Source organism: Pseudophryne corroboree, chromosome 5 (assembly GCF_028390025.1).
Source record: "Pseudophryne corroboree isolate aPseCor3 chromosome 5, aPseCor3.hap2, whole genome shotgun sequence".
NCBI classification, from domain to species: domain Eukaryota; kingdom Metazoa; phylum Chordata; class Amphibia; order Anura; family Myobatrachidae; genus Pseudophryne; species Pseudophryne corroboree.
The window spans coordinates 445,397,153-445,469,241 of record NC_086448.1 but is presented as its reverse complement, the minus strand read 5'-3'; the positions used below and the strand labels follow the sequence as shown (position 1 = coordinate 445,469,241).

Sequence of the window (72,089 nt, the reverse complement as noted above, 5' to 3'; positions counted from 1 at the left end):
TCGGAATGCCCTTCCGAGCTAATATCTGGCGTTTAACCTCCATGCCGTCAAACATAGCCGCGGTATGTCTTGATAAGCGAAAGGCCCCTGCTGCAGCAGGTCCTCCGGAAGAGGACTCGGCTCTTCTAGCAGTAGATCCAGAAGATCCGCGTACCTTGCCCCCCTTGGCCAGTCCGGAGCAATGAGGATCGCCTGAACTCTTGTTCTCCTTATGAGTTTTAGAACTCTTGGAATGAGTGGAAGTGGAGGAAACGCGTACACCGACCGGAACACCCACGGAGTCACTAGGGCGTCCACCGCCACGGCTTGCGGGTCCCTCGACCTGGAACAATACCGCCGAAGCTTCTTGTTGAGACGAGAAGCCATCATGTCTATTTGAGGTACACCCCAAAGATCTGTTACCTCCTTGAACACCTCTGGATGGAGTCCCCACACTCCTGGATGGAGATCGTGTCTGCTGAGGAAGTCCGCTTCCCAGTTGTCTACTCCCGGAATGAAGATTGCTAACAGCGCCAACACGTGTTTTTCTGCCCAGAGGATGATTCTTGTTACCTCTGACATTGCAGCTCTGCTCTTCGTTCTGCCCTGTCGGTTTATGTAAGCTACTGTCGTTACATTGTCCGACTGCACTTGAATGGCCCGATCTCAAAGATTGGCCGCTTGGAGAAGACCGTTGTAGACGGCTCTTAGTTCCAGAATGTTTATTGGTAGGCCGGCTTCCAGACTTGACCACCTTCCTTGGAAGGTCTCCCCTTGAGTGACTGCGACCCAGCCTCGGAGACTTGCATCCGTGGTTAGAAGGATCCAGTCTTGAATCCTGAACCTGCAGCCCTCCAGAAGGTGAGGTCATTGTAGCCACCAGAGGAGTGAAATCCTGGCCTTTGGTAACAGACATATTCTCTGGTGCACGTGTAGATGAGATCCTGACCACTTGTCCAAGAGATCCAGTTGGAAGGGCCAAGCATGAAACCTCCCGTACTGCAGAGCCTCGTAAGAGGCCACCATCTTCCCAAGAAGGCGAATGCACTAATGAATTGACACCCGGGCTGGCTTCAGGACATTCCGGATCATTGTTTGTATCACCAACGCTTTCTCCTCCGGAAGAAACACCCTCTGCACTTCCGTGTCGAGGATCATTCCCAGAAAGGACAACCTCCTGGTCGGCTCCAAATGTGATTTTGAACGATTCAGGATCAAACCGTGTTCCCTGAGTAGATGGGTCATGAGAACAATGGACTGTAACAGCTTCTCCTTGGACGATGCCTTTATCAGCAGATCGTCTAGATATGGAATTATGTTCACCCCCTGTCTGCGGAGGAGAACCATCATCTCCGCCATCACCTTGGTGAAGACCCTCGGTGCTGTGGAGAGGCCAAATGGCAGGGCCTGGAACTGAAAATGACTGTCCAACAGTGCGAATCGGAGAAAAGCTTGATGCGGCGGCCAAATCGGAATGTGAAGGTACGCATCCTTGATATCCAGGGATACCAGGAATTCCCCCTCCTCCAGACCTGATATCACCACCCTCGGAGACTCCATTTTGAACTTGAACTCCCTCAGAAAGGGGTTTAGTGATTTTAAGTTCAGAATGGGCCTGACCGAACCATCCGATTTTGGAACCACGAAAAGGTTAGAATAGTAACCTTTGTTTTTCAAATGGGGAGAAACTGGTGCAATGACCTGTGACCAACTTCTGGATGGCTTCCTGTAGGATAGCCCTGTCCCCCAGCAAAGCTGGTAAGCCTGATTTGAAGAATCGGTGAGGAGGGAGATCTTGAAACTCCAGCCTGTACCCCTGGGACACAATATCCTGCATCCGGGGATCCAGGCCGGACAACACCCAGACATGACTGAAATGCCTGAGTCTCGCCCCCACCATCCCCACCTCCAGGCCGCGCTGTCCACCGTCATGCGGAGGACTTTGGCATACCTGAAGCAGGCTTCTGTTCCTGGGAACCCGCAGCAGCAGTTTCTTGGATTTTGGTCGACCTCCTCTAAAGAAGGTGTTGGACGGCTAGGTTTTTCTTGTTTTAGCAGCCCGAAAGGACTGTGATGCAGCTGAAGAGAAAGGTTTCTTCGTAGCAGGTGCAGCTGAGGGAAGAAAAGGTGACATACCCGCTGTAGCCGTGGAAATCCACGCATCCAACGCTTCCCCAAAGAGAGCCTGACCTGTATAGGGTAGGGTCTCCACACCTCTCCGGGATTCTGCGTCAGCAGACCGCTGGCGCAGCCAAAGTTCTCTACGAGCTGAGACAGATATGGAAGAAATCAATGCAGCCATGGAACCCAGGTCTTTCATGGATTCCACCATAAATCCTGCAGAATCCTGAATGTTACGTAAAAACAATTCAATGTCACTTTTATCCATTGTATCCAAATCTTCAAGTAACGTGCCTGACCACTTTACTATAGCTTTGGAAATCCATGCACAGGCAATAGTACGACGTATCACCCCTTAAGCCGTGTATATGGATTTGAGCGTAGTGTCAATTTTGCGATCAGCCAGTTCTTTTAACGCGGTAGATCCTGGAACAGGTAAAACCACCTTTTTTTGAGAGTCTGGATTCAGACGCGTGAACTATGGCTGGGTTTTCCCACTTTTTCCTATCCTCCTCAGGGAAAGGGAAGACAACCAGAACATTTCTAGGGATCTGAAGTTTTTTCTCCGGGTTTTCCCAGGCTTTCTCAAATATAGCATTTAATTCCTTAGATGCAGGGAAGGTTAGCGAGGCTTTCTTATTGTCAGTGAAGTAAGCCTCCTCAACCTTCTCAGGTGTTGTATCATCAATATTCAACACATCTCTAATGGCCTCTATCATCAACTGCACCCTTTTTGCAAGAGATGCCGCCCCCCGCAACACATCCCCATCACCGTCTGCCGTGTCAGAATCGGTATCCGTGTCATCTTGCATAATCTGGGCAAGAACACGTTGGTGGGAACATACAGTAGGGTGCCCTGAAGTAACAGAACCGGACCAAACTGCCATAGAGTTCTGCAAAACCTGAGTTGCCGACTCATTCTGTGCAACCCTAGTAGAAATCTGAGAAATCAGTTTTAATACAGGGACCTGCGCTAACACAGTGCAATCCTGATTACATGGAATGGGATCATCCCGAGAGGTCATATCCTCTGCAGCATATGACACAGAGTACCTGGACATAGCTTAATGGAGACCGCAGACACTACACACACACACACACACACACACACACACACACACACACACACACACACACGTAAGGGCAGACAGTTTCCCCCCTAAGAATGGCAAGAGAGACACAGAGATTGGAGCCAACCCACACACAGTGCTAATAGATAGGGAGACCCCTAACCAGCGCTTACTGTGTACCTTAATAGGTAGCACAGTACAGATACACAGCCCCCCCCCCCCTTCTACAACCCCCTAGTACCGTGAGAGATAGCTGGAGTTGATATGGAGCGACAGCGCTCCCTGACAGTGCTTCTGCAGGTAGGAAAATGGCGCTGAACGCTGCTGGGTCTGCTCTGAGAAGCTCCGCCCTCTCATGGTGCTGCCTCCCGCTCTTCTGAAGATTATACTGGCCTGGGACCCTGACAGGCTTAGAGGTCAGTGTAGGGTGTAGGCGCTGGCTCAGGGCACCCCTCACAGCGCCGCACTATGTACTGCTGAGCCCCGGTGCGCAGTTAGTACTGCGCTCCATACCCTGTTGCCGCCATCTTCACACTGGCTCCCCGCTTGCCAGGGGGGCTGGTGACTAACTCGCCACTGATCTTCTGGCTCTGTAAGGGGGTGGCGGCATGCTGCTGGGGTGAGCGATCCCCTGTGGCGGGGATCGTTCGATCCCCTCAGGAGCTCAGTTTCCTGTCAGCGGAGATAGTGGCTCAGACCCCGCAGGGCGGACACTACTCCCCCCTTAGTGCCTGGAAGCAGGGAGGTTGTTGCCAGCAGCCTCCCTGTGCCTAAACTCTATTTAAAATAATAAAACTAAAATAACTTCTATGGAGCTCCCCTAGCTGTGACCGGCTCCTCCGGGCACATTTTCTAAACTGAGTCTGGTAGGAGGGGCATAGAGGGAGGAGCCAGCCCACACTCTCAAAGTGCCAATGGCTCCTAGTGGACCCATCTATACCCCATGGTACTAATGTGGACCCCCAGCATCCTCTAGGACAGGGGTGGGGAACCTCAGGCCCGAGGGCCGTATAAGGCCCTCAAAGCCTCTTGATCCGGCCAGGCCAGGCTCACCTAAACGAGAGGAGATGCAGAGCGCCCGCTGAGATTTTACCACCAGCGGGCGCCTGGCTCAACAGCAGCCGGAGGCAGGAGCTCACTCCTGAGCTCCAGCTTCTGGCTCAGGCAGTGTACATGTGTGCTGTGCGGCGCTTTGGGAGAGACGTCATGACATCTCTCCCATAGTTCCGAGGAGAGGGAGGGCAGCGGTCTGGAAGCAGGAGCAGTGCTGGTGAGCATTGTGGTTTTTTTTTCCTTTTAATGTGTGTGTGTGTGTAAGCGGCGCTACTAGGGGGCATATCTAATGGGGCATAACTACAGGGGGCATATCTAATGGAGCATAACTACAGGGGGCATATCTAATGGGGCATAACAGCTGACGGGGCATATATAATAGGCCAAAACAACTAACTGGGGGCATATCTAATTGGGCATAACAAGAGACTAGGGGCAGGCTAATTTTTAAGTTGATCATTTTTGTATGGCCCCCAAAGGACTTTATAAATATCCAAATGGCCCTAGGTAGAAAAAAGGTTCCCCACCCCTGCTCTAGGACATAGGTTCTCAAACTCGGTCCTCAGGACCCCACACAGTGCATGTTTTGCAGGTAACCCAGCAGGTGCACAGGTGTATTAATTACTCACTGACACATTTTAAAAGGTGGCTCTAATTATTTCACTTGTGATTCTGTGAGGAGACCTGCAAAACATGCACTGTGTGGGGTCCTGAGTACCGAGTTTGAGAACCTGTGCTCTAGGACGTAAGAGAAAGTGAAATCTTTTTCAGATGGGTTGAGAACGCTCCAAGAGTCGGCCAGCTGGTGTTCATGGAAATCTTCCTGACTCTAGAATATTTTACTGATGAGAATTTAGGCGAGTTAGTGGAGGTGTCTATGGTAGGGTTGAGGGTCCAATTGAGATCACCGCCAAGGATGGCGATATCATTTATTAAGGGGACAATAAATTCCATCTCTTTTTTGAGAAACGTCAATTGGGAATGGTTCGGAGCATAAACGTTAACGATTGTAAATGGTTGATGGAACATTAAGCAAGTGATTAAGAGAAGTCTCCTGGGAATCAATCTGTGCACTTTAATATCTAATAAGGGGAGTCTTCGTGAGAATAAAATTGCAACTCCTTTAGAATTCCCGTAAGGGTAATTACTGTAAAATCCTGTGGGAAAACAATGGTCCCGAAGAAAAGGGTATTGTTTACACAATTAAAAGTGTTTCTTGAATCAAAGCTATGTCAGTTCTATTCGCCCAGAGATATCGTAGTAGTTTGGACCATTTTTTTCGGGCATATTTAGCCCTCTAGCGTTTAATGGAGAAATCACAAGTTTAGTTGGGATGGTCATTCAGAAAAAAGAAAATGAGTGTTTGCTGAAGGAAAGATCACAGGGAGAGAGAGAGAGAGAGAGAGAGAGGGGGGGGGGGGAGTGAGGGAGGGAGAGAGAGAGAGAGGGAGAGGGAGAGGAAGGAATTAATTCAAATGTAACAAAAGAGGAACCCACAACTGAGAACATGGAACAGGAAACATGTCCCAGTATCTCAGCAAAAGGTATATCATGTGGGTCGGAAAGTGTAGTTTATAAGTGCACCTCCTACACATCAAGACATTTTTGACATATCGATAGGAGTGTTAATCAGAACTTACTTGTGCAATAAATTATCCCTATAACAATTGTTACTGGTTACACTATAACAGGGAAATCTAAAACATGGGGTCCTCTGACAAATTTTTTACCCAGCCTGATATGTCAGAGGCAGAAATTAAGGCTGCAGAAATAAAAAAATAAAAAAAATGCACAAAATCCCTAGGGCACAAGTTCTCAAACACGGTCCTCAGGATCCAACACAGTGCATGTTTTGCAGGTCTCCTCACAGAATCTCAAGTGAAATAACTAGCTCCACCTGAGGATCTTTTAAAATGTGTTGGTGAGTAATGAGTACACCTGTGCACCTGGAAAACACTGACTGGGCAATGGTTCCCAAACACGGCCCTAAAGGCACCCCAATAGTCCAGGTTTAAGTGATGTCCATGCTTGTGCACAGACGGTATAACCAAACGGACTGATGTACGATTAAATCACCTGTCCCTAAGCATAGATATCATTAAAACCTGGACTGTTGGAGTGCCTCAAGGGCCGCATTTGAGAACAACTGCCCTAGGGACAACCAGCACTGGAACTCACCCTGACACCACTGGGGTGATAAAATACTAATGTGAAACAAAGAGTCCCAGCAAGGTGTTATAGCGATACTGATCACACTGGGGCTTGGAGAACTATAAACCACCTGATATAGCCTTTGCAGGAGAACCCCTTACTTGTAACCCTGGCTTTAGTAGTATACAGCTCTGCTGATAGCTCCTGTTCAGGATACCTTTTTTTTAGAGATGAGCGGGTTCGGTTTCTTTGAATCCGAACCCGCACGAACTTCACTTTTTTTTCCACGGGTCCGAGCGACTCGGATCTTCCCGCCTTGCTCGGTTAACCCGAGCGCGCCCGAACGTCATCATGACGCTGTCGGATTCTCGCGAGGCTCGGATTCTATCGCGAGACTCGGATTCTATATAAGGAGCCGCGCGTCGCCGCCATTTTCACTCGTGCATTGAGATTGATAGGGAGAGGACGTGTCTGGCGTCCTCTCCATTAGAATAGAGATAGATAGATTAGATAGAGAGAGATTGTGCAGAGTCGCAGACAGAGTTAGTTTACCACAGTCAGTGACCAGTGCAGCAGCTAGTTAACTTTTATTTAATATAATATATCCGTTCACTTCTCTCTGCTATATCCGTTCTCTGCCTGAAAAAAAAAACGATACACAGCACAGTCAGTCACACAGTGTGACTCAGTCTGTGTGCACTCAGCTCAGCCCAGTGTGCTGCACAGTCATCAATGTATAAATTAAAAGCTTATAATTAATTGTGGGGGAGACTGGGGAGCACTGCAGGTTGTTAGCAGGAGCCAGGAGTACAATTATATTAATTAACAGTGCACACTTTTGCTGCAGGAGTGGTGACCAGTGCCTGACCACCAGTATAGTATTGTTGTATACTACTAATATCTCTTTAAATATCAACCAGTCTATATTAGCAGCAGACACAGTACAGTGCGGTAGTTCACGGCTGTGGCTACCTCTGTGTCGGCACACGGCAGGCAGTCCGTCCGACCAGAATTGTATTATTTATTATTATATACCTACCACCTAACCGTGTTTTTTTTTTCATTCTTTATACCGTCATAGTGTCATCCTAATTGTTACGAGTATACTACTATCTCTTTATCAACCAGTGTACAGTGCGGTAGTTCACGGCTGTGGCTACCTCTGTGTCGGCACACGGCAGGCAGTCCGTCCGACCAGAATTGTATTATTTATTATTATATACCTACCACCTAACCGTGGTTTTTTTTTCATTCTTTATACCGTCATAGTGTCATCCTAATTGTTACGAGTATACTACTATCTCTTTATCAACCAGTGTACAGTGCGGTAGTTCACGGCTGTGGCTACCTCTGTGTCGGCACACGGCAGGCAGTCCGTCCGACCAGAATTGTATTATTTATTATTATATACCTACCACCTAACCGTGGTTTTTTTTTCATTCTTTATACCGTCATAGTGTCATCCTAATTGTTACGAGTATACTACTATCTCTTTATCAACCAGTGTACAGTGCGGTAGTTCACGGCTGTGGCTACCTCTGTGTCGGCACACGGCAGGCAGTCCGTCCGACCAGAATTGTATTATTTATTATTATATACCTACCACCTAACCGTGGTTTTTTTTTCATTCTTTATACCGTCATAGTGTCATCCTAATTGTTACGAGTATACTACTATCTCTTTATCAACCAGTGTACAGTGCGGTAGTTCACGGCTGTGGCTACCTCTGTGTCGGCACACGGCAGGCAGTCCGTCCGACCAGAATTGTATTATTTATTATTATATACCTACCACCTAACCGTGGTTTTTTTTTCATTCTTTATACCGTCATAGTGTCATCCTAATTGTTACGAGTATACTACTATCTCTTTATCAACCAGTGTACAGTGCGGTAGTTCACGGCTGTGGCTACCTCTGTGTCGGCAGTCGGCAGGCAGTCCGTCCATCCATAATTGTATTATTATTATAATATATACCACCTAACCGTGGTTTTTTTTTCATTCTTTATACCGTCGTCATAGTGTCATACTAGTTGTTACGAGTATACTACTATCTCTTTATCAACCAGTGTACAGTGCGGTAGTTCACGGCTGTGGCTACCTCTGTGTCGGCAGTCGGCAGGCAGTCCGTCCATCCATAATTGTATTATTATTATAATATATACCACCTAACCGTGGTTTTTTTTTCATTCTTTATACCGTCGTCATAGTGTCATACTAGTTGTTACGAGTATACTACTATCTCTTTATCAACCAGTGTACAGTGCGGTAGTTCACGGCTGTGGCTACCTCTGTGTCGGCAGTCGGCAGGCAGTCCGTCCATCCATAATTGTATTATTATTATAATATATACCACCTAACCGTGGTTTTTTTTTCATTCTTTATACCGTCGTCATAGTGTCATACTAGTTGTTACGAGTATACTACTATCTCTTTATCAACCAGTGTACAGTGCGGTAGTTCACGGCTGTGGCTACCTCTGTGTCGGCAGTCGGCAGGCAGTCCGTCCATCCATAATTGTATTATTATTATAATATATACCACCTAACCGTGGTTTTTTTTTCATTCTTTATACCGTCGTCATAGTGTCATACTAGTTGTTACGAGTATACTACTATCTCTTTATCAACCAGTGTACAGTGCGGTAGTTCACGGCTGTGGCTACCTCTGTGTCGGCAGTCGGCAGGCAGTCCGTCCATCCATAATTGTATTATTATTATAATATATACCACCTAACCGTGGTTTTTTTTTCATTCTTTATACCGTCGTCATAGTGTCATACTAGTTGTTACGAGTATACTACTATCTCTTTATCAACCAGTGTACAGTGCGGTAGTTCACGGCTGTGGCTACCTCTGTGTCGGCAGTCGGCAGGCAGTCCGTCCTTCCACTATTTGCATGCCCCCTGCAAGTGCTGGAAGGAGCACCCGCAGTCCAGTTCCTGATAGTCAGATTGAAGATGTCAGTGTTGAAGTACACCAGGATGAGGAGGATATGGGTGTTGCTGGCGCTGGGGAGGAAATTGACCAGGAGGATTCTGATGGTGAGGTGGTTTGTTTAAGTCAGGCACCCGGGGAGACACCTGTTGTCCGTGGGAGGAATATGGCCGTTGACATGCCAGGTGAAAATACCAAAAAAATCAGCTCTTCGGTGTGGAGGTATTTCACCAGAAATGCGGACAACAGGTGTCAAGCCGTGTGTTCCCTTTGTCAAGCTGTAATAAGTAGGGGTAAGGACGTTAACCACCTCGGAACATCCTCCCTTATACGTCACCTGCAGCGCATTCATAATAAGTCAGTGACAAGTTCAAAAACTTTGGGTGACAGCGGAAGCAGTCCACTGACCAGTAAATCCCTTCCTCTTGTAACCAAGCTCACGCAAACCACCCCACCAACTCCCTCAGTGTCAATTTCCTCCTTCCCCAGGAATGCCAATAGTCCTGCAGGCCATGTCACTGGCAAGTCTGACGAGTCCTCTCCTGCCTGGGATTCCTCCGATGCATCCTTGCGTGTAACGCCTACTGCTGCTGGCGCTGCTGTTGTTGCCGCTGGGAGTCGATGGTCATCCCAGAGGGGAAGTCGTAAGCCCACTTGTACTACTTCCAGTAAGCAATTGACTGTTCAACAGTCCTTTGCGAGGAAGATGAAATATCACAGCAGTCATCCTACTGCAAAGCGGATAACTGAGGCCTTGGCATCCTGGGTGGTGAGAAACGTGGTTCCGGTATCCATCATTACTGCAGAGCCAACTAGAGACTTGTTGGAGGTACTGTGTCCCCGGTACCAAATACCATCTAGGTTCCATTTCTCTAGGCAGGCGATACCGAAAATGTACACAGACCTCGGAAAAAGAGTCACCAGTGTCCTAAAAAATGCAGCTGTACCCAATGTCCACTTAACCACGGACATGTGGACAAGTGGAGCAGGGCAGGGTCAGGACTATATGACTGTGACAGCCCACTGGGTAGATGTATGGACTCCCGCCGCAAGAACAGCAGCGGCGGCACCAGTAGCAGCATCTCGCAAACGCCAACTCTTTCCTAGGCAGGCTACGCTTTGTATCACCGCTTTCCAGAATACGCACACAGCTGAAAACCTCTTACGGCAACTGAGGAAGATCATCGCGGAATGGCTTACCCCAATTGGACTCTCCTGTGGATTTGTGGCATCGGACAACGCCAGCAATATTGTGTGTGCATTAAATCTGGGCCAATTCCAGCACGTCCCATGTTTTGCACATACCTTGAATTTGGTGGTGCAGAATTTTTTAAAAAACGACAGGGGCGTGCAAGAGATGCTGTCGGTGGCCAGAAGAATTGCGGGACACTTTCGGCGTACAGGCACCACGTACAGAAAACTGGAGCACCACCAAAAACTACTGAACCTGCCCTGCCATCATCTGAAGCAAGAAGTGGTAACGAGGTGGAATTCAACCCTCTATATGCTTCAGAGGTTGGAGGAGCAGCAAAAGGCCATTCAAGCCTATACAATTGAGCACGATATAGTAGGTGGAATGCACCTGTCTCAAGTGCAGTGGAGAATGATTTCAACGTTGTGCAAGGTTCTGATGCCCTTTGAACTTGCCACACGTGAAGTCAGTTCAGACACTGCCAGCCTGAGTCAGGTCATTCCCCTCATCAGGCTTTTGCAGAAGAAGCTGGAGGCATTGAAGAAGGAGCTAACACGGAGCGATTCCGCTAGGCATGTGGGACTTGTGGATGCAGCCCTTAATTCGCTTAACAAGGATTCACGGGTGGTCAATCTGTTGAAATCAGAGCACTACATTTTGGCCACCGTGCTCGATCCTAGATTTAAAGCCTACCTTGGATCTCTCTTTCCGGCAGACACAGGTCTGCTGGGGTTGAAAGACCTGCTGGTGACAAAATTGTCAAGTCAAGCGGAACGCGACCTGTCAACATCTCCTCCTTCACATTCTCCCGCAACTGGGGGTGCGAGGAAAAGGCTCAGAATTCCGAGCCCACCCGCTGGCGGTGATGCAGGGCAGTCTGGAGCGACTGCTGATGCTGACATCTGGTCCGGACTGAAGGACCTGACAACGATTACGGACATGTCGTCTACTGTCACTGCATATGATTCTCTCAACATTGATAGAATGGTGGAGGATTATATGAGTGACCGCATCCAAGTAGGCACGTCACACAGTCCGTACTTATACTGGCAGGAAAAAGAGGCAATTTGGAGGCCCTTGCACAAACTGGCTTTATTCTACCTAAGTTGCCCTCCCACAAGTGTGTACTCCGAAAGAGTGTTTAGTGCCGCCGCTCACCTTGTCAGCAATCGGCGTACGAGGTTACATCCAGAAAATGTGGAGAAGATGATGTTCATTAAAATGAATTATAATCAATTCCTCCGCGGAGACATTGACCAGCAGCAATTGCCTCCACAAAGTACACAGGGAGCTGAGATGGTGGATTCCAGTGGGGACGAATTGATAATCTGTGAGGAGGGGGATGTACACGGTGATATATCGGAGGGTGAAGATGAGGTGGACATCTTGCCTCTGTAGAGCCAGTTTGTGCAAGGAGAGATTAATTGCTTCTTTTTTGGGGGGGGTCCAAACCAACCCGTCATATCAGTCACAGTCGTGTGGCAGACCCTGTCACTGAAATGATGGGTTGGTTAAAGTGTGCATGTCCTGTTTTGTTTATACAACATAAGGGTGGGTGGGAGGGCCCAAGGATAATTCCATCTTGCACCTCTTTTTTCTTTTCTTTTTCTTTGCATCATGTGCTGATTGGGGAGGGTTTTTTGGAAGGGACATCCTGCGTGACACTGCAGTGCCACTCCTAGATGGGCCCGGTGTTTGTGTCGGCCACTAGGGTCGCTAATCTTACTCACACAGCTACCTCATTGCGCCTCTTTTTTTCTTTGCGTCATGTGCTGTTTGGGGAGGGTTTTTTGGAAGGGACATCCTGCGTGACACTGCAGTGCCACTCCTAGATGTGCCCGGTGTTTGTGTCGGCCACTAGGGTCGCTAATCTTACTCACACAGTCAGCTACCTCATTGCGCCTCTTTTTTTCTTTGCGTCATGTGCTGTTTGGGGAGGGTTTTTTGGAAGGGCCATCCTGCGTGACACTGCAGTGCCACTCCTAGATGGGCCCGGTGTTTGTGTCGGCCACTAGGGTCGCTTATCTTACTCACACAGCGACCTCGGTGCAAATTTTAGGACTAAAAATAATATTGTGAGGTGTGATGTGTTCAGAATAGGCTGAAAATGAGTGTAAATTATGTTTTTTGAGGTTAATAATACTTTGGGATCAAAATTACCCCCAAATTCTATGATTTAAGCTGTTTTTTAGGGTTTTTTTAAAAAAACACCCGAATCCAAAACACACCCGAATCCGACAAAAAAAATTTGGTGAGGTTTTGCCAAAACGCGGTCGAACCCAAAACACGGCCGCGGAACCGAACCCAAAACCAAAACACAAAACCCGAAAAATTTCCGGCGCTCATCTCTACTTTTTTTAACAAAATATCCATTTAATACATTTCTTGAGATGTGTTCATGTCTAACTCTGTCACATCTCCATTCCAATCTGTAGCATGAGGGGTTATTTTAGGAACTTATGATGTGCATTACTTATTTTGCTTATAGGCGAGAAACACAAGTCAATCAGTAGCTAGCCATTTAATATATAATAGGCGCAGGCATTTTGATACTAATAATTGGTATATGTGGCACCCCACAGAATGTGGCTTATGGATTTGTGATACACCCCGCAGAATTATTTTTCTAACTGCAACATTATTGTTAATTCATCATGCTATAAATTTGCCATAAACAGATAATCACAATCATGGACAAGAAAATATTAGTGCCCTGCTGTGTGATTTTACCCCTAAATATTGCAGCAAGCTCACATTAGAGATTGGGCTTTCCTCCCTGGTACAGCTATATGGCATACTGTTGCAAACAGGGTACGGTTATAGTAGCTTTGGACAAATAATACACACTCAGGAGCAGATTACACTGTTTCTGCTAATTATTACTTTGGTATGGTCTTTGTTTTGTGATACCATTCTGTTAAAATGGTGCATTAGAGCAGAAGACTGGTCCAGCAGCACCTGTTATTCAATGGAGAACCAATGCACTGCAAATGCACAGGACATATTGAAACACGTAAATAATTAAAATCTGAGCCAATAGTGTCCACGCAGAAGTCTTTCAGCACAGAGGGGTGGCTGTTCTAGTAGGCCATGAGAAACCTCTCATAGGGGGTACATTTACTAAGATGGGAGTACTATTTAAGTTGGAGTGTTGCCCATAGCAACCAATCAGATTACATGTATTATCTTCTAGAAGGTGCTAGATAAATGAGAAGTAAACCAATCTTTTACTTTGCAATAGTCGTGTATGTCTTAATATGAACCCTCAAAGGAGGGGGAGCATACCCCACTCACAATATGTACTGGTGAGTATATACACATAAAGGAATCTTTTTAAGGGATGGACCAATCCACTATGTTTTATGCATATAGCAAATGGGGATGAAATTCTGCATACCCCAACTCACACAATAGAGGAGGATATAATTCTTGATAAAGGTCCTTGTGACCGAAACGCGTCGACATCTGTACCATGAGTAGCCACAAAAGGAATTTTATATTTATCGACAAGAGTTTTCTACATTTTTATCATTGTTGTATTTTTTATGACTTTGTCCTTTGGTGGATTTGTAATTTTTTACTCCATATATTGTATTAAAGAAATAACTTTTTTGTGGATATATGGGAAAGTTGCTTCCTTTTACTACTTAAAATAAGATTTTACTTACCGGTAAATCTATTTCTCGTAGTCCGTAGTGGATGCTGGGGACTCCGTAAGGACCATGGGGAATAGACGGGCTCCGCAGGAGACAGGGCACTTTAAGAAAGAATTTGGATACTGGTGTGCTCTGGCTCCTCCCTCTATGTCCCTCCTCCAGACCTCAGTTAGAGAAACTGTGCCCGGAAGAGCTGACAGTACAAGGAAAGGATTTTGGAATCCAGGGTAAGACTCATACCAGTCACACCAATCACACCGTATAACTCGTGATAAACTTACCCAGTTAACAGTATGAACAACAACAGAGCATCAGACAAACCTGATGCAACCATAACATAACCCTTATTTAAGCAATAACTATATACAAGTATTGCAGAAGAAGTCCGCACTTGGGACGGGCGCCCAGCATCCACTACGGACTACGAGAAATAGATTTACCGGTAAGTAAAATCTTATTTTCTCTAACGTCCTAGTGGATGCTGGGGACTCCGTAAGGACCATGGGGATTATACCAAAGCTCCCAAACGGGCGGGAGAGTGCGGATGACTCTGCAGCACCGAATGAGCAAATACAAGGTCCTCCTCAGCCAGGGTATCAAACTTGTAGAACTTTGCAAAGGTGTTTGAACCTGACCAAGTAGCCGCTCGGCAAAGCTGTAATGCCGAGACCCCTCGGGCAGCCGCCCAAGAAGAGCCCACCTTCCTTGTGGAGTGGGCTTTTACTGATTTTGGAAGCGGCAATACAGCCGCAGAATGAGCCTGCTGGATCGTGTTACAGATCCAGCGAGCAATAGTTTGCTTTGAAGCAGGAGCACCCAGCTTGTTGGACGCCTACAGGATAAACAGCGACTCAGTTTTCCTGACTCTAGCCGTTCTGGCTACATAAACCTTCAAAGCCCTGACTACATCCAGTAACTCGGAATCCTCCAAGTCACGAGTAGCCACAGGCACCACAATAGGTTGGTTCATATGAAAAGATGACCCCACATTTGGCAGAAATTGCGGACGAGTCCGCAATTCTTCCCTGTCCATATGGAAAACCAAATAGGGGCTTTTATGTGACAAAGCCGCCAATTCTGACACACGCCTAGCCGAAGCCAAGGCTAATAGCATTACCCCCTTCCACGTGAGATATTTTAACTCCACGGTTTTAAGTGGCTCAAACCAGTGTGATTTCAGGAAACTCAACACCACGTAAAGATCCCAAGGTGCCACTGGGGGCACAAACGGGGGCTGAATATGCAGCACTCCCTTTACAGACGTCTGAACTTCAGGTAGAGAAGCTAGTTCTTTTTGAAAGAAAATGGATAGGGCCGAAATATGGACCTTAATGGACCCCAATTTTAGGCCCAAAGTCACTCCCGACTGTAGGAAGTGAAGGAAACGGCCCAGCTGGAATTCCTCTGTAGGGGCATTCCTGGCCTCACACCAAGCAACATATTTTCACCGTATACGGTGATAATGTTTAGCCATCACGTCCTTCCTAGCCTTTATTAGCGTAGGAATAACCTCATCCGGAATCCCTTTTTCTACTAGGATCCGGCGTTCAACCGCCCTGCCGTCAAATGCAGCCGCGGTAAGTTTTGGAACAGACAAGGTCCCTGCTGCAACAGATCCTGGTTTAGAGGCAGAGGCCATGGGTCCTCTGTGAGCATTTCTTGCAGCTTTGGATACCAAGTCCTTCTTGGCCAATCCAGAACAATGAGTATTGTTCTCACTCCTCTTTTTCTTATGATTCTCAGCACCTTGGGTATGAGAGGAAGAGGAGGAAACACATAAACCGACTGGAACATCCACGGTGTCACCAGTGCATCTACAGCTATCGCCTGAGGGTCTCTTGACCTGGCGCAATACCTCTGTAACCTTTTGTTGAGGCGGGGTGCCATCATGTCCACCTGTGGCAGTTCCCACCGACCTACAATCTGCGCAAAGACTTCTTGATGAAGTCCCCACTCTCCCGGGTGGAGGTCGTGCCTGCTGAGGAAGTCTGCTTCCCAGTTGTCCACTCCCGGAATGAACACTGCTGACAGTGCTCGTACGTGATTCTCCGCCCATCGAATAATTCTGGTGGCTTCCGCCATCTCCACCCTGCTCCTTGTGCCGCCTTGGCGGTTTACATGAGCCACTGCGGTGATGTTGTCTGATTGAATCAGCACCGATTGGTTGCGAAGCAGGGTCTCCGCTTGACTTAGGGCGTTGTATATGGCCCTTAGCTCCAGGATATTGATGTGAAGGCAAGTCTCCTGACTTGACCACAGCCCTTGGAAACTTCTTCCCTGAGTGACTGCCCCCCACCCTCGGAAGCTTGCATCCGTGGTCACCAGGACCCAGTCCTGAATGCCGAACCTGCGGCCCTCGAGAAGGTGAGTACTCTGCAGCCACCACAGAAGAGATACCCTGGCCCTGGGGGATAGGGTGATCAGCCGATGCATCTGTAGATGCGATCCGGACCACTTGTCCAACAGATCCCATTGAAAAGGTCCTCGCATGGAACCTGCCGAAGGGAATGGCCTCGTATGACGCCACCATCTTTCCCAGGACTCTTGTGCAGTGATGCACAGACACCTGTTTTGGTTTTAAGAGGTCTCTGACCAGTGTCATGAGTTCCTGAGCCTTCCCCGTCGGGAGAAAACCTTCTTCTGGTCTGTGTCCAGAATCATGCCCAGGAAGGGCAGACACGTCGTAGGAATCAGCTGCGACTTTGGAATATTCAGAAACCAGCCGTGCTGTTGTAACACTTCCCGAGAGCGTGCTACACTAATCAGCAACTGCTCTCTGGACCTCGCCTGTATGAGGAGATCGTCCAAGTATGGGATAATTGTGACTCCTTGCTTTCGCAGGAGCACCATCATTACTGCCATTACCTTGGTAAATATTCTCGGTGCCGTGGACAGACCGAACGGCAACGTCTGGAATTGGTAATGACAATCCTGTACCACAAATCTGAGGTACTCCTGATTAGGTGGATAAACGGGGACATGAAGGTAAGCATCCTTTATGTCCAGAGACACCATAAAATCCCCCTCCCTTGCGATGACCGCTCTGAGCGATTCCATCTTGAACTTTCCAAGTATATGTTCAGGGATTTTAAATTCAATATGGGTCTGACCGAACCATCTGGTTTCGGGACTACAACATGGTCGAATAATAACCCCCTCCTTGTTGAAGGAGGGGAACCTTGACCACCACCTGTTGAAGATACAATTTGTGAATTGCAGTTAACCCTGTTTCCCTCTCGGGGGGAGGGGGAGCCGGCAGGGCCGTCAGTGAGGAGGCATCTTCTCAATGTCCAGCTTGTATCCCTGAGACACAATATCTATTGCCCAGGGACCTAACAGGGAGTGAACCCACTTGCGGCTGAACTTACGAAAGCGTGCCCCTACCGGGCCTAGCTTCGCCTGTGGAGCCCCAGCGACATGCGGTGGATTTTCGTAGAGGCCGGGGAGGACTTCTGTTCCTGGGAACTAGCTGTGTTGTGCAGCTGGTTTCCTCTGCCAAGAAAGGACGCACCTCGGACTTTCTTGTTTCTTTGTTCGAACGGCTGCATTTGATAATGACGTGCTTTCCTAGGCTGTGCAGGAATATAAGGCAAAATATCAGAATTACCAGCTATAGCTGTGGAGACCAGGTCCGAGAACCCTTCTCCACACAATCCTCAGCCTTCCATATGCCACTTAAGTTGGCATCATCTGTCCATTGCATATTCTACAGGCAGTGGCGGATCTTGCCACGGGCAAGCAGGACTTTTGCCCGGGGCGCCGCCTTCCGGAGGGCGCTGGCGCCATCCGGAGGGCGTCGCACCGTGGCAAGATCCGCCACTGCTGCCCGCTGTGTCCCTGTCCGCCTCCGCTGCCGTCCCCGTCCGCCTCCTGAAGGGAACTAGACGCTATGCGTCTAGTTTCCCTTCCTGGAGAGTAACTTTGCTGAGCGGTGCGCGATGACGTCATCGCGCACCGCACAGCAAAGGTCCTCTCTACGAAGGGAACTAGACTCATAGCGTCTAGTTTCCCTTCGTGGAGAGGACCTTTTGCTGTGCGGTGCGCGATGACGTCATCGCGCACCGCTCAGCATTCAAGCGGCGCTTTTAATGTACAGGGGGCGTAATTGAGTGCCCTTGAACCGGCCCTGTCTACAGGATACGTCAAGCAGAAATCGACATAGCTTTGCCTCTAGGACCCAGTATACTCATGTCTCTTTGGGCATGTTTTATGATATATATCTCTTAAAACAGCATCTTTAATATTTTATATATATATATATATATATATATATATAAGAATTTACTTACCGATAATTCTATTTCTCGTAGTCCGTAGTGGATGCTGGGAACTCCGTAAGGACCATGGGGAATAGCGGCTCCGCAGGAGACTGGGCACAAAAGTAAAGCTTTAGGACTACCTGGTGTGCACTGGCTCCTCCCCCTATGACCCTCCTCCAAGCCTCAGTTAGGATACTGTGCCCGGACGAGCGTACACAATAAGGAAGGATTTATGAATCCCGGGTAAGACTCATACCAGCCACACCAATCACACCGTACAACCTGTGATCTGAACCCAGTTAACAGCATGATAACAGAGGAGCCTCTGGAAAGATGGCTCACAACAACAATAACCCGATTTTTGTAACAATAACTATGTACAAGTATTGCAGACAATCCGCACTTGGGATGGGCGCCCAGCATCCACTACGGACTACGAGAAATAGAATTATCGGTAAGTAAATTCTTATTTTCTCTGACGTCCTAGTGGATGCTGGGAACTCCGTAAGGACCATGGGGATTATACCAAAGCTCCCAAACGGGCGGGAGAGTGCGGATGACTCTGCAGCACCGAATGAGAGAACTCCAGGTCCTCCTCAGCCAGGGTATCAAATTTGTAGAATTTAGCAAACGTGTTTGCCCCTGACCAAGTAGCTGCTCGGCAAAGTTGTAACGCCGAGACCCCTCGGGCAGCCGCCCAAGATGAGCCCACCTTCCTTGTGGAATGGGCTTTTACAGATTTTGGCTGTGGCAGGCCTGCCACAGAATGTGCAAGCTGAATTGTACTACAAATCCAACGAGCAATAGTCTGCTTAGGAACAGGAGCACCCAGCTTGTTGGGTGCATACAGGATAAACAGTGAGTCAGATTTTCTGACTCCAGCCGTCCTGGAAACATATATTTTCAGGGCCCTGACTACGTCCAGTAACTTAGAGTCCTCCAAGTCCCTAGTAGCCGCAGGCACCACAATAGGCTGGTTCAGGTGAAACGCTGAAACCACCTTAGGGAGAAATTGAGGACGAGTCCTCAATTCTGCCCTGTCCGTAAGAAAAATTAGGTAAGGGCTTTTATAGGATAAAGCCGCCAATTCTGACACACGCCTGGCTGAAGCCAGGGCCAACAGCATTACCACTTTCCATGTGAGATATTTTAAGTCCACAGTGGTGAGTGGTTCAAACCAATGTGATTTTAGGAACTCCAAAACTACATTGAGATCCCAAGGTGCCACTGGAGGCACAAAAGGAGGCTGTATATGCAGTACCCCCTTGACAAACGTCTGAACTTCAGGAACTGAAGCCAGTTCTTTCTGGAAGAAAATCGACAGGGCCGAAATTTGAACCTTAATGGACCCTAATTTTAGGCCCATAGACAGTCCTGTTTGCAGGAAATGCAGGAAACGACCCAGTTGAAATTCCTCTGTAGGGGCCTTCCTGGCCTCGCACCACACAACATATTTACGCCAAATACGGTGATAATGCTGTGCGGTTACATCCTTCCTGGCTTTGATCAGGGTAGGGATGACTTCATCCGGAATGCCTTTTTCCTTCAGGATCCGGCGTTCAACCGCCATGCCGTCAAACGCAGCCGCGGTAAGTCTTGGAACAGACAGGGTCCTTGCTGGAGCAGGTCCCTTCTTAGAGGTAGAGGCCACGGGTCCTCTGTGAGCATCTCTTGAAGTTCCGGGTACCAAGTCCTTCTTGGCCAATCCGGAGCCACGAGTATAGTTCTTACTCCTCTCCGTCTTATAATTCTCAGTACCTTGGGTATGAGAGGCAGAGGAGGGAACACATACACTGACTGGTACACCCACGGTGTTACCAGAGCGTCCACAGCTATTGCCTGAGGGTCCCTTGACCTGGCGCAATACCTGTCTAGTTTTTTGTTGAGGCGTGACGCCATCATGTCCACCTTTGGTTTTTCCCAACGGTTCACAATCATGTGGAAGACTTCTGGATGAAGTCCCCACTCTCCCGGGTGGAGGTCGTGCCTGCTGAGGAAGTCTGCTTCCCAGTTGTCCACTCCCGGAATGAACACTGCTGACAGTGCTATCACATGATTTTCCGCCCAGCGAAGAATCCTTGCAGCTTCTGCCATTGCCCTCCTGCTTCTTGTGCCGCCCTGTCTGTTTACGTGGGCGACTGCCGTGATGTTGTCTGACTGGATCAGCACCGGCTGACCTTGAAGCAGAGGTCTTGCTAGGCTTAGAGCATTGTAGATGGCCCTTAGCTCCAGGATATTTATGTGAAGTGATGTCTCCAGGCTTGACCACAAGCCCTGGAAATTTCTTCCCTGTGTGACTGCTCCCCAGCCTCTCAGGCTGGCATCCGTGGTCACCAGGACCCAGTTCTGAATGCCGAATCTGCGGCCCTCTAGAAGATGAGCACTCTGCAACCACCACAGGAGAGACACCCTTGTCTTTGGTGACAAGATTATCCGCTGATGCATCTGAAGATGCGACCCGGACCATTTGTCTAGCAGAGCCCACTGAAAGGTTCTTGCGTGGAATCTGCCGAATGGGATTGCTTCGTAGGAAGCTACCATTTTTCCCAGGACCCTTGTGCATTGATGCACTGAGACTTGGCCTGGTTTTAGGAGATTTCTGACTAGCTCGGATAACTCCCTGGCTTTCTCCTCCGGGAGAAACACCTTTTTCTGGACTGTGTCCAGGATCATCCCTAGGAATAGAAGGCGTGTCGTCTGGATCAGCTGCGATTTTGGAATATTGAGAATCCAACCGTGCTGCCGCAACACTATCTGAGATAGTGCTACCCCGACTTCCAACTGATCCCTGGATCTTGCCCTTATCAGGAGATCGTCCAAGTAAGGGATAACTAAAACTCCCTTCCTTCGAAGGAGTATCATCATTTCGGCCATTACCTTGGTAAAGACCCGGGGTGCCGTGGACAATCCAAACGGCAGCGTCTGAAACTGATAGTGACAGTTCTGTACCACAAACCTGAGGTACCCTTGGTGAGAAGGGTAAATTGGGACATGTAGGTAAGCATCTTTGATGTCCAGAGACACCATATAATCCCCTTCTTCCAGGTTTGCAATCACTGCTCTGAGTGACTCCATCTTGAATTTGAACCTCTGTATGTAAGTGTTCAAGGATTTTAGATTTAAAATTGGTCTCACCGAGCCGTCCGGCTTCGGTACCACAAACAGTGTGGAATAATACCCCTTTCCCTGTTGTAGGAGGGGTACCTTGATTATCACCTGCTGGGAATACAGCTTGTGAATGGCTTCCAATACTGCCTCCCTGTCTGAGGGAGACGTCGGTAAAGCAGACTTTAGGAAACGGCGAGGGGGAGACGTCTCGAATTCCAATTTGTACCCCTGAGATACCACCTGAAGGATCCAGGGGTCCACTTGCGAGTGGGCCCACTGCGCGCTGAACTTCTTGAGACGGGCCCCCACCGTGCCTGAGTCCGCTTGTAAAGCCCCAGCGTCATGCTGAGGACTTTGCGGAGGCGGGAGAGGGCTTCTGTTCCTGGGAACTGGCTGTTTGCTGCAGCCTTTTTCCTCTCCCTCTGCCACGGGGCAGAAATGAGGAGCCTTTTGCCCGCTTGCCCTTATGGGGCCGAAAGGACTGCGCCTGATAATACGGCGTCTTCTTATGTTGAGAGGCTACCTGGGGTAAAAATGTGGATTTTCCAGCAGTTGCCGTGGCTACCAGGTCTGATAGACCTACCCCAAATAACTCCTCCCCCTTATAAGGCAATACTTCCATGTGCCTTTTGGAATCCGCATCACCTGACCACTGCCGCGTCCATAACCCTCTTCTTGCAGAAATGGACAGCGCGCTAACTCTTGATGCCAGTCGGCAAATATCCCTCTGTGCATCACGCATATATAAAAATGCATCTTTTCAATGCTCTATAGTCAGTAATATACTGTCCCTATCTAGGGTATCCATATTTTCAGTCAGGGAATCCGACCAAGCCACCCCAGCACTGCACATCCAGGCTGAGGCGATTGCTGGTCGCAGTATAACACCCGTGTGAGTGTATATACATTTTAGGATATTCTCCAGCTTTCTATCGGCAGGTTCCTTTAGGGCGGCCGTATCAGGAGAGGGTAGTGCTACCTGTTTAGACAAGCGTGTGAGCGCTTTATCCACCCTAGGGGGTGTTTCCCAACGTGCCCTATCCTCTGGCGGGAAAGGGTATGATGCCAATAACCTTTTAGGAATTATCAGTTTTTTATCGGGGGAAACCCACGCCTCATCACACACTTCATTTAATTCCTCAGATACAGGAAAAACTACAGGCAGTTTTTTCTCACCAAACATAATACCCTTCTTAGTGGTACTTGTATTATCAGAAATATGTAAAACATTTTTCATAGCATCAATCATGTAACGTGTGGCCCTACTGGAAGTCACATTTGTCTCATCATCATCGACACTGGAGTCAGTATCCGTGTCTGCCATCTGAGGTAACGGGCGTTTTAGAGCCCCTGATGGCGTTTGAGACCCCTGGACAGGCACAAGCTGAGTAGCCGGCTGTCTCATGTCGTCAACTGTCTTTCGTAAAGAGCTGACACTGTCACGCAATTCCTTCCATAAGCCCATCCACTCAGGTGTCGACTCCCTAGGGGGTGACAACTCTATTATAGGCAATTGCTCCGCCTCCATCTCATTTTCCTCCTCAAACATGTCGACACAATCGTACCGACACACCGCACACATACAGGGAATGCTCTGATAGAGGACAGGACCCCACTAGCCCTTTGGGGAGACAGAGGGAGAGTATGCCAGCACACACCAGAGCGCTATATATATACAGGAATACCACTATAAAACGTGCTTTTCCCTTTATAGCTGCTGTTATTATCAAAACTGCGCCAAATTAGTGCCCCCCCTCTCTTTTTTACCCTTTTCTGTAGTGCAGGACTGCAGGGGAGAGTCAGGGAGACGTCCTTCCAGCGGAGCTGTGATGGAAAATGGCGCCCGTGTGCTGAGGAGATAGGCTCCGCCCCCTTCTCGGCGGCCTTTTCTCCCGCTTTTTGGTGAATTCTGGCAGGGGTTAAAATACATCCATATAGCCCTGGGGGTTATATGTGATGTATTTTCGCCAGCCAAGGTGTTTATATTGCTGCTCAGGGCGCCCCCCCCTAGCGCCCTGCACCCTCAGTGACCGGAGTGTGAAGTGTGCCTGAGTAGCAATGGCACACAGCTGCAGTGCTGTGCGCTACCTTGTTGAAGACTGATGTCTTCTGCCGCCGATTTTTCCGGACCTCTTCTTGCTTCTGGCTCTGTAAGGGGGCCGGCGGCGCGGCTCTGGGACCGGACTCCGAGGCTGGGCCTGTGTTCGGTCCCTCTGGAGCTAATGGTGTCCAGTAGCCTAAGAAGCCCAAGCTGGCTGCAAGCAGGCAGGTTCGCTTCTTCTCCCCTTAGTCCCTCGATGCAGTGAGCCTGTTGCCAGCAGGTCTCACTGAAAATAAAAAACCTAAAACTAAACTTTTACTAAGAAGCTCAGGAGAGCCCCTAGTGTGCACCCTTCTCGGCTGGGCACAAAAATCTAACTGAGGCTTGGAGGAGGGTCATAGGGGGAGGAGCCAGTGCACACCAGGTAGTCCTAAAGCTTTACTTTTGTGCCCAGTCTCCTGCGGAGCCGCTATTCCCCATGGTCCTTACGGAGTTCCCAGCATCCACTAGGACGTCAGAGAAATATATATACACACATACTAGGGTCTCAATTTCTGCTGATAAGGTACCTGTCCACGCCGCCACAGCGCTATAAACCCATGCCGACACAATCGCCGGTCTAAGTAGTGTACCCAAATGTGCACGCTATCTGCAGGATCCCTGAGAATAGCTAGGGCTACCTTTTGGGCAAACGTGACACCCTAGGGGAAGATTCCCATCACATCCTGGCCCTAGTGGGGAAAGGATACTGCCTGAGAATTCTTTGTGGGAAGCTGCAGTCTCTTGTCTGGAGATTCCCGCTCTTTTTCCTCATGAGAGGAGGGAAATTTACCTCAGCTTTCTTCCCCTTAAAATATGTACCATTGTGTCAGGGACAGATGAGTCATCAGTGATATGCAAATCATCTTTTATTACAATAATCATATATTGAATACTTTTCTGCCATTTTGGCTGTAACTTTGCATTATCGTAGTCGACACTGGAGTCAAACTCTGTGTCGATATCAGTGTCTATTATTTTGGATAGTGAGCATTGTGAGACTCTGAAGGTCTCTGCGCCATAGGGACAGACATGGGTAGATTTCCTGTCTGTTCTCTAATCTTTTGTGCAATAAATTCACCTTAGCACTTACACATATCCAAACAGGTGTCGGCGTTGATGACGGAGACACCCTCTCACACACATATTAGCTCCATCTCCTCCTTAGGGGAGCCTTTTACCTCAGACATGTCGACACACACGTACCGACACACCACACACACAGGGGATGCTCTATTTGAAGACAGTTCCCCCACAAGGCCCTTTGGAGAGACAGAGAGAGTATGCCAGCACACACCCCAGCGCTATATGACCCAGGAATCACACAGTAACGTAGTGTTAACCCAGTAGCTGCTGTATATATTGTTTTTACGCCAAATTTATGTGCCCCCCCCTCTCTTTTTCACCCTCTTCTATCGTGCTTCTGCAGGGGAGAGCCTGGGGAGCTTCCTCTCAGCGGAGCTGTGGAGAGAAAATGGCGCTGGTGAGTGCTGAGGAAGAAGCTCCGCCCCCTCAGCGGCGGGCTTCTGTCCCACGATTTTGTGTAAAATAATGGCGGGGGCTCATGCATATATACAGTGCCCAACTGTATATATGCCCACTTTGCCAAGAGGTCTCTAATTGCTGCCCAGGGCGCCCCCCCCTGCGCCCTACAGTGACCGCAGTGTGGGTGTAATGTGGGAGCAATGGCGCACAGCTGCAGTGCTGTGCGCTACCTCATATGAAGACTGGAGTCTTCTGCCGCCGCTTTTGAAGTCTTCTTGCTTCTCACGCCGGCTTCTGGCTCTGCGAGGGGGACAGCGGCGCGGCTCTGGGATCGGACGACCAAGGGTGCGTTCTTGTGTTCGATCCCTCTGGAGCTAATGGTGTCCAGTAGCCTAAGAAGCATGACCTATCCGCAGTTAGTAGGTCTGCTTCTCTCCCCTCAGTCCCACGTAGCAGAGAGTCTGTTGCCAGCAGATCTCTCTGAAAATAAAAAATCCTAACAAAATACTTTCTACCTAGCAAGCTCAGGAGAGCTCACTAAAGTGCACCCAGCTCGTCCGGGCACAGATTCTAACTGAGGTCTGGAGGAGGGACATAGAGGGAGGAGCCAGTGCACACCAGTATTCCTAATTCTTTCTTAAAGTGCCCTGTCTCCTGCGGAGCCCGTCTATTCCCCATGGTCCTTACGGAGTCCCCAGCATCCACTAGGACGTTAGAGAAATCTTGCTGGATGAAGTACAAAGATACCATGATGGGAGTAAAAACACATTATCTGGAGTGAGTTGGAGTACGCATTTGGGCTACCGTATGTTTTATAAAGATACCTTTATAGGAGTTTGTCTTCTTGCTTTCGTGTGAGTTTGGGTACACAAAGATCAACCCCTTCTCGAGTGTATTTTTGGGACACTGCTTAACTGCAAAGATACCTTTATGGGAATTATATCCTCTATTGTGTGAGGTGGGGTACGCAGAATTTCATCCCCATTTGCTATATACATAAAACATAGTGGATTGGTCCATCTCTTAAAAAGATACCTTTATGTGTATATACTCACCAATACATATTGAGTGTATATACTCACCAGTACATATTGTACGCTCCCCCCCGCCTTTGAGGGTTCATATTAAAAGACATACACGACTACTACAAAGTAAAAGATTGGTCTACACAGTTCTGTATTTTATTCTTTTCTATGAACTTCAGAAAAACTCCATACAAGAGTCGCTTGGATTCGGAGTAGACCCTTTGAAGGATTACCTAGAGATATTACTCCACTGAGAAGGATCCCTCATCTGATCATTATTGAAGGAATGTATTGTTTTTTTTATCTTATATCATCACAGTAATTTTTAAGCGCCCCGGACATGAAGGAGTGTCTCTTTTTTCTTGTTTGTTAATATTTAGGTAAATGTGGTGACATTTATTTTGACACTTTAGTGTATGGGCAGCTTTGCGCCAGAAAAATAATCCATCAAAAACCTCTCTACTATAAGTGAGAAGTAGAACCTGATTGGTTGCTATGGGCAACATCCCATCTTAAATAGAACTCCCATCTTCGTATATTTACCCCCTAGAGGCAACTGAAACTGAAGACTGCAGACAAACTGGTTAGTAGTCTCTACACAGTGTTTAATGTCTGCTGAGGAATTAGGTTACACAACATTGGTCCTCAAGGCACACTAACAGTCCAAGTATTTATAATATCCATATTTGAGCACAGATGGTTAACGTAAAAGTAACTGCAGTACTAATTAAGTTAATTGTGCTCAAACATGGCTATCATTTAAACCTGGACTGTTAGTGTGCCTTGAGGACAGTGGTTGGATGCTCCTGAACCAGGATATATGAGCTCATTATTACTTCTCAAAGATCCCTTTATAATCAAGCTAAGCATTTTCCTATCTGTGGTGCAGGGTCTCTCTCTCTTTAGATTTATACAACCTGCACGAGCCAGTAAAGTATGCATTGGAAGCACACAAGACATCAAGGGACTGTAAAGAACCTTGGGGGTAATTCAGACCTGATCACAGCAGCACATTTGTTAGCAGTTGGGCAAAACTATGTGCACTGCAGGAGGGGGGGCAGATATAACATGTGCAGAGAGAGTTAGATTTGGGTGGGGTGTGTACAAACTGAAATCTAACTTGCAGTGTAAAAATAAAGCAGCCAGTATTTACCCTGCACAGAAACAAAATAACCCACCCAAATCTAACTCTCTGCAAATATTATATCTGCTCCCCCTGCAGTGCACATGGTTTTGCCCAACTGCTAACAAATTTGCTGCTGCGATCAACTCTGAATTACCCCCCTTGTACGCTGTCAAGGTGGGGAGCAATTTAATATATTGTATGCAAAATTGGAATCATATTTGGGTGAATGTAGTACAGAGAGAACTTGTAGGCAACATGCAGTAAAATATCCATGAAACACTGGTGCCCGCCTGCAGGGCCAACCACTTTGTGCTCCCTGTTATCTAGCTAGTTTTCCTATACATGGGAAGATACAGGAAATAAGATCTGGAGAAGACATTTGCTCATCATTAATTTCAGCTACAACAATCAAAAAAGGTACCCACTAAACAATTATTGTACCAATTTCCAAATAATCAGGTCCTCAGATACTATTAATATTATAGTGTGTATGAACCAGACACGTGTGGTGAGGGGAGGCAGAGCCATTCCTGTCATACTAACATATATGCCATAGTCTTCTATAGAAATTAGCATTTAAGAAATATGTAATACTGATTAAAAAAAAAAAAGTTATACAGCAATCATTCTCTTTATTAAATTTCTTATTTTAAGACAAAAGCAATATCTAGACCTTTTTATATTCCCCCATTACCAAGACTATTTCTTGGAAAAAGGAAACAAAACAAAATAAAGAAACACTAAATGATCAAAATTAGTAGTCAAAATGCAAAACAGTATACACAAGGACAGTTTTTAAATTATGGTTATGAAGCTGTAAATAAGTATATAATACCCTTCTAGATGCAACAAGTATCATGGTTAGTTTGATAGACTGTAGGGCCTAACATCTCTTGTTACAATGGCCTTAAAGAACTACAGATGAATATTGAAACTAAAAAGGATGAATAAAAGGATATGCTTGTCAGAAAATAGAAAGGCGATTGCATATCTGTCTGTCAATATCCATGCACACGTGTGCTACAGGACTTATGGATCTGGCCAGTAGAGATCTGCTCCCAATCAGTCACAAAAGTGAATGAAATATTTCTTTCAGATGAAGGAAAACGGGATGTAGTGACTTTAGCAACAGTTAAAATATGAAATCCAAGTTCTTGAGTTTTTGTTCTGCTCCACAAAAGTAACTTTGTTAAATAAATGCAAAGCAAGAAGGACAAGAAATCCCACTGGAAAAAAGGAGATGAATTTGTGGAACTGAGGCATACACTATGAAGCAGGGATTTGTGGCAGTCCGAATTCATCCACTAACACACCGTCCTGTGAGTAAGAACAACAAGAGTTAGCACAGCCTGGAACCACAATTACCACTCCACAAATTAATATAAAACTGGTAACACTAGAACTTCAGGAAGTATAAAGTAATTTACATTTACTGGGAAAGGTAGCCCTGCTTATATAACCTTTACTTCCAATGGGAATAAATACATTACAATAAACATATTTATAGAGAGTCTAAGCATGGGAAGCACGAGTCGTGGCGTACTCCTGTGCAGGTGGGCGCTGTAATCCATGGGCCAGGCTCCCTTATTTCCGCCTCCTGTGTGTGTTCTTTGTAAAGGAAACCAAAGTACCTTATTTTTGGAGTCACTGGGAATTCCTTCAGGAATTGCTGGAGAAGAGGCAGCTTCATCCAAGTAGGAGCTGTCATCATCAGCCAAGAGTTCATCTCCCAGTGCATCAAGCTCTGTAATTCGGGACACAGGCAGGAAAGTGAGAATTGGATCCTCCACTTAGCTATTCACAGCCAACCAATATGCAACAATAAGTGGTCACTCTGAAGATGGGTTGCCAAATTCATCATTGTAAGGAGGCCTGTAATACCCCTTTCAGACTGCCAGCAATAACCCGGGTCACTGCACGTGTACGCACAGCAACCCGGGTTGCAGCACAGTCTGAAAGGGGCACGCTGAAATAACCCAGATCCGGATAGCGAGCAATGTTGAACTCGGGTTCAACCCGGACTTGTGGTGCAGTGTGAACTGGTAAGCCGGGTCGATGTGTCCTGGCACCCGTTCACTGCATAAGAGGCGGCGCTTGGACATCAACTCATCTCCAAGCGCCACCTCTGCACGTATTAGCAGTTACAAAATCCCAGGTGTGACCTGGCAATGCGGTCTGAAAAGGGTATAAGTAGCTTGTCTGCAGGATTAAAGATTTAGCTTATTAATTTATCGGCTTGTCCCATCTTACCAGCTTCAAGGTCATCCTCATCAATCTCAGGTGTACCATAGCTGCGGCTCAGTGATTCTTGAATTTCATTTGCATTCTCCATCATATCTTCCAACTGATCTTGTAGATCCTGTAAACATATTGTCATTTACTTGTATTTGAAACCTAAAAATAACCTTACAAAATTTGCTTCTAGAAGTTTAAAAGGACATAAATACAAAATCAGTCCTCCCAGGCAATACACCGCTAATAGAACCATGTAAATTGTTGTCCGAATAATAACTTACTGTACTAGTTACTATTAGATCCATCTAACACTGGATCTGTCAGTGCCAAAACTAAAGACACCCTGTGACTACTTTACCATTGTCTCTCGTGTTTTGTTTCACCCTTGTGCTCAGCCTACAGTTATCAGTTTTGAGGTTGATCACATTCAAAATCTGTCATTTATATTTTATGCAGTACTGCCACAAAATCATACCTTGTTAGGACTACATTTTCAGAACATACCATATACTGCTTACTACATCTGTCACGCAAAATAAAATATAGCTAAAATTACCAAATAATCTATGTAGTGGCCATAGTACACCAGAGACAGTTTGCACAGACAATATTTGCTTATTTGGTCCTCAATCTCTGCACAGACCGTTCACCTGGTACACACAAGTTAATTTCTATTTTGGCTCTTTATATTAGTGGTATCAGTTTAAATACTGTTTTTTGATGTGCTTGAATCCTCTGATTTGATGCTACCTAATATACAGCGGGGTCCTTTGTGAATTAAATAAACTACATACGGGTTTTCTACTACACTAACAGGCAATCTATATTATGAGTTTAATTTTTCAGGCCGTAGGCGACAGGATTGGAGAGAAAGTAGGTGGACTTTCATTCCATGGACTACACCAGTGGTGGCCAACCAGTGGCTCTTGAGCCGCATGCGGCTCTTTCTTTATTCAAATGTGGCTCCCAACAATCAAAATCATGTGACCACAACAGATACAGAAACCGCTGCACTCCAGCCAGACAGGCAGCAGCACTACAGGGACTGAAAACTGAAGGAGCCAGATGCTCGATGTCGGCTCTTTGACGTACCTAACAAGGTTTATTGGATCTTTGTCACTGACTGGTTGGCCACCCCTGGACTACACCATCACATTCACGTTGATATTTTATTTCTGCAGTGACATCATCATGGACTGGTAAGAGGACATTATCGTGTGGGCTTCTATCCAGCTCACCATCAGAGCATTTACTGATGGGATCTTGGTAAACGAGTTTGATACTTAATATTTATGATGTACATGCTGAGGATGAGTCTGGCTCATCCTTAGCAATGAGGTAGTTAAGGTCTGAATTGGCATTTAAAAAAAGAAAAAAAGAAAAGAAAAGAAATATCACATCAAAACGTAAAATACAAATAAATATAGAAAGTTTATACACATCTCATATTCCCGTATTTGGGAGTAGGAAGTGATAAAAATGTGATCTTATTTTTGGAGGCTCTACTAATTCAATAAACATTACTGTGGGAAATATTCAGGGTTTTTGTATGGGTGTGTGAGACCATGTTACTAAGTGAAAGTCGCATCTCTTAAAAACAAATAATGAAATTTAGGTATGTTTACAACTAAAACATTTCCAGAACAAAGGAAATGTTCAGCAAAACAACAAAAACAGTTTTGTTACGAATATGCAAACTTACTGTAGGTCAAACATTATTTTTACAGTATTCCTTCAATGTAAACAAATATGAAGAAGCTTAAAATCTAAAGTTATTATTACATTTTAAATAGTATTGCCTATATTTTCAGAAGTGTTACCTCAATCTGATCAATCTTTACTTGCTTGTATGCTTTTTTCATTTCCTTCGCACCTATTTTCATTGCGTCCACCTGAATTGGTTACATTTAAAAAGTAAATAAATAAAAAGTTAGATCTTCCTCATCATTTCCTTTAAATTTACAGATAAGTGCACAAGTCAGAAGCCCTGAGAATAAAATCAGTGGCATAAAGGGGGGTACAAACGGAGAGATCCATTCTTTAATTGCTATCGGTGGTACTCAATTGGCCTGCATGCAGGCACAATCTAGAAGGTCGCTCATCTCACCGCTGGGTGAAATGAGCACCCCCCCCCCCCCCCCCCACTCGCTCAACACACATCGTTCTGAGTGCCGAGCGGTCTGTGCTAGATCAATCAGCACACATCTCTCCATGTGTGTACGGGGCTTAAAGACCCAGTGGTGAAATGAGCGATGTGCTACTGTAGATCGTGCCTGGGGCTGTCCATCGCTATCGCTGTAGGGGATACACACGGAAAATACGTGCTTAACTTCTAAACAATCTCGTCCGTTAGAACAGATTAGTAAATCATGCTGGTCATCCAATACACAAATAAAGAAATCTAACAGGTAACCATAACAAAGCAAGCAATCATAGGTCTTCTGCTGTTCATTTTATTAGTAAAAAGAGTTATTTTAAAGTAGCAGCTTTAACTATAGGTGTGTGTGTGTGTGTGTGTGTGTGTGTGTGTGTGTGTGTGTGTGTGTGTGTGTGTGTGTGTGTGTGTGTGTGTGTGTGTGTGTGTGTGTGTGTGTCGGACAGGCCTAGTCACCTTTTTCCTGCAATCATCTACAGGCATTTTTTTAATTCGGAAACATTTTGCCACAAAGGCATACAAATAAGTGTTACCGAGTAAGAGCTGCCATGCTTTATAATCTAGCTAAATATGAGATAGGCAACATTCTCGTGTAGACAATATTGGAGAGTAAAACACAAATAACAAAGAGGAAACATTACCACAATTTTCCTAAAAACACCCCATAAAGTATATGAATTAAATGTGGGATGAAGTGATCAAACAAATGAGTCTACTGAAACCCCAAGAAATAGCATGTACAACAGCGATGGACGGCTGCAGTAACAGAAGTCTGCAACGTGCTACATACGGCTGAAGGGGAGATGGTGAAGTCACAAGGAGATGGGTAAGAGTGCTGGACTCATGAAAGCAGACACTGTTGAAGATGCCATTTAATGAATACATGCACAGATAAATGCGTGCTTCGTACTGGAATAGCACCTGTGGGTTACACGTGTCCATTAGATGACATCTCCTTAAACATCCAGAGCAATAGATTCCAGTACCACTATACCGGTGTCCAACTTCATGTAACTTCAGAGTCTCCCTCTTGGCTGTACATAGAAGAGTGCAGACTAGTCTGATCCCAAAGTGCCAGACAGAGTTATGTACCACAGACAATATCTTAAATGGAATAAATGAAGTAAGTTTCACATCAGATTGTAAATTACATTAATGACCACAAAACTGCTCATTTATGAAGATCATATTCTCTAACTAATACAAAAATCAAAATTGGTGTGGAAAGAGTGTATGCGAGTCCCATACACTGCAGTGGAGCCAATGAACTCAACATCCACAGTTTAAACTGGTTTAGTTTTCTTATAGACTTTGAAAGTAGAATACCAATTTATTTCCTTTTCAGTGGAAAAGAGATATTGTGAATAGGCTGTAGTGCACTTTGTGTATAACAACCGTGCCAATGTGTGATACATTTACCAAGTACAGGAAAACATACCGTTGTTTTTGTATCTTTTAATGTTTGGATGGTATAATTGGCCTGTTCCATGTTGAAGGATTGCTGGTTTAGATTATCTCTCTGCTGTTCATACCTGAAATAACAATATTACAGCTAATTACATAAGCCTACAGCAAAGGAAAGGATGGATATTGTAACACTGTACATATTTATACATTTCAACTAATTCTCAAAATGCATTTTATATCCTTTATACAAGTGTAACACAAGCAGGTTTCCTTGTATGTATGTATCCATCTACTGCTATATACAAACACACACACAAATGCAGTTCCTATATATGTCAGTTTGTATGTTTAATGTCCAAAGGAGAGTACAGGAACACAACCCACAGTGATAAACGTGTACACACCGTTCCCCTTATTGTACCTGCTTTCAATACTCACTTGTTGGGAGTCATTCAAAAGTGGACTCTTTCTTTAAGTAGTCAATGTGGTTGATTCAATTAAAAACTAATTACATGCAGAAGCGAGAAAGTGCGGCTAAATGTCGTATTTACGGTACCACCGGACTCGCAGATTTCTACTTGCCCCATGGGTCTGAGTATAAAACCTCTACAAGTCCATGGTGAGTCCGGACCATGAGGGGGGCTTTCAGCTGCATTTCCACGCTGTTGCAATGGCATCTAATCCCCTTGTGTCTAAATGAATGGACCACCATTTTTCTTAAGTTAAATAGACACCAATGTGGTAACAATTGCAATTTTGTCTCTTTTAAATGTCAGAGTATAAATATTATGAATGCACTGTCTAGTACCACACATAATTGTGAATGTTTAACCCCAATCTGTTTAAAGCACCGTACACACTGGGCAACACATACTGTATGTGTATGGATGAACGATGCGCACACCCACAGGTCGTTCTCCTTCATCCATGATCTACTGAACATGCAGCTCAACTTTAACTCTATCGTGGAGCTGCATGTTCGGGGAGTGCGGGGGATGACATCACTGAATGACATAGTTCATAGATATCGTTCAGTGTGTATGCACTGGCGATCTTCCCTAATTAGCAATCAGCGATATAGCGCTGATTGCTAACTAGGGGAGGTTGCCCAGTATGTACTCAGCTTACGGTATGAGCTTTTGAGAAGGAAGGACTGACAAGGGGGATAATTTATCAAATATGGATTACTGGCAGAGTTTTGCCTTTGATAAAACTGTCCTTTATAAATCACTGGTAAAACTGTTATGACATAATGTGAAACAACAACTTTGGACGTGTAAAGGTGGGTACACACTAGTAGATATATCAGCAGATCAATTGATCTGCAGATATATCTATGCACGGATCGGCAGTGTGTTGAGCATACACACTGCCGATCCGTCTGGGACTGACGTCATGAACTGGGCGGGCGTGTACACACGCCCGCCCGGTTTAGCTGTCAATCACCGCCGGCCGCCGCAGCATGTGCAAAGGCGGTCGGCCGACCGCCGTACACACACAGCGACGCGCCAATATATCGGTAGATATATTGGCCGTCGCGATACGTCTGTGAACGACAGAGTTCACAGACGTATCGGCCGTACACACTGGCCGACGGACCCGCGATATATCGGCCGTTCAAGAGAACGGACGATATATCAGCCAGTGTGTACGGGCCTTAAGAGTTTTCTGCCAGGAAATGGATTATACGAACTGTTAAGACTGTTTTTGATAAGGTCTGAGGCAGGTCTAGCCAAATCAGCCACCTTTAAGTTCAGAGAAAGAAAATCCCGCACCAGAACGAATGATAAATGGATTTTAATATAAGGGGTTAAGCGTTAGATTTCAACTAGATACATTCAAATAATTTTAACACTGGTGCTACTCACTGATCTACAAAATGTATACAAAGAAGAAAAATTGTGACAGAGATAAGTTTGTCTGGGTGCACTCTGCCCCCTTCATGAATCTAATCTATAGTATTTTTACTTTTATAATTTATCAATCTTTATAAACATAAGGTACCAATACCCACATGGAATATCATCCTATATGCATGATCTCCCATACGGTATTATAATGGCCTGAATATTAGGCCATACAAAGCGAAATATTTAAAAAAAAAAATTGTTTAGAAATAGAAAAACTTGAAAAGAAGAAATGTTTATTAGACAGATTTCTGTCTTGTGTGAAAGTAAGAATAAAGTTCAGTAAGGTACATATTCAGACATTGATGTCACTTACATTCTCTTCTGCTTCAGAACTCGCATGGCTTTTTGTTTGACCATATTCTGAAAAAGAACAGTTAGTTTTAATTAAAACTAAATAACACATCTGTTATTACCCAACTAAGCACACAAATAATTTTAATAGAACACAATGCTTTACTACAGACCTTTCACTTTGTAACAGATATCTCTGGCTATGACATAAATTAAACCAAACCTAAAACAGTGCTACTACAGTCTCACAGACACATCAAACAGTCCTAGGGGTCTACTTATTTGGGGATGATACATGAGATTTAGTGCACTCCATGGTCCACTTACAGTAGACCCTTAATTGTGTAAGAGTGGGAACTAAAATATGCGATTAATACCCCTTTCACACTGACATAGCTGGGTCGCACCTGGGAATATGTACACGGGTGTTTCCCAGGTGCGACCCGGCTTAACACCCCTTTCAGACTTGCGTCCGACCCGGCATATTGCCGGGTTGGTGACGTCACCGCTGACGCTATTGGAGGTGGCGCTTGGAGATCATAATCTCCAAGCGCCGCCTTCTCCTATGCAGAGAACGGGTGCCGGGTCGCCTTACATAAAGACATAGAATTTGACGGCAGATAAGAACCACTTTGCCCATCTAGTCTGCCCCTTTTACTTTTTATCCTTTAGGTAATCTCAACCCTTTTTGAACCTTAATTCTTTGTAAGGATATTCATATGCCTATCCCAAGCATGTTTAAATTGCTCTACAGTCTTAGCCTCTACCACCTCTGATGGGAGGCTATTCCACTTATCCACTACCCTTTCTGTGAAGTAATTTTTCCTTAAACTTCCCCTGAACCTGCCTCCCTCCAGTTTCAGTGTATGTCCTCGAGTTCTAATACTTCTCTTCCTTTGAAGAATGTTTCTCTCCTGAACTTTGTGAAAACCTTTGGTATATTTGAAAGTTTCTAACATGTCTCCCCTTTCCCTTCTCTCCTCCATACTATACATGTTAAGCTCTTTTAGCCTTTCCGGGTAAGTTTTGTGATGTAGGCCATGCACCATTTTAGTTGCCCTTCTTTGTACACTCTCTAATGTATTTATATCCTTCTGGAGATATGGTCTCCAGAACTGGACACAGTATTCCAGATGAGGCCGCACCAATGACCTATACAGTGGCATTATTACTTCTCTTTTCCTGCTACTGATTCCTCTTCCTATGCAACCAAGCATCTGACTTGCCTTTCTCATTGCTTTGTTGCATTGCTTTCCTGCCTTTAAGTCACTTGAAATAGTGACCCCTAAATCCCTTTCCTCCTCAGTAGTTTCCATTATAGTACCCTTGATACTATATTTAGCCTTTGGGTTTTTGAGACCCAAGTGCATGATTTTGCATTTTTTAGCATTAAACTGTAGTTGCCATGTTCTTGACCATTTTTCAAGTCTAGCTAGGTCATCAAACATTTGTTTTACCCCTCCTGGTGTGTCTACCCTGTTGCATATCTTTGCATCATCTGCAAAAAGGCATACTTTCCCTTCAATACCATTTGCAAGGTCACCAACAAAGATATTAAAGGGAACTGGTCCGAGTACAGAACCCTGGGGTACTCCACTGGTAACATTTCCCTCCATAGATTGCACTCCATTTACTACAACTGTCTGTTTTCTATCCTGCAACCAGTTTCTTATCCATTTAACTATTTTATAATTCACCCCCACACTTTCAAGTTTATTTAGCAGTCTGCGATGTGGGACAGTGTCAAATGCCTTACTAAAGTCTAGCTATGCTACATCTACAGCTCCTCCTTGATCTATTATTTTCATCACAGAGTCAAAAAAGTCAATAAGATTTGTTTGGCATGATCTCCCACCAGTAAGTTGTTTGATTTAAGATATTCCACAACTCTTTCTTTTAGTAGTTTTTCCAGTACTTTCCCTACTACTGATGTAAGGCTTACTGGTCTGTAGTTACTTGCTTCCACTTTTGTACAGTGGAACTACATTTGCTATTTTCCAGTACTCTGGAATGCCACCTGTATTTAGTGACTGGTTAAATAATTCTGTTAATGGTGCCACCAGCACATCTTTTAGCATCCTTGGGTGTATCCCATCTGGCCCCATTGATTTATCCACTTTTAGTTTTGAAAGTTCAGTTAGGACCTTCTGTAAATGTAATTTCAGCTACCTTATTTTTATGAATGTCCTTGCAACTTAACTCTGGCCCCTTCCCTTCTCCTTCTGTAGTAAATACTGAGCAAAAATAATTATTTAGGTGATCTGCTATTGCCTTGTCTCCCTCCACCAAATTATCACTCTCTGTCTTAAGTCTTATTATTCCTCCATTTGATTTTCTCCTTTCATTTATATACTTAAAAAAAGTTTTGCCCCCTTTATCTACTGACTGGGCCATTTTCTCCTCAGCTTCTGCCTTTGCACGTCTGATCACTTTCTTAGCATCCTTCCATCTGTCAAGATACACCTCTTTGTCATTATTATTTTGAGTCTGTTTGTATTTCCTAAAAGCCATCTTTTTTGCTTTCACACTAGTTGATACTTCTTTTGTGAACCACACTGGCTTCCTTTTCCTGGTGCTTTTCCTAACCCTTTTGATACAAAGGTCTGTTGCCCTTAGTATTGCACTTTTCAGTTTTTCCCACCTCTCCTGCACCCCTTCCAAGTTCCTCCAGTCCGCCAATGAATCACTTAAACATCTCCCCATTTTTGCAAAGTCAGCATTTCTAAAATCCAACACCTTTGTTTTTGTGAGACAGGAGTTGGATCCTGTCTTTATACTAAACCATACTGCCTGATGATCACTGGATCCCAGGTGCTCACCCACATATATGTCTGATATACTTGTCACCATTTGTAAGAATTAAATCTAATATTGAGTCTTTGCGAGTGGGCTCCCTCACCAATTGCTGGAGAGATGCTCCCTGTAAGGAATTTAGAAATGTGCCACTTGTAGATGAACTTGCAAAGGGCCCCTCCCAATTTACATCAGGTAAATTAAAGTCTCCCATGATTATGACTTCTCCCTTTAAAGCCATTTTAGAGATGTCCAACAATAGGTTCCTGTCCAAATCCTGCCCCTGGCCTGGTGGTCTATAGATCACCCCAATGCGAATAATGTCCTTCTCCCCGGTTTCTGTGGTGACCCAAAGGGCCTCAGTTTTGTCCTCAACATTTTGTATTAAAGTAGCATTTATGCTTTTTTTCCATACATTCCTAAATAAATTGTATCCTGGTATAGCTATGTCCCAGTCATGATTCTCATTGCACCATGACTCAGTAATTGCGACAATATCCAGGTTATCCCTTGTCATTATTGCAATTAGCTCTGGAATTTTGTCTCCTAAGCTCCTAGCATTTGCACACATAGCTTTAAGAATTGTGTCTGTGCATCTGTTATTAGTAGCCATGTCCAGACAGTACAAAATAAATGTCAAGTTTAAAGTTGAAATTACCTGTTTGGTGATGTTGTTCAGTTTTTGGAATTTTTTTTCCCCCACTAATCAGGAATCACACCACGACTACACCTCACTAAAGGTAAAGATATAGTACACCTGTCCACAATGACCCGGCTTACCTGTTCACACTGCACCGCATCCCGGGATGATTCCGGATTCAACCCAGGTCAAGACCTGGGATGAAATGCCGGGACGCTCGACCCGGGATAATCTTTCAGTACCCTTTCACACTGAGCAAATTCCCGGGTTGATGTGCATTCATGTGCAATAACCCAGGAAATATTTGTCAGGTGTGAAAGGGATATTAGAGTGTTTGCCTGCAATTCACCCCATCAAGTAATGATTCATTTACACATGCACATAAAACAAATATTGTGCTAGAAGTGTTAGATATGCCAAATGACATTATTACTCAATGAAGGCGTTCACACTTGTCAGTGACACATGACTTCAGCAGACCAATGTTTACTGAATACCAAAACCAGTTACACCATGACACTCCCGACTGACTCAGCAATATGGTATGTTTGCAAAATCACCTGACCAGGTGTAAGAAACAATACGTGCAAAGGAATTGTGTTACAGTGTGATGATGTTAAGCCATTTCCACACCAGACTAAAAAAAAAACTGTAACGAGAGTTGACACAATAGTAGTGTGTAAAATGTACACTGTAACATGGAGTGTGGATTATTAGATCTACACTAAAAAGGTCTACAGTCAATGGGTCTACCACTAATGGTAGGCATGTATTAGGTCGACAGGGTCATAAGGTCAACATAGAATAGTTAGACAGTAGAAAAGGTCGACATGGTAATGGTTGGCACAGAAAAGGTAGACAGGTTTTTTTTGGGGGGTGTTTTGTCACTTTTCTGCCACAAACAAGTCCCATTAACGTACTGCTTCGCTCTCCATTCTTCGGGCAAGGGCCTCGCTCCGCTACCGTTGCGCTTGGCAAAGGTTACTATTCCAATCATAGTCCACGTGAACGGTAAAGTATAATAAGGTTGAAAAAAAAAATTTAATAAAAAAAAACGTGTGTCGACCATTGTCATGTCGACCTTTTGACCCTGTTGACCTAATGCATGTCTACCATTAGTGGTCGAGCTATTGACTGTAGGCCTTTTTAGTGTCTATCTGTAGATCGGATATTGTAACATGACTGTAACATGACTACAAAACATAAACGTAAGTTTATTTAAAAGTTCATTGCTGCAAACAGTACTGGCAGTCTGAGATTGATATCGGTTACTGCATTTGTGTTTCGGCAACCACAAGGTCACAAGAAGGAAAGAAAATCTGTAATTGACCACAAGCTCAATCAGGTAAATATGAAAGGCAGCTTGATCCTGAAGGAGGAATTCTTTTAAACTCTTTTAAACATTTTTTTCCCTGTGCTTTACAACAAATCGACATTTCTGTCAAATGGTTAGGTATGGGAACACTTAGTGCTGCAAATCAAATCATTCTACAATTTCCCGATCACCAATGTGGCATCCCATTACATAATCCATACGTAGAGCTACCCAACTTAAATATCTACCATTAAGCTTTGGCCAGCATAATGTATTTGAACAAAACCCAGAAGCTATTCTAAAAGGTACCACTGGGTAAAGGCAGCATGAAGGCAAACAGCAGAGTGTCCTTCATTTGTTCAGTCAGAGTATCTAGTATTGCTAAGTTACAGGACTGGGATCATGGGTTCCATTCCAACCAAGGTACTATTTGTGCAGAGTTTATATGTTCTCTCCATATTTCATGGTTTTACGCCAAGTGCTCTATTTACCTGCATGCTTTGACGAAAGGTAAACATAGTGTGTGTCCATTTTCTAGGGAATATAGATTTTATATTCCACTGGGGCATATACTAAAGTTTATGCCCCAGTTGAATGTGTGAATATTTAATTAATCTATGTGCATCACTGCATAACACATAGGAGTCATTGGCGTATCTATAATGGGTGCAGAATTCTGTGGTTCACACAGGCTCCTAGGTCCAGGATGACCCACACTGTACATCCCGCACCCATTCACAATATTTACCTCTCCACCAACGTATGTTAGCGCAGGCTCCACGTTTCCACAGATCTGTGTTGTATGCACAGTACAGGAGTAGTGCCTTGCTCCCCAGATGTGAACCTCTAGAATGATAGTGACTTACCCGATGGTGGGCAAGCCATATCTTCAGCCAAATTTATGCTAACCTTATATACACAATATTTAATTGTTTTATTTACATTATTGAGTAGTAATGATTGCATAGTGCACCTGCATCCCCTTTTTTTCTATGTGTAGTACTGTAGCACCTCTCATTACAAGTAGCTAGGGTGTGCAGTCTAGAGCCCCTCCACCATTAACACTACATAGATCACCAGGAAAAGATGCAGGGGCCATTTTCCCAGAGATTTGCGTATGTAGAGTAGACTATGGCACAGTACCAAAGACTACTGAGGACACGTGCCTCCTTCTGCACCACCCCTGATAGGTGTTCTATAAATTACTTAATAAAGTAAGAAGATTAAAGGTGACACAATTGATGTATTTATTTTAATAATGTAACATAGGCCCCACAGAAAGAGATATGCTAATAAAATGCCTGGGGTAGGTAATATAATATGGAATTCAAGTGTTTAACAGCCAAAGGGGTCAAGGAAGATTTGCTAAAATGACAGACCAGGAGCAATTTGTTAGTTGGATCCTGGTATTTGTCCAGCTTCATCAACAGCTACTCCTCGTCACCTCGTAATGCTAACAAGGGAAAACGTCTGGGCCCACCAGCGCTTCCATTCTGGGCAAGCATCAAAAGCTTTCATCTATTTTTAGTGCACCTACACTCACATCTATTCAAAGACTGAAATGCGTTAAATTCTTGTACACTTACCCCTAGGGTAAGGACGCTGAAATGTAGCAAAAAGACTGTTAAAACTACAACCAAATAACATAATTGGCTGACTGGACAATATCAGGTATATTTGAAAGAAAAGTAATAAGCAAGTGGTTAAAGCGGTCTTTTCCAGGGTACTACTGCATATCAGTGTAAGTGCACATTGTTATTCAGTATGCATATGTTTGCCATGGGGCCAACTTATGGTGGTAGTTAGAAATTGCTGCTCTTTAGTCAGCTCTGTGCCCACTACTTCCTACATAAGCATTGTCTCACAAACATAATACAGTTAAACTGGATCTGCACAACCATTAGGCCAGCTTAAGCGTTGGAACTAATGATTGGAGGAAGCTAGATAATGTCACTTACACAGAGCACTCACACCACCACCACATGGAATGCTGGGAAGGAGAAGCAGTAGTCTACTTTTCCTCCAGATCAGTGGTGTTGGCTAACCTGTCATAGTAAAGCACCGCAATTACAGACTGAAGAGGAGAGGAAGCCGCCCCAGCGCCTCCTTAGTAAGGTGAGCTGAAGTGGACTGGAGAAGTTGCTGCTTCCCAGGCAGTGAGAAATTAAAAGGTGATGAGAAAGTGGTTTAACCCACAAAAAACAAGTTTGATTGGAAAATCTACTGGAATACCATCTCAGTACAACTGCTGGACACAGGGTTCAGCTGTCATTGCTGTTGCCATTGGTGTCCTTTGTTTATTTACCTGGCTTAACTTGGTGACAGCAGTTGCCATCACATCAGTTACTACACACTTTGTGCTGGGCTACTCTAAGCAGGCAGACAGTACCAATGCCCATGCAGTACAAATGTAAAATTGCTTTCCACCTGACTGTCCTGGCATTACTGTTTTGTGATTCATTTCTCCACCTTCCACTGTATCTCCTCAATCCAACATACCACATTACTAGGAACTGCACACAAATTCTAATACTGGTGGTGGGTGACACTTCTGCCTCACAGAGCAGCCACATACACTTTCCGCTACCTTACGTACCAAATGATCACCTCAAATTACATTATAAGGATATTTACCTTCTATGTTATCTGTATCACGGCCCTATCAATGTACAGCTCTGTGTACTTTATACATAAAAGGATATCCTCTACGTAACATGTTGGAAAATGAAAGTATGTATATGTAACAGAAAATAAATGGGCTATGGAGATCAATGGTCTTTTATTAGGTAAGCTGTCCCTTACCTAATCCTGTAGCTTCCACCTTGACAATCTCCAGGATCCAACCCCATCAGACAACGCTCATTCACGCTTTCATGATATATCTGGCCTTTGATACTGCAAGCTGCTCTTCTCAGACTCCCGCACTCCACGCTTCAGTCTGTTCTCAATGCCACTACCTGACTCACTTTCCTCTTTTACGATTATGCTTCTGCGTCCCTCTCTGCCACAAGCTACAGTGACTCCCTCTCCTCTACAAAATCCATTTCAAGTCCCCAGTCACAATTCTACCGTCTACGTCTCCAAACTCCTCTTAAGCCATACTCCCTCCGGCTTCTCGATTATGCCAATACTGCTGCTTCATCTCCCCATAGCTTTCTTCATTTCAGCTTCTAAGACTTCTTGCATTATGCTCCAACCTTTGGAAATAATTCTCATGTCTAAACAGACTATTCACTAATCTACAGAGTTCTCTAAAAGCTATTTTTTTTCCTTATGACTTATTAATATTACCAGCCTAAACACCCACCCCATTGGTTCTCCTTTTTTTCTTTTCACACTGTTTCTTTCCTTTTTTCTGTAGTTTGTCACACCGTTCTATGTGACAGTTTACTTTCCTCACACTCTGTGATATATCTTAAAAATGGATCACAATTTTTGTTTCTATTTGGATGGATCTAATATTTACTTCTGGATATGTACTGACTGTTCCAACAATATCCCTACTGATTAATGGCAAGCACCAAGGCCCTCATTCCGAGTTGTTCGCTCGCTAGCTACTTTTAGCAGAAATGCAAACACAAAGCCACCGCCCTCTGGGAGTGTATCTTAGCATAGCAGAATTGCTAACGAAAGATTAGCAATTCTGCTATTAAGTATTTCCTTGCAGTTTCTGAGTAGCTCCAGACCTACTCCTAGATTGCGATCACCTCAGTCCGTTTAGTTCCTGGTTTGACGTTACAAACACGCCCAGCGTCTGGCCAGCCACTCCCCCGTTTCTCCAGCCACTCCTGCGTTTTCTGCTAGCATGCCTGCGTTTTTTAGCACATTCCCAGAAAACGCTCAGTTACCACCCAGAAACACCCACTTCCTGTCAATCATTCTCCGATCAACAGAGCGACTGAAAAGCTTTGTTCGCCCGTGAGTACAATAGCATAGTTTTGTGTGAAATTGCTTAGCGCGTGCGCCCTGCGGTGCATACGCAAGCGCAGAACTGCCGGATTTTAGCCTATTCGCAATTCTGCTAAAAATAACAACGAGCGAACAACTCGGAATGACCACCCATATACATTGTGTCTGCAGACAAAACAGTTAACCAGATCTTTTGATACGTTAAGTTGTGGTCATGTCTCAAACCCTGGGGCATATGCCTGATATATTTCATTATATATATATGTATTTGTTCCTTTTATATATTTGTATTTAATAATGTTTGTGATAAATGAATAATTCTATTAAATACACTTACAATTTTGATAAAGCCCTAGCAATCACATTTATTCAAATATTGTCTCAAAGTACCGAGAGTAGCCGTGCGTACTCTTTTCTATGGGGTCTATTCATGAAGCAGTGAAAATTGTGGAGAAGTGAGTCCTTGAAGAAGTTACCCATGGCAACCAATCAGCATTGAAGTAACTTATAATTTGCATACTATACAATGCAGCAGCTGATAATTCAATTGTGTTCCCAAGGTGACTGGTCCTGAGCAAACGGTTACAAGCCCATACATAGACTTGGTAATGGCTGTGAGTTAGGTCATACACAGGGCCCTGTGAATAACCAGCTGTACATATAGCACCTACACATTCAGCAGCACTTTACAGAGAATACTTGGTTATTCACATTGGTCACTGAATTGTAAAAAGGAAATAAAATAAAAAGTACATTCATTGCCCCTTCCCCCCCACAGAAGACTAAAGGGGCCTACAGACTCAGCGACCCGCCGCCGAGCTGCCCGACCGCCAATACGGCAGACGGGCGACCCGGTGGTGGGAGGGGGGGAGAAGTAGTAAAGAGTGAAGCTTCTTCACTGCCCCATAACACAGCTCCATAGCAGTGCATGCTAATATGGACGAGATTGTCCATATTGGCCTGCATGTTTAAACGAGCCGGCACCAGCGAAGAACGAGCGCGGGGCCGCGCATCGTTCATCGCTGGTGCCTACACACTGAAAGATATGAACGGTATCTCGTTCATTCATATCTTTCACTGGTATCGACCAGTGTGTAGGGCTCTTAACTTGAAGTGTGGGATGTAGCGGTGTCAGAGTACGCCGAAGGTGCAGGAAACCATGTCTTGTATGCGAATGCCCCTTTAAAAAAAACGTCTAAGATCAGCAGGCATCCCGCAACTCCCGCGATCTCGGACACTATTACATCCCACCAGAATTGTCAGACTCTCAGCAAAACTAATTCCAGCCACTTCAACTTGCAGATGCAGAGGAAGAAGAGAGTGCACAGTCCCTCCTTCACAGTGCACTATGCGGGCTGAGGACATGCGGCTAGAATGTCATGCCGCCACATACACTATGTAGACAAAAGTGATTGGATACTGACAGCAAATAGATGAACAAGATTTTATTGACGTCACTACCTTGAAAGTCCACCACATGCAGTGATTACTGCTGACACCCTTCTTGCTAATGTACAAAATGCAGATATGCGCACCCTGGGGTATTATGGGATAATTATATATTTTGTGGAGAACGTTCAATGTTCAGATGTTCAAATCCTTCCCTTTTAGAGTAAGAACAGAATTCCTCCTTTTTCCCAGAGCCGTGGTATTCCTGGGTATTCCCCCTCTCACTGGATCAATCGCGTTTCTGCTCTCTGGGAGCCTTTCTCAAGGTGTCACCTTGAGAAAGGCTCCCAGAGAGCAGAAACGCGTTGGTGCTGTGGGACAGACTGCGATTGATCCAGTGAGAGGGGGAATACCCAGGAATACCACGGCTAGAGGAGGAACAGTACTGAGATCCCGGGAGGTATCTGTTGAACACCTCACAAGCGTTATAGGGTAACCTTTGGTGGGAACCCCACGTATTCTGGGAAAAAGGAGGAATTCTGTTCTTACTCTAAAAGGGAAGGATTTGAACATCTGAACATTGAACGTTCTCCACAAAATATATAATTATCCCATAATACCCCAGGGTGCGCATATCTGCATTTTGTACATTGTCTAAAAGTTCCCTTGGAAGTGGGGGTGACCACTTCAGCGGAGATTGCAGCACTGCTGTGTTGGAGCGCTGGTTTGAAAACGTTTCTAACAAAATACCCTTCTTGCTAACCCTGGTCTGCAGCTTCTGTCTGACACATTTATTTCATCTTACTAATTTCAAAATCATCTATTTTGCCGAATATGCATCTCATTCGCAATGCAACTAGGACACACGAGGAGACTGTGCCGAGTAATTTGATATGACAGTTGTATATTGTGTGAGACGAGACTGAGTCTCTGAATCTGCACATAGAGTGCTACAATGTACCATCTTTTTTCCAATACAAGTTCCATTGTGCTCTGTATACAGACTGCAGTCAGTCACACACAAATATACAAGTGTCATATTTCCAATTAATCAGCAGTGTCTCCTTGTGTGCCCTAGTCTCATTGAGCTGCATCTAAGATTCATTTTTTCGTCAAAAAAATAAATAAAAAATGCTCAATGCTAGCAGAGTTGAACGGTACATGGCGCCCCATTCGCGCCAGACATCTCCCGCAGCATGGTTATTGAGGCTAGATGTATGAGGATGCATCTGTATATGTTATATGGAATCGTCGTGTGTCGGCAGTTTCTGGGTGTGGACATATAAAGGAATAAATGACAAATGTTGTAAAATCCTGATCTTAAATACCTTTACAACTATTCTTATTTCTTTTTTTTGTACTTAATTTATTATTTTCTTGTTTCTTTATATAACACCACTAATTTATTCAGAGCTGAACAGAAAACATTTAATTTATTATGGTCCCTACCCAACTGGAGCTTAGTCTAAAATCACTTTTATACAAGCGCATACACACACACACACACACACACACACACACACGTGTTGATTTGTCAGAATTCAAATAATCCACCAGTATGTTTTTGGAGTGTGGGAGAAGCACCAAGATTAAAACCATGTTAATAGGGTGATAACATACAAACTCTTCACAGACCAGCCATGATCAGGAACTTATGACCGCAGTCCTGTGAGGCAGTAATACTAATGACTACACTAGAAAATGTCTCTAGAATGGACTGGCAAAGACACTTTGTAACTATTAACTGACATTTTATTCTTGCGCCCCTGCCTGATTTTTAGACAGCAAAATGCACCCTGTCCTTTTAGCGGCGCACTGCTAAAACAGCGTGAATAGTTGCTGTGCGCTTGCCCCAACTAGTAATGCCTCCTCAGTCGGCCAAACACCCTTTTCGAGTGCAGGTGCACAAACAATAATTTCCCTGCACCCCACCTACTTGCCCACATTCTAGCGAGAACACTAGGAGGATTAGAGAAGTTTGTTTATTGTGATAGATGGCAATGTGCACAGCTGGACATTGCGACGAGTCTGGCAGCACATTGCACATAATTGAATTACCTCATTAATGTTAAGCGGTATTAAAAATTAATCTCTTTATGAAAAAACACAAGGAGTGGTTATAGTTGCACTAAACAGTAGATTTCAATGCAGACCTTCAGGGCCGAGTTCACATCATCATTACATAAAACTTTACATTTGAGAAAGCATTGCTAGGAAAAATAAGAATTTACTTACCGATAATTCTATTTCTCGGAGTCCGTAGTGGATGCTGGGGTTCCTGAAAGGACCATGGGGAATAGCGGCTCCGCAGGAGACAGGGCACAAAAGTAAAGCTTTTACAGGTCAGGTGGTGTGTACTGGCTCCTCCCCCTATGACCCTCCTCCAGACTCCAGTTAGGTACTGTGCCCGGACGAGCGTACACAATAAGGGAGGATTTTGAATCCCGGGTAAGACTCATACCAGCCACACCAATCACACCGTACAACTTGTGATCTAAACCCAGTTAACAGTATGATAACAGAGGAGCCTCTGAAAGATGGCTTCCTAAACAATAACCCGAATTAGTTAACAATAACTATGTACAAGTATTGCAGATAATCCGCACTTGGGATGGGCGCCCAGCATCCACTACGGACTCCGAGAAATAGAATTATCGGTAAGTAAATTCTTATTTTCTCTATCGTCCTAAGTGGATGCTGGGGTTCCTGAAAGGACCATGGGGATTATACCAAAGCTCCCAAACGGGCGGGAGAGTGCGGATGACTCTGCAGCACCGAATGAGAGAACTCCAGGTCCTCCTTTGCCAGGGTATCAAATTTGTAAAAATTTACAAACGTGTTCTCCCCTGACCACGTAGCTGCTCGGCAGAGTTGTAATGCCGAGACCCCTCGGGCAGCCGCCCAAGATGAGCCCACCTTCCTTGCGGAATGGGCCTTAACAGATTTAGGCTGTGGCAGGCCTGCCACAGAATGTACAAGTTGAATTTTGTTACAAATCCAACGAGCAATCGACTGCTTAGAAGCAGGTGCACCCAACTTGTTGGGTGCATACAGTATAAACAGCGAGTCAGATTTTCTGACTCCAGCCGTCCTTTAAATGTATATTTTTAAGGCTCCGACAACGTCCAACAACTTGGAGTCCTTCAAGTCGTCTGTAGCCGCAGGCACTACAATAGGCTGGTTCAGGTGAAACGCTGATACCACCTTAGGGAGAAAATGCGGACGCGTCCGCAGCTCTGCCCTATGTCGAATGGAAAATTAAATAAGGGCTTTTATAAAACAAAGCCGCCAGTTCAGATACTCTCCCGGCCGAAGCCAGGGCCAGTAACATAGTCACTTTCCATGTGAGATATTTCAAATCCACATTCTTTAGTGGTTCAAACCAATTGGATTTGAGGAAATCTAAAACTACATTTAGATCCCACGGTGCCACCTTAGGCACCACAGGAGGCTGTATATGCAGTACTCCTTTGATAAAAATCTGGACCTCAGGGACTGAGGCCAATTCTTTTTGGAAGAATATTGATAGGGCCGAAATTTGAACCTTAATAGATCCCAATTTGAGACCCATAGACAATCCTGATTGCAGGAAATGTAGGAAAACGACCCAGTTGAAATTCCTCCATCGGAGCACTCCGCTGCTCGCACCACGCAACATATTTTTGCCAAATACGGCGATAATGCTTCGCGGTGACTTCCTTCCTTGCCTTTATCAAGGTAGGAATGACTTCTTCTGGAATGCCTTTTCCTTTTAGGATCTGGCATTCAAACGCCATGCCGTCAAACGCAGCCGCGGTAAGTCTTGAAAAAGACAAGTACCCTGCTGAAGCAGGTCCCTTCTCAGAAGTAGAGGCCACGGATCGTCCGTGACCATCTCTTGAAGTTCCGGGTACCAAGTCCTTCTTGGCCAATCCGGAGCCACTAGTCTTACTCCTCTTTGCCGTATAATCCTCAATACCTTTGGTATGAGAGGCAGAGGAGGAAACACATATACCGACTGGTACACCCAAGGTGTTACCAGCGCGTCCACAGCTATTGCCTGCGGATCTCTTGACCTGGCGCAATACCTGTCCAGTGTTTTGTTGAGGCGAGACGCCATCATGTCCACCATTGGTTTTACCCAACGGTTTAATAGCATGTGGAAAACTTCTGGATGAAGTCCCCACTCTCCCGGGTGAAGGTCGTGTCTGCTGAGGAAGTCTGCTTCCCAGTTGTCCACGCCCGGGATGAATACTGCTGACAGTGCTATCACGTGATTCTCCGCCCAGCGAAGGATCCTGGCAGCTTCTGCCATTGCCCTCCTGCTTCTTGTGCCGCCCTGTCTGTTTACATGGGCGACTGCCGTGATGTTGTCCGACTGGATCAACACCGGTCTTCCTTGAAGCAGAGGTTCCGCCTGGCTTAGAGCATTGTAGATTGCTCTTAGTTCCAGAATGCTTATGTGAAGAGACTTTTTCAGGCTCGACCACACTCCCTGGAAATTTCTTCCCTGTGTGACTGCTCCCCAGCCTCTCAGGCTGGCCTCCGTGGTCACCAGGATCCAATCCTGCATGCCGAATCTGCGGCCCTCCAATAGATGAGCCTCCTGCAACCACCACAGAAGGGATACCCTTGTCCTCGGCGACAGGGTTATCCGCAGGTGCATCTGAAGATGCGACCCTGACCATTTGTCCAACAGATCCCTTTGCATGGAATCTGCCGAAAGGGATTGCTTCGTAAGAAGCTACCATTTTTTCCCAGGACTCTTGTGCATTGATGTACAGACACCTTTCCTGGTTTTAGGAGGTTCCTGACCAGGTCAGATAACTCCTTGGCTTTTTCTTCGGGAAGAAAAACCTTTTTCTGAACTGTGTCCAGAATCATCCCCAGGAACAGCAGACGAGTTGTCGGCATTAATTGGGATTTTGGAATATTCAGAATCCATCCGTGCTGCTTTAGCACCTCTTGAGATAGTGCTAAACCCATCTCTAGCTGTTCTCTGGACCTTGCCCTTATTAGGAGATCGTCCAAGTATGGGATAATTAATACGCCTTTTCTTCGAAGAAGAAATATTATCTCGGCCATTACCTTTGTAAAGACCCGAGGTGCCGTGGACAAACCAAACGGCAGCGTCTGAAACTGATAGTGACAGTTTTGTACAACGAACCTGAGGTACCCCTGGTGTGAGGGGTAATTGGAACGTGGAGATACGCATCCTTGATGTCCAAGGATACCATAAAGTCCCCTTCTTCCAGGTTCGCTATCACTGCTCTGAGTGACTCCATCTTGAACTTGAACTTCTTTATGTACAGGTTCAAGGACTTCAGATTTAGAATAGGCCTTACCGAGCCATCCGGCTTCGGTACCACAAAAAGAGTGGAATAATACCCCTTCCCTTGTTGTAGAAGAGGTACCTTGACTATCACCTGCTGAGAATACAGCTTGTGAATGGCTTCCAAAACCGTCTCCCTTTCTGAGGGGGACGTTGGTAAAGCAGACTTCAGGAAACGGCGAGGTGGCTCTGTCTCTAATTTCAACCTGTACCCCTGAGATATTATCTGCAGGATCCAGGGATTTACCTGCGAGTGAGCCCACTGCGCGCTGTAATTCTTGAGACGACCGCCTACCGCCCCCGAGTCCGCTTGCGAAGCCCCAGCGTCATGCTGAGGCTTTTGTAGAAGCCGGGGAGGGCTTCTGTTCCTGGGAAGGAGCTGCCTGTTGCTGTCTCTTCCCTCGTCCTCTGCCTCGTGGCAGATATGAATAGCCCTTTGCTCTCTTATTTTTAAAGGAACGAAAGGGCTGCGTTGAAAGGTCGGTGCCTTTTTCAGTTGGGGAGTGACTTGAGGTAGAAAGGTGGATTTCCCGGCCGTAGCCGTGGCCACCAAATCCGATAGACCGACCCCAAATAACTCCTCTACGCATCGCCTGTCCACTGTCGTGTCCATAAAGCTCTTCTGGCCGAAATGGACATAGCACTTACCCGTGATGCCAGTGTGCAGATATCTCTCTGTGCATCACGCATATAAAGAAATGCATCCTTTATTTGTTCTAACGACAGTAAAATATTGTCCCTGTCCAGGGTATCAATATTTTCGATCAGGGACTCTGACCAAACTACCCCAGCACTGCACATCCAGGCAGTCGCAATAGCTGGTCGTAGTATAACACCTGCATGTGTGTATATACCTTTTTGGATATTTTCCATCCTCCTATCTGATGGATCTTTAAGTGCGGCCGTCTCAGGAGAGGGTAACGCCACTTGTTTTGATGAGCGTGTTAGCGCTTTGTCCACCCTAGGAGGTGTTTCCCAGCGCTCCCTAACCTCTGGCGGGAAAGGGTATAAAGCCAATAACTTCTTTGAAATTAGCAGTTTTTTATCGGGGCACCCCACGCTTCATCACACACGTCATTTAATTCTTCTGATTCGGTAAAAACTACTGGTAGTTTTTTCACACCCCACATAATACCCTGTTTAGTGGTACCTGTAGTATCAGCTAAATGTAACATCTCCTTTATTGCCAAAATCATATAACGTGTGGCCCTACTGGAAAATACGGTTGATTCGTCACCTTCACCACCGGAATCAGTGCCTGTGTCTGGGTCTGTGTCGACCGACTGAGGCAAGGGGCGTTTTACAGCCCCTGACGGTGTTTGAGGCGCCTGGACAGGCACTAATTGAGTGTCCGGCCGCCTCATGTCGGCAAACGACTGCTTAAGCGAGTTGACGCTATCCCGTAATTCCACAAATAAAGGCATCCATTCTGGTGTCGACCCCCTAGAAGGTGACATCCTCATATTTGGCAATTGCTCCGCCTCCACACCAATAACGTCCTCATACATGTCGACACACACGTACCGACACACAGCAGACACACAGGGAATGCTCTATACGAAGACAGGACCCACTAGCCCTTTGGGGAGACAGAGGGAGAGTCTGCCAGCACACACCAAAAAGCGCTATATATGACAGGGATAGCCTTATGATTAAGTGCTCCCTTATAGCTGCTTTTATATTAATATATTGCCATTTATTTTGCCCCCCCTCTCTGTTATACCCTGTTTCTGTAGTGCAGTGCAGGGGAGAGACCTGGGAGCCTTCCTGACCAGCGGAGCTGTGACAGAAAATGGCGCCGTGTGCTGAGGAGATAGGCCCCGCCCCTTTTCCGGCGGGCTCGTCTCCCGCTATTTAGTACATTTAGGCAGGGGTAAATATCTCCATATAGCCTCTGGGGCTATATGTGAGGTATTTTTAGCCTTTTTAAAGGTTTTCATTTGCCTCCCAGGGCGCCCCCCCCCCAGCGCCCTGCACCCTCAGTGACTGCCGTGTGAAGTGTGCTGAGAGGAAAATGGCGCACAGCTGCAGTGCTGTGCGCTACCTTAAGAAGACTGCAGGAGTCTTCAGCCGCCGATTCTGGACCTCTTCTTGCTTCAGCATCTGTGAGGGGGCCGGCGGCGTGGCTCCGGTGACCATCCAGGCTGTACCTGTGATCGTCCCTCTGGAGCTTCATGTCCAGTAGCCAAGAAGCCAATCCATCCTGCACGCAGGTGAGTTCACTTCTTCTCCCCTCTGTCCCTCGTTGCAGTGATCCTGTTGCCAGCAGGAATCACTGTAAAATAAAAAACCTAAGCTAAACTCTCTAAGCAGCTCTTTATGAGAGCCACCTAGAATTGCACCCTTCTCGGCCGGGCACAAAAATCTAACAGGAGTCTGGAGGAGGGTCATAGGGGGAGGAGCCAGTACACACCACCTGACCTGTAAAAGCTTTACTTTTGTGCCCTGTCTCCTGCGGAGCCGCTATTCCCCATGGTCCTTTCAGGAACCCCAGCATCCACTTAGGACGATAGAGAAATGTCCTTATGATGATAATATAAAATAAGTGACTACCTTGGAGGGACCTTCCCTCATTTTTTTCATCTGGTCCTTGTATTTTACCAGTTCTGCATCAAGACGCGAGATTTTCTTGTCAATTGACTCTGCCCTGTTGTCAACCTAGGAGAAGAGAAACAGAAATAATGTAAATTTTTTGCGGTAAATCTCAGTTTTTATGTCATTATTTATTGTGCATACATACGATGATTAAAAGGGTTGTCAATTTTGGAAAAACCTCTTTAAATAAAACTCTCTCCTAGGATTACAAAATAGTCTTATGGTGGCTCTCACTGATGACCTGCACCATGCAACACATGCAGTTTTCGACTTTTTAAGGTCGAACAGTGAAACGACCTATTCAGTCCCCGCTATTTTTATTCGGCAAGTTGGGGAATTCGACTTGTCGAATAGTACGCGAATCGGCGGTATAGCTGTCTATTGACGTACTTTTGAGGGAAATGGGGCCAAATTCGACAGGATTTGGCCCCGTTTCCAACCATCTCAGTCCGACATAAAAAAATGTCGAACTGAGATGAGGGACCTTAGAGGAGGAGAGGAGGGAGAGCTGCGGGCAGATGGGAGAGCAGCGCTCGAGTACAGCGCTGCAGGAGGATGTGTCACAGCCGTGCCACTCACGGCAGCGTCTACCTGGCTCCTGCAAGTGAGGTTACGCCTGCTGGAGCCGGGTGGACACTGCCGTGAAGTCTGGTGGCTGTGAGACATCCTTCTGCAACGCTGCTGTAGCAGTGCTCTCCTCCGCTCACAGGTCTCATCTCAATTCGACTTTTTTTAAAGTCGAATTGAGATGGGATTGAATAGGGGTTGTCGGATCCATTCCGACAAATGCATGTCAGAATGGATCCGACCCTAATTGAACATACCCCATAGTCTTCCTCACACGTTAAATGCAGAGGGTATATTTTAACGCAGATTATTCCTCTAAACTATTTATTGTTAATCTAATAGACAAACCTAATTCTTGTGGCTGCCAATCAGAAAATATGTGGATAAAAAGAAGCAACTCTTACTCCTCACCACATAATTATTTATTATCAGTTACTTATATAGCGCACACATATTCCAGAGCGCTTTTCAGAGAATATTTGCCCATTCATATCAGTCCCTGCCCCAGTGGAGCTTACAATCTATATTCCCTACCACATGTACACACACACACATTCACGCTAGGGTTAATTTTGTTGGGAGCCAATTAACCTATCAGTATATTTTTGGATTGTGGGAGGAAACCGAAGTACCCGGAGGAAACCTATGCAAGTAGGGGGAGAATATACAAACTTCACATAGTTAGGGCCATGGTGGGAATCGAACCCATAACCTCAGTGCTGTGAGGCAGTAATGCCATTACATTACACCATCCGTACTAATTGAACCTATGGTTGACATATAAACATAATTTACTTAATTTAATATATTTTTTTCTACATTTCTCAATAAGAAACTTTTTGCCTAGGTGATGCTGTGAAAAAAAGTTCTGATACTCTACGGCGCCACGATTCGAAAAAAGTTTGGGAACCCTGCTCTGTACCATCAGCACAGCTGCCAGTGGCCCTGGTGAGCCATCAATTCAGTGTTTAAAAGGAAAATGTATGTTACAAAAAAAACAATTTACCCTGTAGTGTCATCTTATGTAAATTAGGGGTCACCTCATACACACGGCAAAAACTAGAAATTAGATCTTGACACAGTAGTCATGGCGGTGTGGTACACATTATTTATGTTGTTTACGTGTGTTGCGTTTTACACCATGCTTTAGAATGCAGTGGCACAGCTCTGACAGGACACGCAGGTGAGAGATCAGGGACAGCGAATAATCCGCTGATCACCCGGCATTACCTGGGAGCGGCAGCAGCAGGAGTCACTGTCACAAGACCACAAGTCACAATCACCAGCAGCAGGCGCACCGTGACCCTGGCAGGGCAGCAGCCGCCCGGAGAACTAGACAATCAGGAAGGGTGACTATCCCGTGACAGCTGCCGCCCCCTGCTGCCTGTGCCCCGCTGCTACTACTGGGATTGTGCTGGTGGCAGCGGGGGTCCCTGCCAGTGACACGGGCAGCCCGGCTGCTGCTGTCTTCGCTATAGTACGGTCGGGGACAGGGCTCCCCATTGTGTCTGTGCGAGCACTTACACTGCCGATGCAGTCCGTCAGGTTCGGCGCGGGGCCTTTCGGCTTAGACTTCCCAAAGATCCTGTTCATGTTGTCTGTGCCCGGGTGACGAGAGAGAGAAAGAAAAGCTGAAGCTGCTGCGCCGCACTCCCGTACCCCTCCGCCGCCGCCGCCCGGAGATCTGCTGACACTGACCCCGGAAACAGCAGCGAAACTGAGTCTCCTCCTAGCCGGGGACGTCACTGCCGCTAGCAGCGGGATGTGATGTCTGGGAGGCAGTATCGGCCCCGGCAGAGCGAGTGCGCAGGCGCAGGCATCAGGCAGGAGACGCAGCGGCACTGAGCGCAGGGGAGCTAGCGGGGAGAGAAGCGAAACGTGTGATGGAGCACCCGCACCGGCGCCTGCTCCTGACTCCGCCTCCGTCTATGCTAAAGAGATGACACGCATTGGCCTAAAGGCAGGGGCATACATCTCTCACCTATAGTACGTCATGTACACATGACCTACACAAATTGCTTCCACGGCCACGCTAGTATGAGAGCAGTCCCTGTCCCATTGCAGCTATGGCGGTTTAGCGTTACCCTCATAAAAAGAAGGCGATGATCAGACTTTGATAAAAAATAATTGTACTCAGGGATGTGTCACACACGTCAGTCAGCAGGCTACACAGCATTTATCCAATATAGTGACACTACAGCAGCAGAAACAGAACTGCTTCCAAATTTACCTATAAGGGGCTTACTTATCAAAGGGATAAAATATCTGGTGAAAGTTTTATTTTCATCTAATTAGGAGATTCTCCTTATTAACTAGCACTGCAGGTCATTGTCAACGGTGGTGGCCATTACAGGGCTCAGCTGTCATAGTCCTCAGGACTGAACTACTTAACACACATTTATTCAGGTCAGCAGCCGTGTCCGTACCATCGAGATAGACGCAATAAAGTAACTAACAAAACTTTTATTATTCAAATAAATATATTTTTTTATGTTTAATGTACATTAAAATTATGTATTTTTCTTGTTAAACTTTTTTGTAATTGTCATTTTTTACAGAATCTGCACCTGGTAGAGCGTGTTCCAGTTGCAGTGTTCATGTGTGACCCAGGGTACATACTGTAGATGCTTACGATGGTCTGTGACTGGCCAACAATCAGTAAATGCTTACTGATTCTCACCATTATACACACATATAACAGCAATATGTGCACAAGCAAAATATAAAATTAGATTTGCGGGACTCATAGCGAGGTTGTGTAACTTGTCTGCAATAAGTGACCTGTCAGAAGTGCACAAAAAATGGGGGCATAGTGAAGGCTGTAGTGACCATTCGGAAAGTACTGAAGGGTGTTAAAATGTGTCAAATTATTGCTTTGCATTTTGTTTATTAATGGTGGGAAAATTACAGCTAGCAAGTATTTTATTTTTTAAGTAAATTGAAGTGTTTACAGTATTTTCTGGTACAGAAAAAGGCTGTAAAGTGATTTTTTAGTGTTTTCAACAAAGTTGGGAAAAACACTTACCTCTGATCTGCAAGTTCTAAAACCCCGCTTCCACAATGCAAGACCCCCACATACTTGCCACCAAATCATTTAACCCAAGTTTGAGTTTCTCAAGAAATTCACCTAAAACTCACATGTCTTTATTGGCCAAATTATACTATTTAAACCTTTCTGAGTGCATGACCATTCATTAGGAGGGGTATATCAGAGGTTCTGCACTGTGGGGGTAATTCCAAGTTGATCGCAGTAGGATTTTTGATAGCAACTGGGCAAAACCATGTGCACTGCAGGGGAGGCAGATATAACGTGCAGAAAGAGTTAGATTTGGGTGGGTTATTTTGTTTCTGTGTAGGGTAAATACTGGCTGCTTTATTTTTACACTGTAATTTAGATTTCAGTTTGAATACACCCCACCCAAATCTAACTCTCTCTGCACATGTTATATCTGTCCCCCCTGCAGTACACATGGTTTTGCCCAACTGCTAACAAATTTGCTGCTGCAATCAATTCAGAATTAGGCCCTTAGACTGGACCAGGCACTGGTTTTATGAACTCAGCACCATCTCAAGCCTAGAAGCACTTGTTTAAAGTGTATTCATATGCTGTATTCTAATGAATATTCAGCCAACAAAATAGTAGAGGTGACTGATTCACACAGATCATTAACTGCATTTTGCTGGATTGAAGAGGTAGTATGTATAAACTGTAGTGAGCTTCTGCAGCCGAGGTTTCGTATCTAGCAGTATTTTCTGTAATGCTAATGCTAATGCTAATGCTGTTACAACTCTCTGCACCCTATTCTACTATGTATTAAGAAAATAAATGTATTCTAGGATAGATATTGACCAAGTTTGTTGCTTTATTTTCAAATACTATATTGAAATAAAATCACAGTAATGATCCACAACAAAGTAAATGCATCATCAGTCAATTTGATTGCCTGATTGGGATGAGTGTCACCATTGCTTGCTCCCGTTCCACTGGTTTTTATCTACAGTATAATCTGACCAATGTTTAGTCATGTAGTTTGATGGCAGTGCTTAAGGGGAGTACTCACGGAGCGAAATTCTAAGCACTCTAACTAGATTGCTTAGAATTTAAGCATTATCGCTCCGTGTGTACCCCCTACAGTGATAGCGATGCGCAGCCCCGCGCATCGCTATCGCTGGTGCTAGATTGGCCTGCATGCAGGCTCAATCTAGCAGGTCGCTCATTTCACCCGCTGGGTGAAATGAGCGCCCCACCCCCCCAATAACCCCGCACGCTCAGCACACATCGCGATGTGCTGAGTGGGGGGAGAGATGTGTGCTGAGCGGTTCGCTCAGCACACATCTCTCCCACATCGGCCCGTCTATATGGGCCTTTACTTGCACATGAACAAACAATCCTGCAGTGGCGCACCCAGGGGGGGGGGGGGGTTCCGAGTACCCAGAAACCCCCCTCCACCAAAAAAAAAAAAAAAAAAAAATGTTTTTTTTTTTTTTTAAATGCTGCATGAGTATTGTTAATGGCTGTCTAGCGTCCTCTGCAGCCTGCTCTCTTCCTGGTGGCACTTGTAAGTGCTTCATAAAAGTTTACTTTATTTTAATTATAGTACATATATATCCATGTGCAATTTGTGCATACATATATACACATGTATATACATACATATAAACACACACACATGATATATATATATACTTGTACTGTATGTGTATATATATATATTATCCTTTATTTATATGGCGCCACAAGGGTACCGCAGCGCCCAATTACAGAGTACATAAATAATCAAACAGGAAAACAGCAACTTACAGTTGATGACAGTATAGGACAAGTACAGGGTAAATAAACATAGTTACATCAGCAGATGACACTGGAATAAGTATCAGGTGGCAGAATACTGCTGGAGTTGATGCAGTTGAAGATTATTAAAGTAAGACAAAGGATAAGCACATGAGGGAAGAGGGCCCTGCTCGTGAGAGCTTACATTCTAAAGGGGAGGGGTAGACAGACAGGGGTGAGACAGATGGGGTACATAGAGAGCGTAGAACAGAGGGTTAGGATGAGATTTGGCTGGGTTTGGTGAAGAAGTGGGTCTTGAGAGCCTGTTTGAAGTTTTGTAGAGAGTTGGAGAGTCTGAGGGGGAGAGGTAGGGAATTCCAGAGAATTGGAGCAGCACGTGAAAAATCTTGGAGGTAGGAGTGGGAGGAAGTAATCAGTAGGCAGGAGAATCGGCGTGCATTAGCAGAGCGAAGAGGACGGGTGGGAGTGTAAAGGGAGATAAGGTCAGAGATGTAGATGGGAGAGGAGTGGGTGAGGGCTTTGTAAGCGAGTGTGAGAAGCTTGAAATGGATATATATGCATGTTTAATATGCTATGTGTATATTATATATATATATATTTATAATAAGAATTTACTTACCGATAATTCTATTTCTCATAGTCCGTAGTGGATGCTGGGACTCCGTCAGGACCATGGGGAATAGCGGGCTCCGCAGGAGACAGGGCACATCTAAATAAAGCTTTTAGGATCACATGGTGCGTACTGGCTCCTCCCCCTATGACCCTCCTCCAAGCCTCAGTTAGGTACTGTGCCCGGACGAGCGTACACAATAAGGAAGGATCTTGAATCCCGGGTAAGACTCATACCAGCCACACCAATCACACCGTACAACTTGTGATCTGAACCCAGTTAACAGTATGATAACAACAAATGAAGTAGCCTCTGAAAAGATGGCTCACAACAATAGTAATAACCCGATTTTTGTAACAATAACTATGTACAAACATTGCAGACAATCCGCACTTGGGATGGGCGCCCAGCATCCACTACGGACTATGAGAAATAGAATTATCGGTAAGTAAATTCTTATTTTCTCTAACGTCCTAGTGGATGCTGGGACTCCGTCAGGACCATGGGGATTATACCAAAGCTCCCAAACGGGCGGGAGAGTGCGGATGACTCTGCAGCACCGAATGAGAGAACTCCAGGTCCTCCTTAGCCAGAGTATCAAATTTGTAAAATTTTACAAACGTGTTCTCCCCTGACCACGTAGCTGCTCGGCAAAGTTGTAATGCCGAGACCCCTCGGGCAGCCGCCCAAGATGAGCCCACTTTCCTTGTGGAGTGGGCCTTTACAGATTTAGGCTGTGGCAGGCCTGCCACAGAATGTGCAAATTGGATTGTGCTACAGATCCAACGTGCAATCGTCTGTTTAGACGCAGGAGCACCCATCTTGTTGGGTGCATACAATATAAACAACGAGTCAGATTTTCTGACTTCAGCTGTCCTTGAAATATATATTTTTAATGCTCTGACAACGTCCAGTAACTTGGAGTCCTCCAAGTCGCTAGTAGCCGCAGGCACCACAATAGGCTGGTTCAAGTGAAAAGCCGAAACCACCTTAGGGAGAAAATGAGGACGTGTCCGCAGTTCTGCCCTGTCCGAATGGAAAATCAGATATGGGCTTTTGTACGATAAAGCCGCCAACTCTGAAACTCTCCTGGCTGAAGCCAGGGCCAATAACATGGTTACCTTCCATGTAAGGTATTTTAAATCTACCGATTTTAGAGGCTCAAACCAATGAGATTTGAGAAAATTCAAAACTACGTTCAAATCCCACGGTGCCACTGGAGGCACCATTGGGGGTTGTATATGTAGTACACCTTTGACAAAAGTTTGTACTTCAGGAACTGACGCCAATTCCTTCTGGAAGAAGATTGATAAGGCCGAAATTTGAACTTTAATGGACCCTAATTTTAGGCCCATAGACAATCCTGCTTGCAGGAAATGTAAGAATCGACCCAATTGAAATTCTTCCGTTGGGGCCTTTTTGGCCTCACACCACGCAACATATTTTCGCCAAATGCGGTGATAATGTTGTACAGTCACTTCCTTCCTAGCCTTCATCAAGGTAGGAATAACTTTCTCTGGAATGCCCTTTTCTTTTAGAATCCGGCGTTCAACCGCCATGCCGTCAAACGCAGACGCGGTAAGTCTTGGAACATACAAGGTCCCTGCTGAAGCAGATCCCTTCTTAGAGGTAGAGGCCACGGATCCTCCGTGAGCATCTCTTGAAGTTCCGGATACCAAGTTCTTCTTGGCCAGTCCGGAGCCACTAGTATTGTTCTTACTCCCCTTTTCCGTATAATTCTCAGTACCTTTGGTATGAGAGGCAGAGGAGGGAACACATACACTGACTGGTACACCCACGGTGTTACCAGAGCGTCCACAGCTATTGCCTGAGGGTCTCTTGACCTGGCGCAATATCTGTCCAATTTTTTGTTGAGGCGAGACGCCATCATGTCCACCTTTGGTTTTTCCCAACGGTTCACAATCATGTGGAAGACTTCTGGATGGAGTCCCCACTCTCCCGGGTGAAGGTCGTGTCTGCTGAGGAAATCTGCTTCCCAGTTGTCCACTCCCGGGATGAACACTGCTGACAGTGCTATGACATGATTTTCCGCCCAGCGCAGAATCCTTGCCGCTTCTGTCATTGCTCTTCTGCTTCTCGTGCCGCCTTGTCGGTTTACGTGGGCGACTGTCGTGATGTTGTCCGACTGGATCAACACCGGCTGACCCTGAAGCAGCGGTTTTGCCAGGCTTAGAGCATTGTAGATCGCTCTTAGCTCCAGTATATTTATGTGAAGGGACGTCTCCAGGTTTGACCACACGCCCTGGAAGTTCCTTCCCTGTGTGACTGCTCCCCAGCCTCGTAGGCTGGCATCCGTAGTCACCAGGACCCAGTCCTGCATGCCGAATCTGCGGCCCTCTAACAGATGGGCACTCTGCAACCACCACAGGAGAGACAACCTTGTTCTTGGTGACAGTGTTATCCGCTGATGCATGTGCAGATGCGATCCGGACCATTTGTCCAGCAGATCCCACTGAAATGTTCGTGCATGGAATCTGCCAAATGGAATTGCTTCGTAAGAAGCCACCATCTTTCCCAGGACTCTTGTGCATTGATGTACTGACACAGTTCCTGGTTTTAGGAGGTTCCTGACAAGTTCGGATAACTCCCTTGCTTTCTCCTCCGGGAGAAACACCTTTTTCTGAACCGTGTCCAGAATCATTCCCAGGAACAGCAGACGTGTTGTCGGGGTCAATTGAGATTTTGGAAGATTCAGAATCCACCCGTGTTGCTGAAGCACTACCTGGGTTAGTGCTACACCGACTTCCAGCTGTTCTCTGGACTTTGCCCTTATCAGGAGATCGTCCAAGTAAGGGATAATTAATACGCCTTTTCTTCGTAGAAGAACCATCATTTCGGTCATTACCTTGGTAAAGACCCGAGGAGCCGTGGACAAACCAAACGGCAGCGTTTGAAACTGATAATGACAGTCTTGTATCACGAACCTGAGATACCCTTGGTGTGAGGGGTAAATTGGGACATGCAGATAAGCATCTTTTATGTCCAGGGACACCATGAAGTCCCCTTCCTCCAGATTCGCTATCACTGCTCTGAGTGACTCCATCTTGAACTTGAATTTTTGTATGTACAGGTTCAAGGATTTCAGGTTTAGAATAGGTCTTACCAAACCGTCTGGCTTCGGTACCACAAATAGTGTGGAATAATACCCCTTTCCCTGTTGTAGGAGGGGTACCTTGACTATCACCTGCTGAGAATACAGCTTGTGAATGGCTTCCAATACCGACGTCCTTTCTGAGGGAGACGTTGGTAAAGCAGACTTTAGGAACCGGCGAGGGGGAGACCTTTCGAACTCCAACATGTAACCCTGAGATATTATCTGCAGGATCCACGGGTCCACTTGTGAGCGAGCCCACTGATTGCTGAAAATCTTGAGTCGACCCCCCACCGCTCCTGAGTCCGCTTGTAAAGCCCCAGCGTCATGCTGATGGCTTTGTAGAACCCGGGGCGGGCTTCTGGTCCTGGGCAGGGGCTGCTTGCTGCCCTCTCTTACCCTTTCCTCTGCTTCGCGGCAGATAAGACTGTCCTTTTGGTCGCTTGTTTTTATAGGAGCGAAAGGACTGCGGCTGAAAAGACGGTGTCTTTTTCTGTTGGGAGGGGGTCTGAGGTAAAAAAATGGATTTGCCGGCAGTTGCCGTGGCCACCAGGTCCGAAAGACCGACCCCAAATAATTCCTCTCCTTTATATGGCAATACTTTCATATGCCTTTTGGAATCCGCATCACCTGACCACTGTCGCGTCCATAAACTTCTTCTGGCAGATATGGACATCGCGTTACCCTTGATGCTAGAGTACAAATATCCCTCTGAGCATCTCGCATATAAAGAAACGCATCCTTTAATTGCTCTAGAGTCAATAAAATACTGTCCCTATCCAGGGTATCAATATTTTCAGTCAGGAAATCCAACCACACTACCCCAGCACTGCACATCCAGGCTGAGGCTATTGCCGGTCGCAGTATAACACCAGTATGTGTGTATATACTCTTCAGTGTAGTTTCCAGCCTCCTATCTGCTGGATCCTTGAGGGCGGCCGTATCAGGAGACGGCAACGCCACTTGCTTTGATAAACGTGTGAGCGCCTTATCCACCCTAGGGGGTGTTTCCCAGCGCGCCCTAACCTCTGGTGGGAAAGGGATAATGCCAATAACTTCTTGGAAATTAGCAGTTTTCTATCTGGGTTAACCCACGCTTCATCACACACGTCATTCAATTCCTCTGATTCTGGAAAAGCTACAGGTAGTTTTTTTCACCCCCCACATAATACCCCTTTTTGAGGTACCAGCAGTATCAGAGATCTGCAAAGCCTCCTTCATTGCCGTGATCATATAACGTGTGGCCCTATTGGAAAATACGTTTGTTTCTTCACCGTCGACACTAGATTCATCTGTGTCGGTACCCGTGTCGACTGACTGAGGTAAGGGACGTTTTACAGCCCCTGACGGTGTCTGAGACGCCTGAGCCGGTACTAACTGGTTTTCCGGCCGTCTCATTTCGTCAACTGACTTTTGTAATGTGCTAACATTATCACGTAATTCCATAACTAAAGCCATCCATTCCGGTGTCGACTCCCTAGGGGGTGACATCACCATTACCGGCAATTGCTCTGCCTCCACACCAACATCGTCCTCATACATGTCGACACACACGTACCGACACACAGCAGCCACACAGGGAATGCTCTAATTGAAGACAGGACCCTCTTAGCCCTTTGGGGAGACAGAGGGAGAGTTTGCCAGCACACACCAAAAGCGCTATAAATGTATATAAACAACCCTAGAAGGTGTTGTTTTTGATATAGGCGCTTTTAATATATCAATATCGCCAAATTATGCCCCCCTTCTCTTTGTTACCCTGTTTCTGTAGTGCAGTGCAGGGGAGAATCCTGGGAGCCTTCCTCACCAGCGGAGCTGAGCAGGAAAATGGCGCTGAGTGCTGAGGAGAATAAGCTCCGCCCCTTTTCCGGCGGGCTTTTCTCCCGGGTTTTAAGAAAACTGGCCTGGGTTAAATACATACATATAGCCTTAATGGCTATATGTGATGTATTTTTCGCCACTAAAGGTATTTAATATTGCTGCCCAGGGCGCCCCCAGCAGCGCCCTGCACCCTCCGTGACTGAATCAGTGAGACGTGTAGCAACAATGGCGCACAGCTGCAGTGCTGTGCGCTACCTTCATGAAGACTGAGGAGTCTTCTGCCGCCTGCTTTCCGGACCTCCGATCTTCAGCGTCTGTAAGGGGGGTCGGCGGCGCGGCTCCGGGACGAACCCCAGGATGACCTGTGTTCCGACTCCCTCTGGAGCTAAGTGTCCAGTAGCCTAAGACTCCAATCCATCCTGCACGCAGGTGAGTTGGAAATCTCTCCCCTAAGTCCCTCGATGCAGTGATCCTGTTGCCAGCAGGATTCACTGAGATTTAAACCTAAAAAAACTTTGTCTAAGCAGCTCTTTAGGAGAGCCACCTAGATTGCACCCTTCTCGGACGGGCACAAAAACCTAACTGAGGCTTGGAGGAGGGTCATAGGGGGAGGAGCCAGTACGCACCATGTGATCCTAAAAGCTTTATTTAGATGTGCCCTGTCTCCTGCGGAGCCCGCTATTCCCCATGGTCCTGACGGAGTCCCAGCATCCACTAGGACGTTAGAGAAATATATATATATATATATATATATATATATATATAGGTGTATATACGGTATATATGTGTACATATATAGATATGAACACAGACACACTAGTTTTACGGACCCAGCATGTACTGGGTCACCTCAGTCCCCGCCCCCGTGCTTGGCTCCACCCAGTTCTGGAAACCCCCCCATGAAAATCCTGCATTTGCCACTGATTGCTTACTTGCACGTGTCAATGGCTAAACTATCAAATGGTTTGCAAACAATGGCTGCATGCCATTACAAGTCATGTTGTGATGGCGGCAATGCTGCAACAATTCATAATTCGATTATGCCCTTCCCCATGACAGATGTCATACATTAAACACTGTACAAAGAAGGGCAACTAAAATGGTGCATGGTCCGCATCACGAAATTTACCCCTAAAGACTAAGGAGTCTATTCATGTAGAAAACGAAAACAGAATTGCTACTTATCACTATACATCGCATCGCTTCGATGTATAGCTGTAATAAGTAGCAATTCATGTATACTCACCCTTCCGACGATGCGCTGAGGTGTCTGGGCCTCCTGCGGTGAGGTAATCTCCAGCGGTCCCTCCCTGCGATGCGCGGAGTCCAGCGGTGGGTCCCTTTGCGCATGCGCAGATTGTTGACCTCCCGGCAGGCCGCAGTGGTTGCTAGGAGATCGGGAGGAGGAGCCAGCGCCAGGTGCCGAGCAGAGAAGCATTGAGCTTCCCTGCCGTCTCCGCACCACAGTTCAGGTTACGCCGTCCTGAGATGGCGAACCTGAACTCCATGGAGAAGCGGAAAGCAGAGCTTTCCGCACCTTCATGAATCGCACTCACCATACAAAGGTATGGTGATGCGATTCAGGCACAGAACGGGGGTACCGCTGGAGAACTCCACAGTAACCCGCTCTGTGAATTGCAGTAGGCAGAGAAAAGCCCTGTTTAACGCATAATAGGGCTTTTCACTGCTGCATGAATAGACCCCATAAAGATCTTAACATGTATAGTTTGAAGTTGAGAAGGGAAGGGGGGGACCTGATAGAAACTTTAAAATATATCAAGGGGTTTAACAAGGTACAGCAGGGAAACATTCTTCAAAGGAAGCAACATATTAGAACTTGATGACAGGCACTGAAACTGAAGGGAGGCAGGTTCAGGGGAAATTTGAGGAAAAATGACTTCACAGAAAGGGTAGTGAATAAGTGGAATAGCCTCCCATCAGAGGTGGTGGAGGCTGACAGTAGAGCAATTTAAACATGCTTGGGATAGACATAAGGATATCCTCACAAAGAATGGTCATCTAATCTATATTATTTTAGTAACACTTACTTTTACTGCTTTTCCACCAAAATCCCAAGTCTGACCTGGATTTTTTACCCGCCATTTTGCCGGGTCTCACTCTCCAATGTCCCCGTTTCCACTGCACTATATTCCTGGGTTGACACCGTTTCCACGGAATAAGGGAAAACCCAGGAAAGCACAATAAAACCTGTGTTGTTATAAAAAATGGCCTTTGTGGCCTCTCTGTGCCCTATCACCTGTGCCCAGTGCCCAATCTGTAGCCTGTGTGTGTCCAGCTCTTCCAACAGCGACCAGCATGTGAAACCAGCCTCTTCAGCACCCTCTTTGTGCTCTGTCACCCGTACCAGCGACAAATTGTAGCCTGTGTGCCCAGCTCTCCCATCAGCGACCAGCATGAAAACAACCTCTCCCAGGGGTCTATTCATAAAGCAGTGAAAAGTGTGGAGAAATGGGCCAGTGGAGAAGTTGCCCATGGCAACCAATCAGCTTGAAGTAACATTTATAATTTACATACTATACAATTGTATGGAGCAGCATCTCCACAGGCTCACTTCTCCACTCTTTTCTTCGCTTCATGAAAAGACCCGCAGCGTCTCTTCTGGTACCTGGGCAGTGATATCAGCTGCCAGTGCCCAGGAGGGACCAATCAGCTGCTTTTTGGAAATTCCCAGGTCGAAAATCCCGGGTAAGAGCTGTTTCCGCTGCAGATCACCTGGGAAAGACCCACTAAAAACCCTGCTTGTGACCAGGGTAAAAATCCCAGGTCACTTTACCCGGGATTTTTTACTTGTAGCCGTTTCCACTTACAAAAATCCCGAGTAGGTGTGCGTTCATGTGAAAAAACACAGGATTTTCATGTCAGTGGAAAAGAGGTATTATATAGCACGAGCACTTCACAGCTGGATGGAAGACAATCTCAGTGTATCTTTCAATTTCACAACCATAGGCAGTAATGTTAAGGGGGGTTTGGAGCAGGTACTCTACCTGGTCCCGGGACCGTTTGAGGGATGGTGGTTATTAGGTCGACCACATTTGGTCGACATACATTAGGTCGACATGGTCATTAGGTTGACATGTTTTTCACAATTTGTTTAATGTTTTGACCATTTTCATACTTAACGAGCCACGTGGGTTACAATTGGGAACAGTAACCTGTGCCGAGCGAGCCATGCAAGTGGTCACGGTGCACTAATTGGGGTTCCCTGTCACTTTTCGAAGAGAACGACACCAAAATAAGTTAAAAAAAAAGTCAACCTTTTTCATGTCGACCTAGTGATCATGTCAACCAAACGTGGTCGACCCAATGTATGTCGACCTAATGAACCACGCCCCTGTTGGAGGGCCCGGCTGGGGCTCAGGTCCTGCTGACCCCCTTCTCAATGGCACAGAGTTGAAGTGCAGGGAGAGAGAATTGACTTTGTGTTGAGCTGCTGAGGGAGGCAGCTGCAACAGCAGTCACTCTCATCTCTCTCTCTCCCTGTGTAAGGTAGTGATCGCCAGGGCCGTAACTACGTGTGTGCCAAGTGGGCTTGGCACACAGCACAGTAGCCCTGAGGGCGCACGGCCAGCGGCATGTAATGAGTCAAATTGACTCATTACATGCCGCCTCTGCTCTGTGCCGTGCGCCGCGCTGGATGGAGAAGAGACCAGCGCCGGGCAGCGGACAAGGAGGAGGAGGGAGGGGGAGCAGGGAGCCGCAGCAGCGCTATTTCATTGGTAGTAAGCGCTGCTGCAGCATCCCCCTCTCCTTCTGTATTGGCTGCCCGGCGCTGCTATGGATGCTGGGATGCGGTTCCTCCATCCCAGCATCCACAGCAGCGCCAGGCAGCCAATACAGAAGAAGAGGGGGATGCTGCAGCGGCGCTTACTACCAATGAAATAGCGCTGCTGCGGCTCCCTGCTTCCCCTCCCTCCTCCTCCTTCTCACCTCACTGCCTGCAGCGAGAGGGAGATGCCAGCACGAGGAGCCTGTCAGCGGGGAGAAGGTAAGTATATCCCTCTCTCTCTTTCTCTCTCTCTCTCAGGGGGACACCGTCTGCCGCAATGTGTAAAAAGGGAGCCTGGCTGCCACAATGTGTAAAAAGGGGTCCTGGCTACCGCAATGTGTAAAAAGGGGTCCTGGCTGCCGCAATGTGTAAAAAGGGGTCCTAGCTGCCGCAATGTGTAAAAAGGGGGACTGGCTGCCATAATGTGTAAAAAGGGGGAATGGCTGCCGCAATGTGTAAAAAGGGGTCCTGGCTGCCGCAATGTGTAAAGAGGGGGCCTGGCTGCCGCAATGTGTAAAAAGGGGGACTGGCTGCCGCAATGTGTAAAAAGGGGGCCTGGCTGCCGCAATGTGTAAAAAGGGGGCCTGGCTGCCGCAATGTGTAAAAAGGGGGCCTGGCTGCCGCAATGTGTAAAAAGGGGGACTGGCTGCCGCAATGTGTAAAGAGGGGGCCTGGCTGCCGCAATGTGTAAAAAGGGGGACTGGCTGCCGCAATGTGTAAAAAGGGGGCCTGGCTGCCGCAATGTGTAAAAAGGGGGCCTGGCTGCCGCAATGTGTAAAAAGGGGGCCTGGCTGCCGCAATGTGTAAAAAGGGGGACTGTCTGCTGTAATGTATAAAAGGGGCTCTACCTGGTGTAGTGGCGCTACTGTGCAGCGTAATTTGAATAATGTAGACTACTGTGCACCGTAGTATGAATTGCTATTATTTTGTGGCCACGCCCCTTCCCCGTAAAGCCACGCCCCTATAAATTTTGCGCGCGCCTACGGCGCGCACTGCCCCTATCTTACATGGGGGGGGGGGTCGCCACTGACGTTTCTTGCACACAGCGCTAAAATGCCTAGTTACGGCACTAGTGATCGCACCCGCACCGCCCACTAGATCAGACACTTGTGTCCCCCTGTGCAGCACGCGACAAATCGTACAATCTATATATACAAATTCTCTCTGTCTTTCTATATATATTGTATGATAGATTAAAAAATAGAGCCATGTTCTTCTGAAAATAAAATAGATACTCCATACTTCAACCCAGCAGTTTGTAAACAGTATCCGGACTCCAGGTCGACAACTATTGGTCAACGCGGACAAAAGGTCAACATGAACAAAGGTCGACATGGAGAAAGGTCGACATGAGCTTGTCACTTTTTTTTTCTTTCATTTTTTGAACTTTTTCATACTTTACGATCTACGTGGACTACAATTGGGAACGGTAACCTGTGCCAAGTGTAGTGAGGCACCTTGCCCGAAACATGGCGAGCGAAGCAAGCCATGCGTGGGGACACGGTGCACTAATTGGGGTTCCCGGCCACATTACGAAGAAAACGACACCAAAAAAACATTAAAAAAACCGTCAACCTTTTTTCATGTCGACCTTTTGTCCATGTGGACCGATTTATGGTGTCGACCAATTGGTGTCGAACTTGAGTCCCAGACCCTTGTAAAGTACATTGTGGTGCAATGGTACCCGTGCCTTAATGCTTATGGCTTTGGTATGGTATGGATACTGTCAGATGCAGCAGCAGTACATCCCCTCCAGCTTGTCCGGTCCAGCTCTTACACGTTGCCGGCTGCTGGCAGCTTTGGGAGGAAGGCCTTTTGCATGCACTCAGGTTGAAGAGCCTCAAATGGCAGGGCTATGATCTGGCAGTGGAGGAAGGGCTACGACGGGTGTCCTTTGTTCTCAGAAGTACATTAGCAAAAATAATATAAACAAAGAGAGTAAAGGGATCTATCTAGGAGAAGGAAGCAGCGGCGCCGGGAAGAGCAGCTACACAGCATACAGCAGCCTCTGGCTGGAGCACATCACCACTGGGTGCAGCTCTGTCTCTTTGTCCAGGTAGCTTGTCCTGACTGCCTCCATCCGAGTGCAGGCGTACGCTCCCGGGAGGCGGTGGAAGCTCTCAGGCTGGCCCTAATGCTTGGTAGGAATAATACTGTCCGTGTGTGTGCTGCATATACATGTTTCCTAATGAATTGTTTACTGATGCTGCTGCCCCTTCCCCCCGCCCCCTCCCGGGCATTCCCCTCCCACTCTCCCTCTTTTCTTTTTATCCAATTTTATTTGGGCATGATATTGCCCCCTCCTCCCAATCCATTCATTTATAGGCATGTGATTACAGTTCCTATGAGGAGGGGGAAGGGGGTGACGATGTCCTGTAAATTAGTTTGGGGTGTTCAAATAATTTGCCTAAGTGCAGTCAGTATGGAGAAGGCTGGGGTTACTGTGCTGGCGGTGTCAGCCATACTGAGCACATGCAGGTTATTTCCAGGTAATGGCAATCACAGCGAGTCTGCTGATTCATTTCTAGTTTTATTTGTGTACATGTTAGTGTATGGCTGTGATTGTCATGGAAACCTAATCCATATCAGACAGGCATATTTTTGCTGCTTTTGTTTTGTGAACACTTGGTGAAACTGTTTTTATTTTGGTTTATTAATTATCCAATATTTACCAATAAGGTTTTACTGTATGTATATTATTATTTTACTTTCTATTTACCAGCTAATTGTGCAGGTGCTTTAAGGTGTCAAAGTTAACAAGCTTTTTTTATGCAAGCTATACATGCATTGAAGGCAGTGTAGTAAAATCTCAAATGACCTACTACATGCAGTTGACGTGTGGTTTCACGATCACAAATGTTTGAACTTCTGTTTCCTAATGCAAATAAAATACCAGTTAAACACTAGCGGTTTTTAAGGGCTAAAATGAGGGGTCATCTAGTTGAAATTCTTCTGAGTGTACAATTGTTAATATAAATGTGCATACTGGGAGTTGTTTAAATTTTCTTCCATGCCTCAAAGTATTGGGTGCTGCCATGGGTGTAGTTATAGTGGACCCAGGAGGTGCCAATGCTATGGCTACCAAAGACTTTTGCTGGGAACACACCTGAAAGATTTATCTGCAGACAGCCTGACGCGCCGACCGAGCAGCCGATTCATTTACATTTGCCTGCCCAGTTGTGAAGATGTCTCTGTTGGCAGCTCCTACGGCTGGTTAGCATGTTGAATTATATATCGTCAGCGGCTGTGCGGCAGGGACGATCAGATGACCTATCTTCTTTAAACCCATACACAGATACAGCTAAAGGGACAATATATTCCATAGTGCAAGGGTTCCCAAATGCGGTCCTCAAGGCACTCTTAAGATGAATACACACTGGTCAATATATCAGCCGTTCTATTGAATGGCTGATATATCGCAGGTCCGTTGGCCAGTGTGTATGAGCGTTATGTCTGTGTGAACGCCGTCGTTCACAGACCTATCACGTTGGCACTGCGGCACAACCGACGGCCAGTGTATCTAACGATATATTGGCGAATCGTGCGGTGTGTACGGGCGGTCTTACACTTGCTGCAGGTGCCGGGGTGATTGACAGTACAACTGGGCGGGCACATGTAAATGCCTGCCCAGTTCGTGACGTTAGTCCCGGCGGATCGGGCAGTGTGTATGAACAACACACTGCCCGGTCCCTCTGTAGATATATCTTCAGATCAGTTGATTAGCAAATATATCTACAAGTGTGTACACAGCATAACAGTCCAGGTTTCAAAGATATCCATGCTAAAGCACAGGTGACATAATTATTACTTCAGTGAGTTTGATTATACCATCTGTATGCAAGTATTGACATCCTTTAAAACCTGCGCTAATAATGCTCAATAATGTATATTGCAACTCTACAATGTGAACTAGGGCACTACTATGGTTCATAAACTAAGCCAGGACACTACACTGGGGTATAACATTTACTAAGACGTTTCTATGGGGGGTGTTAGGTTCAATATGCCGGCAGTCAGAATGCAGACCGCGGCATCCAGACAGTGAGATTCCCAACGGGGGGAGGTAAGTATAGTTAGCTTCCCCCCATTTTCCCCTTAACTCCCCGTAGCCCATACTTGCCTACTCTCCCAGATTGGCCGGGAGGCTCACGAAAGTTGGGGGGCACTCCCGCCCCCACCATGGAGGAGTATACAAGTCTCCAGGATTGCG

The 72,089-nt window shown here is 45.9% G+C and overlaps 2 protein-coding genes across 6 annotated transcripts in view; one reads left to right on the top strand and one right to left on the bottom strand.

Annotated features, from left to right (window-relative positions):
* Nucleotides 1-27,852: 27,852 nt before the first annotated feature.
* CHMP5 (charged multivesicular body protein 5) lies at nucleotides 27,853-55,619 on the bottom strand. The gene is made up of 8 exons (XM_063922913.1): nucleotides 55,282-55,619; nucleotides 53,149-53,253; nucleotides 35,261-35,307; nucleotides 33,069-33,162; nucleotides 31,296-31,367; nucleotides 29,491-29,599; nucleotides 28,872-28,984; nucleotides 27,853-28,557 (listed from the first exon to the last, which is right to left on the bottom strand). Exons 1-8 carry the CDS (start codon nucleotides 55,348-55,350, stop codon nucleotides 28,507-28,509), a joined length of 660 nt encoding a protein of 219 aa, XP_063778983.1. The 5' UTR covers nucleotides 55,351-55,619; the 3' UTR covers nucleotides 27,853-28,506.
* A 14,040-nt stretch (nucleotides 55,620-69,659) lies between these two features.
* MSANTD3 (Myb/SANT DNA binding domain containing 3) overlaps nucleotides 69,660-72,089 on the top strand; it is a 78,660-nt gene continuing 76,230 nt past the window's right edge. For 2 of the 5 annotated variants that reach the window (XM_063922910.1, XM_063922907.1), the window contains exon 1: nucleotides 69,660-70,020. The gene's annotated coding sequence lies outside the window, so the exon portion shown is untranslated. Of the gene's footprint in view, nucleotides 70,021-70,173; nucleotides 70,369-72,089 lie in introns of those variants that run through there. The other 3 variants (XM_063922911.1, XM_063922909.1, XM_063922908.1) reach the window with 2 other exon arrangements.

Bases quoted from the DNA above. Each gene is read 5' to 3' on its own strand.
- CHMP5 (XM_063922913.1), bottom strand. From the start codon at position 55,350: ATGAACAGGATCTTTGGGAAGTCTAAGCCGAAAGGCCCCGCGCCGAAC. The intron at 53,254-55,281 runs GTAAGTGCTCGC...CTCTTCTCCTAG, and splicing joins TGACGGACTGCATCGGCAGT to GTTGACAACAGGGCAGAGTC. The intron at 29,600-31,295 runs GTAACACTTCTG...ATATGTTTACAG, and splicing joins TAAAGATTGATCAGATTGAG to GATCTACAAGATCAGTTGGA.